At 31.8% G+C, this 72,089-nt stretch overlaps 4 protein-coding genes across 12 annotated transcripts in view; 2 read left to right on the top strand and 2 right to left on the bottom strand.

The window, feature by feature from the left end:
* The window catches only part of LOC115705235 (uncharacterized), a 9,886-nt gene extending 1,853 nt beyond the window's left edge, over window positions 1–8,033 (top strand). For 3 of the 7 annotated variants that reach the window (XM_030632508.2, XM_030632510.2, XM_061103934.1), the window contains exons 2-10: window positions 1,232–1,505; window positions 2,673–2,849; window positions 4,945–5,037; window positions 5,435–5,617; window positions 5,705–5,807; window positions 5,887–6,072; window positions 6,591–7,084; window positions 7,175–7,599; window positions 7,701–8,033. In XM_030632508.2, coding sequence (XP_030488368.2) covers window positions 1,281–1,505; window positions 2,673–2,849; window positions 4,945–5,037; window positions 5,435–5,617; window positions 5,705–5,807; window positions 5,887–6,072; window positions 6,591–7,084; window positions 7,175–7,599; window positions 7,701–7,836 — 2,022 coding nt within the window. In that variant the 5' untranslated portion in view covers window positions 1,232–1,280 and the 3' untranslated portion in view covers window positions 7,837–8,033. Of the gene's footprint in view, window positions 1–735; window positions 1,506–2,672; window positions 2,850–4,944; window positions 5,038–5,434; window positions 5,618–5,704; window positions 5,808–5,886; window positions 6,073–6,590; window positions 7,085–7,174; window positions 7,600–7,700 lie in introns of those variants that run through there. The other 4 variants (XM_030632513.2, XM_030632514.2, XM_030632511.2 and 1 more) reach the window with 3 other exon arrangements.
* An 8,062-nt stretch (window positions 8,034–16,095) lies between these two features.
* On the bottom strand, window positions 16,096–20,336 carry LOC115706200 (alpha-galactosidase 3). 2 transcript variants are annotated; one of them, XM_030633769.2, is made up of 15 exons: window positions 19,913–20,336; window positions 19,670–19,728; window positions 19,366–19,422; window positions 19,235–19,269; window positions 18,847–18,950; window positions 18,614–18,686; window positions 18,189–18,247; window positions 18,033–18,098; window positions 17,862–17,945; window positions 17,661–17,725; window positions 17,485–17,567; window positions 17,135–17,225; window positions 16,974–17,032; window positions 16,571–16,711; window positions 16,096–16,469 (listed from the first exon to the last, which is right to left on the bottom strand). In XM_030633769.2, exons 1-15 carry the CDS (start codon window positions 20,230–20,232, stop codon window positions 16,359–16,361), a joined length of 1,407 nt encoding a protein of 468 aa, XP_030489629.2. In that variant the 5' UTR covers window positions 20,233–20,336; the 3' UTR covers window positions 16,096–16,358. The 2 variants fall into 2 exon arrangements, with proteins under 2 accessions (XP_030489629.2, XP_060959907.1); XM_061103924.1 differs by lacking the exon at window positions 19,670–19,728 and having other exon boundaries at window positions 19,913–20,186.
* A 22,185-nt stretch (window positions 20,337–42,521) lies between these two features.
* LOC133036974 (uncharacterized) lies at window positions 42,522–44,135 on the top strand. Its single transcript, XM_061113777.1, has one exon. The coding sequence runs from the start codon at window positions 42,522–42,524 to the stop codon at window positions 44,133–44,135; it is 1,614 nt and encodes a 537-aa protein (XP_060969760.1).
* A 22,638-nt stretch (window positions 44,136–66,773) lies between these two features.
* On the bottom strand, window positions 66,774–69,266 carry LOC133030904 (mitochondrial import inner membrane translocase subunit TIM22-1-like). Of its 2 annotated transcripts, XR_009684436.1 has the most exons (5): window positions 68,905–69,266; window positions 68,238–68,428; window positions 68,072–68,144; window positions 67,540–67,606; window positions 66,774–66,973 (listed from the first exon to the last, which is right to left on the bottom strand). XR_009684436.1 is itself a non-coding variant. In XM_061103919.1 (4 exons), the coding sequence occupies exons 1-4, from the start codon at window positions 69,068–69,070 to the stop codon at window positions 67,602–67,604; spliced, it is 435 nt and encodes a 144-aa protein (XP_060959902.1). In that variant the 5' UTR covers window positions 69,071–69,266; the 3' UTR covers window positions 67,336–67,601. The 2 variants fall into 2 exon arrangements, 1 of the variants encoding a protein (XP_060959902.1); XM_061103919.1 differs by lacking the exon at window positions 66,774–66,973 and having other exon boundaries at window positions 67,336–67,606.
* Window positions 69,267–72,089: the final 2,823 nt, after the last annotated feature.

Raw genomic sequence — 72,089 nt, 5'->3', positions numbered from 1 at the left:
TAGCCACCTTGGTTTGGTCAATGTTCTGTGGTAAATTTTGGCAGGGCATGAGAACTTCCTAAATATCATTTATTGAGTCTCTTTGTATTTGTCTTTGTCATAGCTATATAGAAGACCAGTCATTTGAGAAATTTGCAAACACATCCAAGCATTAAATGCAATAAATTAAATTTCGTATGGAAAGGCAATGTGAGATATGAAATTAAATAGGGTAATTAATTTGTAATCTGAACACAATAAGAGTAATTTAGGATAAGAATCAAGAGGGGAAACTGAGATGGCTGAGGATGATTTGGTTGGTAGTATCTTCACCACCCCACTGCAACTGTTCTTCTAGTTTAGCTCATTAGTCAAGAACAATCCACATTGTGCAGAACCTGCACAAATTGAGAGTGTGTGTTCATCTCTGAATTAGAGGTGGGTTTTGAATAACATTAGAGAGCTTAGAAAGTATGACTTCACTGAATGGAGGAGTGCTTTATCATTTTTTATTCTAGTTTTCTCATTTCTACATCACTTATCACCCACTCTCTTCTTCTAGATGTCTCTTCAATGCAACTCTTAACAAAGGGGATAAGAACAACGTTATTGTTCTTTCCATTTTTTTTTTAATTTTATCAACTTTGTCCTTTTCTTTTCTTCTCAAAATAAAAAAAACAAAAAGGAAAAAGGAAAAAAATAACTGTCATTTTCTTTAACTATTTTTCCTTTTCTGCTAAGCTCTGCAAACACTCTTTTTTTTTTCAGGACCTTATGTTTTTTAATTTTTAAATATGCTCTCACTATTTTAACCCTTCCCTTCGTACCCTAATGTCAAATATCCCCAAATCTCTTCTTTAGTTTGTTTCATTGTTTTTCATTTTTCCTCTTCAGAGGGACAGTTGTTTCTATCATCATATCAGAAGCTTATGAAATCTTTCTCTTACAGACTGCAAATTGTGGAAGTACTTGGACTACCTGAAATATCCAAGTAGCTTAATTACTTCTCAGTTTGCTCAAAAAATACATCATAGATTAAGTTCCTTTTGATTTGTTAGCATTTTTCTATTCTTTTTGCCAGTTTGCTAGCTTTTCTAGTGCTACTCATCTGTTTGAAACACTTCACTTTCACGGAGTTCTCAGGCCTCTAAGTTTTTTGTCAATTCATCTAATCTATTTTCTATACCTTTTATCTTCTACTAGGTTTAGAATGCCTTTTAAATTAGTCAGTTGCTGAAATCTTTATTTGCAGTTGTCTGTGAGGATACCCTTTTTTCAAAAGCTAAAGAGTTCAGTTACTTATGGAAGATTTTCAAGAAAATTTGTCTCCTTCCTCCTTGTTATCCTCTTCTTTCTCTCCACCCACCCCACACCCATTGTCAATTGATTCTGAGCTCTGGCAGATGGGGGAGGAAAGAGCCCAAGAGATATTATGTGTCATTCAACCAAACATAGTTTCTGATAAGAAGAGAAAGGAGGTCATTAATTACGTGAGGAGGCTAATTAATGGATATTTTGGAACAGAGGTGAGAAGTTTTCTGCTCCTCTCTCTTTTGATTCTTCTTGATATGTATGAATTACTATGTTTTGTTTTGTTTCTTGTTCTTTCTGTTGATTTTTGGGGCTGGTTAAGCTCACTAATATTGTCAACTCCTCATCAATGATTGTTTGTGGGGAACCCATTATTTTAAATGTGTACTGTATGCTTAATAGTATATGTGTAAGATTGTTTAATTTCTTTGGAAAAATGTCTTTCAAAATTTGTTAATGGTTGTGTAATCTCCACACAGCAGTGGGGAGCTTGCTATGGTAATTGGTAAATAACTCTTGATTTTTCTTTTGATGGCATAAGATATTTCCTTCTCAAATCTTTGGATCTGTTGTTAATTTGGATGAGGTGTAGCTACATGTTCTGCCCCGGTACTTCGGACTATCATTAAATTGATCGAATATTCCTTTATTTCTACGTACATTTATGTTTCACTTTGTCGTTTATTATGCCTTATCCGTTAAATCGTATTTTTTTAACTGTGAAACAAAGCCAAGTGTTTTCAAAGCTTTGATTGGAAATCCTATATTCTAGCTGATGACGCATTGTGTGAATAGAAAAACTGAAATCTAAATTTGTGATCTGATGAAGCTGTTTTCGAGATGGTAACATTTTCGCTTTAAAAGTTGACCTTAATTTATTTATTTGCTGTGATAACATTTAATTATGTTTATTTGTTTTTTTTTTGGTAAATTTTGTTCACTTGTGTTAAGCTTGTAAGAGCGTTATGTTTTATCTTCTGAAACTAGGCTCTCCGCTGAACCCTACAATATATGGGGACAGGAAACTATAGTGTTGTATCTAAGAGACTTATATGCTAGCTGTTCTTTCTTCTCGTTTTTTCCATGGATGCTAATGCCACTTAATTAGCACTGCCCTCATGTTTTTTTCCCTTTTAATATGAAGAAGAGTTCTTATTAACTATAGATGAAACACGCGTTTTTACATGGACAATTAGTTCACCGCAAAATCAGATTTTTACAAAACAAGAAGATCAGAACACTAAACACCCTTGGAATCCTATCGATCAATAGTCAAAGAGGAAATCAATGTTTTTGTTATGTGGCTTATCTCTTATACAATCCACTTGTAGTATCTCATGAGGAAATCTTAGGACTTGCTAATATTTCTCATATTCTTGCAGGTTTTATCATTCGGGTCAGTCCCTCTGAAAACCTATCTTCCTGATGGGGATATTGATTTGACTACTTTCAGCTATCAAAGTTTGGTAGAGGATTTAGCAAATGAAGTGTGCAATATACTCAAACGCGAAGAAGACTCAGTGTTCCAAGTTAAAGATGTTCAATACATAAATGCACAGGTTTGCCTTTCTTAATTTTGATCTTTTTTTTTAAAAAAAAACAAGGACACTAATTAATTCTCATTTCCAGTGACATTTTTATTTATTTATAGACGATTTTGAGTTAGAGCTTCATGGACAAACCTTACATACTGATATGCCAGCTGACACACTCTGCCACGTACATCATAGTACATAAACCTTACATACTTGGTTGTATGTAACGTGCTTGTGATGGTTAAAGATTTTCTTTTTTATATACTCCAGTATCAAACTTTTTTCCTCTTCTTGCTCGTAGTTGTTCATTCATTTTGCTTGTTTCATTCTTAGTGTTATATATTCTCTGTAAAATTCTTACATGAAATTAAAATTTTGAAAGATCAGAAGACCTTGAATTTTACCATTTTCTCACTTTTACAGTGCCAAAATAGCTGCAAATCTGCTGCTAGGTGCATGCTGATGTAGATTTCTAACTTGTGCTTGATTTCCCATTTGGACTGCTAGTACTATGAACTAATAATCCATACATGTCAAATGGCAATCAGGCATGGACAAGTGGATACTGTTGAACCTTCGGTTATAAAACGTTTTTTGTATTTAAAAAGTAAGCGTTAAGAGCGATCCATGCCTTTAATTAGTTCCCCCATAAGTTAATACCTGTTTAGGTATTACAGTTACAATACATTGGGAGATAGACATAAGACCATAACGAGAACTGATGACATCAACTAAAGGATAATAAGACATGAAGCATTTATTCGCCAATCTTAAGCTTCACGTGGCATTCAGTTGGTTTTTTTCCCCTATATTGACCTCACTCTTTTCTTCTACCATTTCAACTAAATAATTTCATGGAGTAACTTGACAGTATTCTACATGTTAGTATGAAATAATATACGCTTGGTTAAATTGTTGGAGGTTCAAATATCTTTCGCTTGTAGCCTAACCTTGATAGACGAAACTTTCAATTTTTGCAAAACACATGCATCTAAATTAAACCACAAATCTTACCCAAGATAGGTAGCTCAAATGGTTAGACATGTGGTTTGCTCCTGTAAGATCTAAGGTTCAAGTTCCTCTTGGGCGCCTATATAGCTATTGATATAGGATCTAGATTTTCATATATTCCAGGGTTAAGCGGGGAGTCTAGTTTCAAAAAAATTAAACAAATCCTTAGTGAAAAAACCTCTATACCGAAATATACGAATATGATTTGACTTCCCTTTGTTATCTCTTAATGGATAACTAAGTACATATGGAGGCTTACTACATGTTGTGGATGGGACAATTTAAATTGGAAATTTATGTTCAGACAGCTAGTGACAATGGATCCAGTAGTATTCTTTTGGCAGAGAGCCAATAGGTAATAATAGTTATGTTTAATAAATGCAAAAAAAAAAAAAAACAGAAAACCATTATTTAACGATCTTATAGCATAAAATTCTCACTTCTTTATGTGAAATCCTTTATGTATGCAATATGCTGAAGGGGGAAAACAATAAAACAAAATTTGACATGTTTGGGAAAGGGTTGTTTTGGAAGGATTATAAAGAGTAATGATATTTGCACCACATACCTTGTGGCAAGCATTTTTAATCTAGTTATCTGAAATAGACGTGATTGATTGAAAAGAGGTAAGTGTGTAATGTTTCGTGCCAATTTTGTGTGCTCATATTATTACTCAATTTAAAATGCAAAAATCTTAGTTAGGAAAACTTTTGTTTTTGAAGTTTTCAGCAATATGTGTTGATATTCTACCAACTAAAGTTTGATTTTATGTTGGAAATAATTCAGCTGAAACTAGAGATTATGGCTTTGCTTGTTGCAGGGAATTTATTTGCTTACTAAAGCCTTGAACATAAGGCATTTCTTCTTTCTTTGTAAATCTCTTGCTTAACTACCAATGTCAAGTATCTGTGTTTTAGCTTCTCATATACCATGCAGAAGCATATCTTCTCTGTTTTTGATCCTCGTTTGACATCCAAGCCTATTTTCTCTCATTTTTTATAGATTTATTTTCTAATCTATTTCTCCTGTTATAAGTTTGAAGAGAAAAATAGTTGGGAGTCCAATTTCATCTCTTATTTTCTTATGATGTTGAGATTTTGAAGAGCAGGTTAAGGTTGTGAAGTGCACTGTCAAAAGTATAGCAGTGGATATCTCTTTCAATCAAGTAGCTGGCCTCTGCACTCTCTGCTTCATGGAGCAGGTCTGGAATCCTAAAATATAGAAGCTTTGTCTTTTGTTTTCTTTGTTACGTACGGTCACTATGTAGCTCTGAATATTGGTGGGTGGTATAAGAATTCTTATAAGCAATATATGATCGGTCATTGTTTAGATTATTTGCAATTATTTACTCTTTGATATTGCTACTTTTTATTCTTAAAAGATTTCCTGCTTCACTTGAGTTAATTCTGTAAATTATTTAATTCTCTTATTGTATTTGTGAGCATTGCTCCAGCTTACTTCAAGTTTTCTTGTTCTTAAGCTTAGCATGATTCATCAGAATTTATTTGCTTGGCCCCTCATCATTTTCTCATTTTATCACATTTGTTCTTTCTTCTTTTCTATGTAAATATCTGACTTTCTGGAGCTTCCATTCTCAGGTTGATCAACTTATGGGGAAGGACCATCTATTTAAACGCAGTATAATCTTGGCCAAAGCATGGCTCTATTACGAGAGCCGAATCCTCGGTGCACATCATGGTTTGATTTCAACCTATGCACTGGAAACGATGGTCCTGTATATTATCAATCTCTTTCATGCATCACTACGTGGTCCTTTAGAGGTATTGACTTTTGTGCTTATCTTTGCGTCTTTGTTATTCGGAGGTGCAAGTATATAAAACACTACACTAAGATATTTGTGTAACCAGGTACTATATAGATTTTTGGAGTACTATAGCACATTTGATTGGGATAATTTCTGTGTCACAATAAACGGGCCTATTGCATTGTCTTCCCTTGCTGAAATTGCGAGTAAGTTATATAACTTCATTTAGATGCTATTTAATCCGTCCATTGTTTATAATGGATGATTTAATTGCACCTGTTGCAGCTGAGAGAACAGAAGGCGGCGATGATAAATTACTTCTTGGTAAGGAGTTTCTGAGGAATTGCAGGGATATGTTCTCAATTCCAATGAGGGCAAGTGAAGCTGAAGTGAATGAATTCCCAATTAAGCATCTCAACATTTTAGATCCTCTAAATGACAACAACAATCTAGGTCGTAGTGTTAGTAAAGGTATCTGATTAGTAGTTTTACTTGATGAAAGTTTCTCTTTATGTTTAATACTATTTAATGGCTTGTGCATGGAACTAGTAATTTTTAGCTATTGTTAGAACAAGAGAAGTGACCATGCTGGCTTCCTAATTTCTATGAACCAATGCTGATATCTAAAACGGTTGAAATGAAAATAGCCCCACTTACTAGCAAACCATATTTGATTATTTTGGATCCAAAATGGCATCTTTTAGCATGTTTCTATGAAGTGACCTCTCAAAAACTGTAACACATTCATTCTTTTGTTGTCTGATTCTAGACGTTTCTGCCAGTTTACAAAATTTGGGCTCTTATGCTAATGCTACAAGTCTGTAGGTCATTAAAAGAGGTAAAAAGAACAGGACATTGCAATTTCTAAACGACAGGAAAAGCTACAAAATATTGTTTTCTTCTAGAAGCCTGTGTTTTTTAGACATTATTTGTGTTGTTTTACTAATTAATTTGATAATGATGAGCTACCAGTCTAAAATTTCATGTAGGCAATTTCCATCGAATTATATGTGCGCTTTCACATGGAACTCGAAAGCTTGGAGAGATACTCATGCTACCAGGAGTAGGCCTGGGTGTAGGACTTGAAGAGTTCTTTACGAACACTTTGGACAGAAATGGAAGGGGAGAAAGGCCAGATATCCAAGCTCCAGTTCCTGCATTCGGTACTGGAAGATGTGAACTTTATGAACTCAGTGGAGACTATGAGAGTTACTATGGTGGTCTACAGTATACACAGTGGTACCATGATTATTTCATAACTATTTCTATGCAGTCAAATCAAACCCTTTCTTATGTGTGGGATGAGAGCACCCTGTCCTGGACAGTGCAGCCGAACCAGAATGGATTTCAAAGACTGGGTACGGAATTATATGTCCCAAGCATGCCGCTTTATCATCCTAATTTGTCACTACTACCTGCTGCAACTTTTCATCCTTCTATAATGGGGAAATCAAGAGGAACAGGAACATACATTCCTGACATGGTAAATTTTTCATAGTTTGTATTCGAGCCCTTCTATTCTAGCATGAAATGTCTGAATAAGCAACTTACCATTATTGTTTGGATATTGCAGACTCATCAACTTTACAAAGATATTTATAAGAAAGAGTGGAAAAGGACTACAGAACCTACAAAACATAGTCTTCCTCTGAAATCAGCCCAAAAGACTAATGAGGACAACAAGCCCTCCAAAAAGGATAAGGGTAAAAGTAGCAGCCCACTTGATCTCTCGCTTGATGAATTCCCATTCCTTTCTGGCACCTCGAACACCACACAATCAGAAACCCCTCAGCCTGTTGAGCTCGCCGTGAATTCTTCTCCAACATTTAGAAACGTCGAGTTTGGGTCTTCAATGCACTCACCGTCACCATCAGAAATGCATTCCCAATTAGCATGCAAACAGACAGATTCAGTTATTTCGTGCTCATTCAACTCTACACCAAATGCTCCTGTCCTGGAAGTTGAGAAGCAACAAGAGTTGCAGAGTGATGAAGTGGCGTAAGTTGTTTGGATGCCATGAAACTGTAGATTGTGTTGGTTATTCAACTCACCCATTTGATTTGTTCTCTTATTGTGTGTTTGTCTGGTTTCCATGGCAGGAATCCTGTACAACCTTACGAGCTGGAAGCTGAAAAAGATTTCCCGCCTCTGACATGTTGTAGTATCACCTCAAAGAAGGGAAATGCAAATAGAACAGAAGTTGCAGGGCATGGAAAAGATAATTGGCTCGACTGAAGCTAATAGTCCAGCCAAAAATTGAGGCTAACATGAGAAGAGAACAATTTATTGTTAATTTATCTTTGTTTGGTTCTTTCTTTTCTTCTCGCTAAACCATTAATTAGCTCTTTTCAAAAGACAAAAATTACATTATGAGAGCCTGGGTGGGACGATTAACTCTTCTTTGATATGATAGGTTCAATTTTACCTTTAAATCCATTGATAGTTTAATGGGTTCATTGATAGTTAAATGAAATTTAAAGATGACATAACATAAAATAAAAATTATATGGGGATTAGTCTAAAAGTAGTCTAACTAACTATAGAGTGAAGGAGTTCTCTAGGAGCTTTTCTTCATAGGAAGATTATCGAAGTATACTGCTAGTAACTTTGGACACAAACAACTGTTTTCTACAACTTCTTCATCTTACATTGCCTCCTTCAAAATGGCAGACAAACTCATGCGGATTGCCCTGGATGATCTATGCCTAAGTCACCTGTTTATAGGCTGGATCCAGGAGAAATAGATACCCAGGAACCAGTGGGGAAAGTTCTGTTGGGTGAACTTATATGTAAAGGCAAACTTAGTAGAACAGTTCTGTTGGGTGAACTTATATGTAAAGGCAAACTTAGTAGAACAGCCATCGCAGGTACGTTAAAGAAAGCTTGGTCCTCTTTTAAGGGGTAGAGTTGGAAGGAAGATGATGATGGTATTCTGCATTTTCACATTTGCAATGAAAGAGGACGCCTGGAATGTCCTCCATCGACATCCGTGAATTGTTTGCGGGGCTCTACTGGTGATCATGCCTTGGCCGTCTTGGCTTACGCCTACTGAAGTGAAGTTCGACAGATCACCATTTTGGGTTAGGCTCAGTGGTATACCCCCTTTTTACTGGAACAAAACAAATTTGGAAGAGCTTGCAGCAAGGTTTCTCCAAATTACAAGCTACCGAGATACATTGATTTTGAGCGTGGTTCTTTTGGCATGGGAACAGTCTTGTTTCGAGCCACCATCGATATTGACAAGGCCCTGTTCTCAGGTTTCTTTATGAAGAGAGAGGCTATCAAGGATCTTTGGATACAATACAAATATGAAAAGCTCCCAAAATTATGCCTAAAATGTGGTATCATCTCACATGATCAAAAGTTCTGTTTTAAACCACCTACGGTCATTAAAGATCAAACTGGAGCTTTCTTTCCCATGTTTGGCCCTTGGATGAAGCATGAGGAGACTGCCAAATGACCTTTTTCCCTTGATCTTCCTAAATGGTTTCAGGCTTGGATCATCCAAAAGAGGCTTACTGTGGATCACACCTTTAAACAACAATGGAAAATTCGTAATTCCATTAAGGTGGCTGACGATTGGGAAGCCAGGGAATCTCGGAGACAACTGCCAGGGAAGAGGTGAATGGTTGAATAGGTGGTGGAAGATTTGCCGGCCACAAAAGAGGAGAAAGTGTGTCGTTTTCCGATGGTGACCTTGACCTTACCAGGCGTGGAGGACATTTGCCCGTTTGAGGATACTGCTACTCTGGTAATTCGAAAGGCCCCTGCGTGCAATCTACTTATGGAACCAAAGTTTGATCAACAAGAGAGAGACGCGGACCTTAGCATGCAGCAGACTCAAGGCAAAGAAGTAGAGGTTGGGTCTAGTTCCTAGACTGATACAAGTTCATCTGATCGCCATCAGGACCATGTGCAGATGCCGCAGACCACCATGAGGAAGAACAATCATATTGTTGCCTCTTTCGTGTCAAGCTCCTCTTACCATGGTTGAGAGGGGTATGAGAGAGTCCTCCCCTAAAACTTATCAGAGAGGTCCCTACTAAACCCGTCATTTAGATGAAAAAATGCCATAAACCTTTGCTCCAAAATAATCAAATCGGGAACAAGAGAATAAACTGAAGGTTCCTAAACATGTCATCCAAGACCATAAGAGCTTGTTTAGTACACATGACTGTATTGAATTGGACTGGACTGGACAAAATTAGATTATGCTGAAAGTAATCTTGTGTTTAGTTTAAGAATAGACTGGACTATTTTATTTATTTCCTTTTAAAAAAATTTAAATTAAAATTAAAATATATAATAAGAAAAAAATAAAAATGAATAATTCGCAGTTAAAAAATAAAAATAAAAATAAATAATAAAAATTATTAAATTATAAAATAAAATAATATATCATATATAATCAAATATATATCATAAATATATAATAAAATGGTTTATCATATTTTTATTTAATAAATAATTAAAATAATAAAATAAAAATACTTGAATAATATAATATTATTTATGATAAATACTAATTTAACACAAATTTTAAAATTTTAAAATATTAATATAAATTTTCTAGTAATTTAAAAATAATATATAATTTTAGTGTCATATTATTTCTCTTATAATCAATTTAAGTAACTATTGTTCAATTAATATTATTTTAAAATTTGAAAGCTTATGTATGATGATTCAAAATTATACATTTTCACTAATTTTAATAAGTTTTTGATAAAAAAAAAATTATAAATAAATGGTAATAATTCTTTTATTAAAATTCTTATTAAATTTAAAATATATTAACAAAATCAAAATTAAAAAAACGATGAAAAAAATCTCACATGTATGAGATTATTTATCCCACCCTGCTGGATGGGATAAATAATCCCAGACAAATGAGATTAGCTGGATAAGTTATCCAAATTTCCAACATGCCCAAACACTGAATTGGATAAATTAGCCTGTCTAATCGAATCCAGTCCTGCGTACCAAATGGGCCATAGGGGTTTCAGACATAGGAGCTTAAGTTTTGAATACGCTCAACGACGCTCTAAGCTCAACTAACACTGAATATAAATGACAAGCAGAGTTTAGAGATCCTAACTTTCATTACAGACAACATGCATGGAAAAATAATGGCACAGTTTCAAAATAGCCCCGAGAAGCCTAAGTTGTACCCACTATCTCCTATAGCCCACATGCAAACCATCACCTAAATCATCAACGAAGAAGGCTTCTATCCTACCTAGAATTTGGACAAGCATTTTAACCATAGAAGAAGTCATAAGTTCAAAAAGGGCAAGAGTACTTATTTGAGAAAGGTGAAAACTGTGGGGGTGGCGAGATTTATAGTGGCGAAACCGTAACAGAGTCCTCGTCGAGATGGCAATGTCTAACCTGAAGTTTGCAAGCACAGGCGGTTAATTTGTTGATCTCTACTTGGAGATTCAGTGGCGAGAGTACTTATTTGAGAAAGGTGAAAACTGTGGGGGTGGTGAGATTCGCGGTGGCAAACTGTAACAGAGTCCTCGTCGAGACGACGACGTCTAACTTGAAGATTGCGAGCCCATGCGATTAATTTTTGATCTCTTTTTGGAGATTCACTATCCTCGACAGATTTAGAAGAGGAATCTTCAAGTTTGGTGGTAGTTATCCTAGGTTTTCTCTTGCACGAATACGAAGAAGAAGGTTGAGGCAATCGTCGTACAGATTGGACATTCACCAGAAGCAATTTTTGATTTTTTCTCTCTTAGAAAATTTAAACTCAAAATATAAAATGGGCAAAAATAATGAATTGTATTTGCTCACTCTATTTATAAGGAAATAGTGACGATCTGTGTGCTTCTTTGATTAAAGACCCATATTGCATTATAGAAAATACAAAGTTAATGTCAGAATTTAATACATGATATTGGAATTGAGGTGTTTGCAAATCATAACATTCACCTCAGCACAAGTGATGACATGAATCAACTGTCAACGCTACCCTAAGCGTCATTCAATTTCCCAATGCACGTGAGGTTCACAGACCAAGGAGTCAAAGCCACATGTAATCCACTAGTTGAAACCCAAAAGTTCTAGTTGTCTGCGACCAAATAATACAAAAGTAACAAAGGTCACTCCTTTTTCGAATTCTCCATGTGCCCATGACAATTTAGAGAGAAGACTGCAAGCCTCCATGACTCTCAAGTCTCAAAAGCTTAGGGTAAATGTTATCCTTGTTTCTGGAAGGGGGACATGCTGCATTCCTAATTCAAAATTAATCATCTAAGGCATAGTCAAAAGCTCTAACAAGATAGCAGGCTCAATTTATACTGAAGGATGGGCCTTGCACCCATCCAAGGTCCATGATGTTTATGTCCAAGACTAGATCTCTCTGGATCTAGAAGGGCATCCCGCCCGAAAAAGATGAAGCAGCTAAGACCCTCCGAATAAGCATATGGGATACATCTAGATGGACATTCTAAGAGGCACCTTGGAGACCTAGCCTGGGATGATGTGGCAGCCCTCTGACACCAAATCCCACCGAATTAAGGGATTGTCCCCTGTGTTAGAGCCTAAGGATGTGCGTACCACCAAATGGGAATTACCAGTCTGACGGCCACTACTTTGACACTACAGTGCACAAGAGCGGTGCACGAAAGCCATCTGTCAATATTGCATGGTCCCAAGCATACAGATTGCCTCTGCCCCCTCAGTTGAGCCTTGGTCCGTTGGCCCAAAGTCAACGTATTTTATGTATTCACCCTATTAGTGGATCATGTTTACATGCAAACTCTAGCGGGTCACAGATATACCCGAACTCGGATCCTAACCTATAAATACTACATTATACCCTCATGCAAAGGGTTAAAAATTCATTGTGTAAACACCATTGCAAGAAGCTAGGGTTCTTAAGCTTCTAAAGAACTCCATTGTAATACATCAAGACTATTTAGCCAAATATGACTAACTTGTGGACTAGGCTCATTAACACCCAAACCACGTAAAAATTTCCATCTCTACTTTCTATTAAATTTTTTAAGGGCTATTTTCAATAATATGGAAAAAATTATTAAGGTTATGGTAAATATGGCATAAAAAGTAAATGCCACTAAATATAGCATAATCTAACCAATCAAACTAAAAATATAGTTTTTTGTTTTAAAAAAAAAATTATAAAACATTAAAAAGAGAATCTGAATTTAAGATTCATAAAAATAAAAACTTAATATATATGAGATTGAATAACCATAAAAAATATTAAAATTCTCTTCATATTTATTTTTTTAAAAAAATATAATAAATAAAACTACGGAGTTGTCACTCGTGCCGGAAGAGTCACTGGAGTTTGCTACCGGCACCGAAAAAGTCTCAGGAGTAGCTGTCAGTGCCGAAAAAGTCACCGGAGTTGCCGCTGGTGCCAAAAAAGTTGTTGGAATTAGCATTATCATCGGAAAAATCACAAGAAAAATCACCAAGAAACTGGTTTCTTGATGAAGAAGAAACCATTTTCTTGGTGATTTTTCCGGTGATTTTACCAGCGACAATGCCGATTTCGATGACTATTCCAGAGTTTGCTGTTGGTACCGAAAAAGTCACCGGAGTAACTGTTGGTGTCGGAAAAGTCACTGAAGTTGCTGGCGGCATCAAAAAAGTCGTTAAAATTAACATTGTCGCCAGGAAAATCACTGGAAAAATCACCAAGAAAGTAGTTTCTTCATCAAGAAACTGGTTTCTTCACCAAGAAAGTGGTTTTTTCATCAAGGAACTAGTTTCGTCACACAACAATAATAAAGATTATGAAAACAAAATAAAAATGATATACAATGAAAATAATTAAAACCAGTTTCATCAATTAACTAAATGGAGAAAAAAAACACAAAAAAATACTCATGAATATAAACAAAACAACACACAATGCACAACAATAATCTAAAATAAAATATAAGTGTGAAAACTAGTTTCAAACCTAGAAACAAAATAATAAAAAAAAACTTAAAATAAAAAATATACAATAACATTATAAAATACAACAACCTCATTACAGAATCCTTAAAACCTATAAAACCAGTTTCGAACTTATGAATCCTGTGAAACCAGATTCGACACTATGAAAAATCATAACGAAATATAAATGCTAAACAATAAAGTAACTGAAATAAGTAAACGAAATTGTCATAGTCACCGGAGTTGTTGTCGACACCGAGAAAGTCAGCGAAGTTGCTGCCGGCGCTGAAAAAGTCATTAGAATTGGCATTATTGCGAGAAAAAAATTCTTGGTAATTTTTCTAGTGACAATGCCAATTCCGACAAATTTCTCGGAGTTTGCTTTCGGTATCGAAAAAGTCACCGGAGTAGCTACCGATATCAGAAAAGTCGTCGGAGTTGCTACCAACGCCAGTTTAGTCGTCAGAATTAGCATTATCGTCAGAAAAATCACTGAAAAAATTATTAAGAAACTGGTTTCTTTATCAAGTAACTGGTTTCTTCATCAAGAAACCAGTTTCTTAGTAATTTTTCCAACAACTATGTGAAATCCGATGACTTTTTTGAAGTTTGCTGTCAGTGCCAGAAAAGTTACCAGAGTACCTGCCAGTGTCAGAAAAGTCGTCAGAATTGTCATTGTCACCGAAAAAATCACTAAGAAAGTGGTTTCTTCATCAAGAAATCGTTTCTTCATCAGGAAACTTGTTTTTTTGAAGAACCGGTTTCTTTCTTCTTCAAGAAACCAGTTTCTTGGTGATTTTTTCAGTTATTTTTTCGGCAAAAATACCAATTTTGACAAATTTTCCGGCGTCGACAGCAACTCCGACGGCTTTTTCGGCATCGACAGCTACTTCGGTGATTTTTCTAGCACGGACAACAAACTCCAACGACTTTTTCGGCATCAATGACAAATAAAACTACCTAAACAAATAAAAACATTAAATATGGGATTTAAAAACATAATTTACATATATATATGGCATATCAAATACCATAAAAAGACCTAAAAAAAAAGTACCATATAAATTGGTCAAACTTAAATGTGCCATATTTATCATAAAAACTTTTAAAATCCCATAATAAGTGTAATTTCCTCATTTTTTTAATTTCTTAACTCTTATTTTATTTAGTTTCTAAAAATTTTGATAAACAACTATTATTTATGAAAAATAAATAAAGTATTGATTTATTTAGTACAAGAAAATAATAAAGTATTATTTTTGAGGAAAATAGTTTATAAAATAAATTATTATTTTTAAAATAATAAATTGGGAAAATAAAATATAGTGACATTTTGTAGAAAATTAATTATTTATACAATTTATTTTTTAGAAAAATAAAATATGGTGTAAATATAAGAAGAAAATAGAAAGCATACCATAGTTCATGGACTGTAGTAGGTGGCGCCCAAGCACAGAACTGTGATTGGTGCCGAAGCCCAACCCTAAGCAAGTAAATTTCTTACTTGCTTCTTACTTAATGCTCTAGAAATAGAAAGTTATGAGGAGAGATTTAAGGAGAGCATCTTGACATCCATACTGAGATGCTGTCAAATTGACATCTCAACTCTCTCTCTCTCTCTCTCTCTCTCTCTCTCTCTCTCTCTCTCTCTCTCTCTCTCTCTCTCTCTCTCTCTCTCTCTCTCTCTCTCTCTCTTCCGCCCCTTAATGTTGAAGAACACTCATTGTGTTCTTCAATTTCACTCAAAGACTTACACTCTCATGTGTTGAGATCAAAAGTGTATATTAAGATTTTACCATTGAAAAAGGAGACAACACACCCTCTTTCATTTGTGCAAGATATAGTCTCAAAGATAAATGGTTATAGAAGCCAATCACACACAAATGAGGCTTGGTGATCTCATTCATGGCATACAAGGATTGAATATGAAGTTTTGCGCTACTAAAGGTAAATATCAATTTATTTATGATTCTGTTAGATCCGTTATCACAAGATCTTGTTCTAGTTATGGTTGCTAGAACGTAGTTGAATTCATTAAAAATATATATAAATTGTTTATATAAATTTTTTTGTGACATTCTCCCTCTCATTATGCTTTTGTTGCACTCACTTTATTTGAATAAAAAATCAACAGTTATGACAAAACTTGTTATATTTTGTGTATTAATTCGTGCTAGAAATTATTTCAAGTTGATTCTATTAAAAAAATTGTTGAAAATTAAACTCACGGTACTATTTTATATTATTTTCAAAAATACAAGACCTAATTGGTCATTTAACAAAACATAAAATTCAATCTATAACTTTTACAAAACAAATAGTTTAAAATAGTATTAACATTTCTTTTAATTATTTATAAAATCCAATCTATAACTTTGAATAGTTTTCATTTATTTATTTTTCTTTTAATTTCTTTTAATCAAAAATAATATTTTTATAAAGTGCAATATTTCTTTAATTTTTGAATTAATTTAAGCGGTTCTTATTATATTTTTCTATAATTTGAATAATTTTTATAAGTTAAATACATTTACATATAATATTTATATAAGTGTATAAAACTGAAAAATATTTGTACCGCAAATATCCCTATAAGTAATAAGTAAAGCAACCAATGATCATATGTTCAATTTGGTAGGTCCATGACAAGGCCAAGGAGACTGATGTTTCAGCATCATAATAGCCAAGACAGTCCTCACAGTGTGGCACTCAGTAGGACAACTTTGAGTCTCATTTTGGCAGACAATGTACAAATCATACACAACTACTGCAATGGACATAACATAATCAAAGGTCCTAGCTCCTTTGAAGCCCGCTAAATGCAGCAGCCTGCTCTAGATTTTCGACAGAGCTTCCGTTCGGGGACTAAATATGTACAGATTACAGTCATGGCTATCAACTCGAGCTCCAAAGGATGACACTGCATCTTCAGCTACATCTTTGTGCTGCAACCAGTAGGAGTAACCATTATCAAAATGCAAGGAAAAAGGTTTGAGGCCAATTCTTATAAGATGATACATGTGCCCGAAATGCTATAATTCCAAACCTGCCACAAATCTCTTATTGCTACACTAGTGCTCGATTGAAGCCCAAGTGTTTCCCAATGAGCTGTGATAGTTGATGCCTTTGCGCAGCGATTCCAAAGAGCAACAGCCAAACGGTGTCCAGATAAGGGGCCTGCCCAGATCTGAAAAAAGAAAATAGAATAACAACATATTAATAATCAAGTTGCTAGACATGTGAAAACATGTGTAACATGATTTTTTTTTAGGGGCCTGGGAAAAAAAATATCCCAGGTAAGAGGGCCTGGACTGGTGGGAGTTCTTAGTCCTCTGTTAGGCAAGAAGTTGTAAAATGCTCATTTTATCTCTAAAATTCAATTGATTTTCAAGTGCTTTAGCTGTATTGTTAGTTAATATGCTACATGAGGTTAAAGAGGGCGGTAGAACCTGACGGCAACCATCTGGTCCTGAAACTTGAATTTTTCTTCCCTGAACCCCAAGTTGATCTGCAAAAACATATTAACTCTCAGGCCTTTAGATGTTATATGTGCAACAAGTCAAGATATCAACACATATAAAGACACATGGAAAACAAAGAGTACATTTACCTTGATTGATATCAATCACCTCCTTATTACTCACAATCTCAAAAGTCTCTACAGTCATGTTTCTTATGTCACAGCCAATTAAAAGAGGGGCCTGGAAAATTTAAATGCATATTCTTCAGTATGTGACATAAACAAATCAAAATAGTTTCAGTCAAATGTCTCATTGGTCTGAAAATACAAGTACAAAACTGAGGTTTAAAGTGAGGTTCTCGTCTCTCTGCCTAATCGCATTCACAACAGAAGCAATCCTTTAAGATTTTCACCATTTATAAAAAATTTAAAAAGAAACAATTTTTGCAAATGGGATAATACAGATAAATTAAATTTTAGGATGGAAACAAAATAAAAACCTTCATTAATGCCCATATACTAAAATGAGCACGGTACTCTTGGTATGTCATACCTCCATTGCCAACCTCTAGCATATCCGGATCTGCTCAAAATTGTAGGATTAATTACAATTACCACACAAATACACATGTTTTTCCACAACATATTTATTTCACAAAAGGTTCTCATGTTTTACCATTCCATCCGCCAGGTCCTGCATATGCTGCCCACTTATCGTTCAAATCAGCAATGGTAGTCATGCTAAACAACGGGAGAAAGCAAATTCTATCAATACTATACAATACCAGTTTCATATTAAATTGAATTGAATATTTTGATATGGCATGGCACCAATCATAATCCATTCCTCTAAGATTAAAAATTGCAGAATTAGGACCTGGCCCATGAATCATTTATGTCATCTGTTGTGCGCCAGCTATTTCCTACCTTCCCAGCCCATAAAGCAGGATCATCAACCCCCCTGTGTAGCAAAAAAATTGGATACAAACCATTGTCAATGTAACAGAGATTAACTCACATACCTAAATGGATCAATGAACTAGATTACCATTCACAAAGAGAGTAGAAAATTGTACGCCCCGTGCTGTTTAACGCATCACGCATTGGAGGATATCTGAATAGCATGGAAACAAGTCAATTCACACAAAAACCAACTCAATAGTAATTATTTGAATAGATGTGTGAGACAAAGAAGAGGTTAAACCGTTTTTTCGGATCAATGCCCAGATTGAAACAGTTGTCATACTTCAAATAATCCACACCCTGATAGAATACCATAAACCAATAATCAGGTAGAACAACCCATAAACACATAGCTTAGATATCTGAAATGAGCTTGTGCATTTGAGATTGATTAAAGGCCACTTAAAAAGAATAATTACTAGAGCAATTTAGCCAACCAGCGTAGCATTTAAAATAACATAATCTGTTGATATTTAATAGAATAGATAATCCAGTTGAAGAGGAAGACATTAACTGTCAGCAACCAGTTGCTTCTATTTTATCCCAAGTCATCACCTTAGCTATTGATATTAAGAATAAATAATGCAACAAACGACAGAAGATTAATGTAGTAAATCAGTTACATATTCTTAAACCAAAACACAGCAAGTTATTGAAGAAACTAACCCATGACGCAAACAGCTTGGCATCATCATTTTCATGAAAAAGTGACCCTGGTCGAACTTGGCATGTAAAAGCCCTAGAAAATGCAGATGCATAAAATATAACAGTGAGCATGGAAGTGAAATAGGACTATAAAACAATAGATCATCACGAAACGGGAAAAACAAAAACAGATAAACACATAAACAAAAGAGACATCAAGAAATCGACAGTAATGTAATTCGATTTCATCCCACCCAGCATCAGAGTAAATTCCAAGCTGAAGGCCCTTCACATGTACATAATCAGCGAGAGCTTTGATTCCTGATGGAAATGTTTTCGGATCAGGTTCTAATTGACCCTGCATTAGCAAACCAGCAGCATTAAAAGGATTTAAAACATACATGAACTCCAAAGTTTGTACTTATGTAATGGCTATAAATCTTTTATCACTTAAACATGAAAGGTCAAATAAAAACATAATTGAGTAAGAATTAAAATGTATCCTCCACATTGAAGGAGCAAGTTCAAATATCGTTGGAAAGAGATAAACATGGTGCCTTATGAGACTACAAGATCAACCATTGGTTATACTGATTATAAATTTGTGAGATATATAGTTTGGTGATTAGTAGCAGCAGTAACCTTTAAATTTCGAGCTGGAGAAGACCAGCAATCATCTACATCCAATAGAAGAAGAAAAAAAATTAGATCCAAAAGAACATAATCTAAAGTTCACCAAATTCATATTAGGGGTCCAGAAAGAAGAACATTACCTATATTGAGATACACATATCCTAAATCAGCCAAGCCCGATAAGACAAGTGCATCAGCTGTGTCAATCACATAGAAATGTATCAGTAACTTCATACCGGGATCTCCCTTTATGTGAATCCTAATTCCACTCAACATTAATCATCATAGTTTCAAACCAGTAATCAAATAATTCCAAATTGTTCAAGATTATCTATTGTGTCAATTTCACTATCTTAAACTCACTGATGCTAAAACAATGAGCATAATTGGATGTTGGAATTAATGGTTCTGGCATAGCTACCTATGACACCAAGAAATTGTTACCTGTTTCCCTAATGACAGTTTCATTGATGTCACAGGCAAAGAAATTCCAACTATTCCATCTGCCAAAGGTAAGCAAAAGCCAATTATTATGGTCTAAACTCAAAATAAGATCACTATAATATACCATGGAGAAAAAGCAATTCTGCGGAACACCATGCATTTGCAGCATAAACGATGAGCTTATATAAAAAAAAACTCCAAATTAACAATCAAATACCTTAAAATACATTATCCCAAACTTACCCCATCTGAGGAGTTTTAGCCAAGCCATTATTGAGCTGTAAAATACCATACTTAGAAGTATCATAAATTCGATTAAAGGAGGGTCTAACGAAACTTGGTTTGTCATAACTATGCAATAAAGAGACGATTCTTCCTTCAATTTCAACGGAAGCTCCCACTAGAAATAGAAGCAGAAAATACCCAGAAAGCAAAGCCTTGATCTTTGCCATTGTAGAAGGACCTAGAGCTCGGAAGAGCAGTGCTTTTAGTTTTGGTTGTTGTGACAAGTAAGAGAGAGAGACAATGATTACTATTAAATGATTTGTGACTGGACAGATCATCACTGTCTGACATAAGATTGCCTTTAACTAAAAGAGTGGATAATTGCATAAAAATAATTAGTTATCAAATTTAATCTTTAACCAAACAAAACATTATCTGTTTATTTATTATTTTATTATTTTATATGTCAACCTAATTTGCAATATATTTTATTTTATATTAAGTGTGTATTTAACGGATTATTAGTTTAATAATTTTTATTTATTTTTTTAAAAAAATTTATATTATTTAACAGAATTTATTAGTTCAATTTTAAATAAATAAACAAGATTCTAGTATTTTACTCTAATGAATGAGGAGTAATAAAGAGAAGGAATGAAAATTAGGGTTATTCTTTTTGTTTATTTTTATTTAATAAATGGAAAATTCTATGAGTAATTCGTAGGGGTGCACAAAATATGGGGCAAACTATTCAACCCGATCAATCCAACCCATTTTTTGTAGTAAAGAGTTATGTTAAGAGTAGGTCATGGCTTATTAGACTGAAAAGTGATAGGCCATATAATTATGGGTTGGTTATGGGTTGGACACATTTTAACTCTATATAACCTAAACTAACTCATTTCTTGAAAGATGTTCCAAATTTGAGACAATTTTCATATATAAAATGTATTTTACATTCACAAAATAAATACAGATGTGTATTTTACCTTTTCATACATAAATAAATTATATTGCGATCACCTTAGAAAGTAAATTAACCAAAACACATTACTAACACGTAGTCTATAGTTACCCTTCTACTTCTACCAACAAGCAGAATGTGAGAATCAATCACTATTTTTAACTTTGCTACTCACACAATGATACCACTACCACTTTAATTATTTTTAAACCACTATATTACACACACACATATGTATCATTTTTTTGTGTATGCACTAGGTTAAATAATTTTATCCTGTTTGTAACATAAATATTAAAGTTTAAAATATTGTACTAAGTAGGGTTGGGTTGTACAATAAAAAAATTGAATGGTTTATAGCTTATCTAAACCGCAATAATTGGATTAGTCTATTAAAACACCTCTAACCCAGCCAATCCAGCTCATGTGCACCCCTAATTCGTACATTTCTTTATAATTAAGAAAGAGTGATTTGCTTGGTTGTAACTTTTATTGTGTCTTTATTAAATATTAATAATAGTAAGAATATATTAAAATAGTATAAAAATTCTGAAAAAATCTCTAAACAAATGTTAGTTTATTATTTTAATAGGCTACTGTTAACTCTAAAAATTAGCAAGATAAACTTTCAAATTAGTCAGCAACTAATCAAGAGGATAGTGGAGATACACTGAAGGAGTTACTACGAATGCAAGACCATGTTTGCACCTCAGCAAACAACTGAAGAAGTAACTCGGGATGATCACTCGACATGCATGAAGGGTCACTCGACCAAGATAAGCATGCAAGTCACTCGACCAATACTTGCATGCATGTCACTCGACCACCATGATGGGCATGTCACTCGACATGCATGAAGGAAGGGTCACTCGACCAAGACAAGCATGCAAGTCACTCGACCAAGACTTGCATGCATGTTACTCGGCCAAGACTTGCATGCGTGTCACTCGACTAAGGTAGCATGTAAGTCACTCGGTTATTCACTTTATTTGTAATGAGTACAGAAGGATGACCAAGGCATGTGTGCCAAAGATTTTGAATTTGTACATTACAAGAGTATGTGGTACTGTACTGTTGACAGTTGGCAGTGAAAGATCTTACTAAACGTACTAGAGTTATCCATGCTTCTTAGCTATCTCAATCTTCGATGTCTATGAAGGGCCCTGTATATAACAAATATGAGAAGTAAAAGAGATAGCAGTGAATGTATTATATAGCAAGGTATTGACGGAGAGGAGATTGGACTTAAATGTAGGTACATATAAGTGTTGGGTTTTATGCCCTAAATAAAACTCCATTTCAATATAATCTATTTTATTCAACATCAATAAAGAAACAGAAGTATTTTTCATTCATTTGTGTATGTTTTGGTTCACTTTATCAATTGCTTGTCTATTTGATTATAAATTCATCTTAAACCCTTTTCACACACTTGATCCTGTTTATTGTGTTGTCATCACATTGGAAAGTAAACATGACTATGTGAATAAAGTTTCCTAGATTTATCAGACACACGGTTTTACTGATATGATAATCTACAACAAGAGTTTACTTGCATTTGGAGAAATGTTATGTTCTTTCCAGAACATTGGTTAAAGTAAAGCTCAGGTTGGATGCATGGAGTATGCATCGGAAGGGACCGATATTGAACTTTGATTTAGATTTAATTAAACTTACCGTAAAATCTATTCAAGTCAATATCGCCAAGTTGATCCTAGATCAAATGTTCTTAATCCTGTTATGATTAGGCTCAATCTTGAAAGGCTATTCGTGTTCTTTGATTTGTTAGTTAAGCCTACTTTTAGGTCACGGTGATACGTATATTTTGGGAACATGGTAGTGCAATTGAGTGGGAGCGCTAACATAAACATGGAATCTATAGCTTCTATCTGGCGAATAGTAAGCAAAGGATGATCTCCTTCGAGCTTGACCAAACGAACATAAATGGTGGAGTGCTCATTTCACATAAGCTGAAATATCATCAAGTGTTTTAAGGATAAAATACATAGTAGGGTGTTACGGTAATCTAATCCCTTTATAGTGTAGATCATTCATATAGAGGATCATTGATCACATTAAGATTGTAACAATGGATAACTAATGATGCGTCTATATGGTGGAACATATAGAGCATTCTATATACTGAGAGTGCAATTCTAAGTTCTATGCGTGGATTCAACGAAGAATTAATAAGTTAGTGAATTTTAGTGCTAAATTCTTGATCTACTTATTGGAAGCTCGGTTATATAGACCCATGGTCCCCGCACTAGTTGAGATAATATTGTTTGTAAGACTCATGTAATTGGTTTTGATTAATCAATTATAATTCTCAAATTAGACTGTGTCTATTTGTGAAATTTTCACTAAGTAAGGGCGAAATTGTAAAAAAAGAGTTGTTAGGGGCATATTTGTTAATTTTGATACTTTGTATGGTTCAATTAATAAATATGATAAATGACAATATTATTTAATAATTATTTATAGTTATCAAATAGTTAGAATTGGCATTTAAATGGTTGAATTAGAAAATTGGCGTTTTTGAAAAAATCAGATACAAAAGTGTTAAAACTGCAAAATTGCAAAAAGCAAGGCCCAAACCCAATAAGCCATGGCCGGCCACTTTTGTAGGTAATTTAAACTGATATTTTCATTATTTTAATGTCAAATAATTCAAGCCTAATTCTAGTGGAATGCTATAAATAGGTAGTGAAGGCTTCAGGAAAATTACACTTCTGATTCAGAAAACATGAGCCTTTCTCTCTCTACCTTGGCCGCCACCCTCTCTCTCTCTTCTTCCTTGATAATTTCGAAACCCCTTAGTGATTAGAGTAGTGCCCACACACAGCAAGCAATACCTCAATCATAGTGAGGAAGATCGTGAAGAAAGATCATCAGCAAAAGGAGTTTCATCATCAAAGATTCAGAGAAAGAGATCCAGGTTCAGATCTTGATAATACTCTGCTACAGAAAGGATACAAGGGTTAGAGATCTGAACGGAAGGAGTCATTTAATTCCACTGCACCCAATGTAAGGTTTCCTAAACTTTATATGTGTTTATTTTATCGTTTTAGAAAGTTTATATTTAGGGTGTTAATCAACATACTTGTGAGTAGATCTAAGATCCTGGTAAAATAATTTCCAACAATAAGACATTGTGTAGTTTGATATTATGATTTATGATTATGGTTCTGAATTTTTCTATTTTAACAGATGTGTCACTAGGTAATGTGACATGTATGTTGTTGATTAGTTTAGTGAAGGAAGAGAAACATTGAATGTGACAACAAATATGGTGAGTGGCACCTCTGTCTAAAATCCAAGAAGTAGGAGAAAGGGGTCGATATTACCCGTAAGGTTGTTTATTGCAGGAGTGTCTAATGTAGATGCATCAGTTGAAAGATGCAATTGTCGACTCAGCATAGAAATTAATTATTGACATGGAGCTAGTGTCAATTGAGAATCAATTGTGGGGAGTGAGACTTGAAGAGTCTGTGGTAGAGATGTAGAGCCAGAATCTAGTTTTCTATTTTGTTGGGTTGTTGTATCACTTGACCTTGTTTTACCATAACCAGGTAGGAAACCATGGAGAAAGTAGCATTTGTCCTTATAGTGCCCCGGTTTTTGGCATTGTGCGCAATGAGGACGAGGTCTTTTACTTTTTGAAGTTTGGTTGGCTGCTGGATCCGTATTAGCAACAGGTGTTGTGGCTGCAGTAGCAACTATGGGTGGAGCATTGCGATTCCCCAATGTTCTTTGTCTTTCTTGATGGATCACCATGGAAAAGACTTTGTTCAGAGATGGACAGGGATCAAGGAGTAAGATTTGATGTCGAATGGCATGATAAGACTCATTGAGACCTTTGAGAAACAGCAAGACTTGATCATGGTTAAGGTGATCTTGATTTTGTGCAACAGCATCACAAGTGTAGGGTATTCTTGGCCTAAGTTGATTGATCTTATCCGACATGGCTATGAGTTTAGTGAAATAGGCACTAACAAATTCATCTCCTTGGTGAAGATAAATGAGGGATTCATAAAGCTCAAAGATTCGTGGTCCATTACCTTGGTTGAAGTGATTATTGAGGACAAACCACATTTCTACAACAATGTCCGAATTCATGATACTACTCTTGATTTCTGGCAAAATAGAGTGTAATATCCACGACATCACCATCTAATTGCGTGAAATCCAAGAGTTGTGAAGAGAATTGTTTGGAGGAGGTTGAGGTAAGGTGCCATCAAGGAAGGTAGTCTTGTTTTAGGCGCCAATGGGAAGCTTGAAATCACATTTCTATGGCTAAAAATTACAATCTGTTAGCACATGAGAGGCCGAGATGAGTCTAGGGTGATCAACATTGTTGAGATAGTATGGTGATCGCACATCTTCGTAAGTAGGGCGATCAATGAGAGTAGATCGAGAAATTGGAACTGGGACATCAATTTGATTTTGAGGTTCAGCAGAAGTTTGGTGTGGTGGTGGAGCTAAATTGGCATCGACCACTGGAGGAGAAGGAAGATCAGTGGTAGTAGCAGAGGTAGTAGTCCGAGTTTGCGCCATTGATGAGTTCTTGAAGGTGGAAGATGAAGTATCTTGAAGCTTCAATAATTTACATCTGATACCATATTAGTTCTTTAGAGAATAAAGTAAAATTGATTTTATTGATATTGAATTATGAGTCAATCGATTACAATGGCAGCACTAGCATTATATATAGGCAGTGTAGAGCTGGTTAGGACAACTAACCAACTAACTAACAAACGACCTAACTAACTACCTATAACTAACATAACTAACTTATCCACTTAAGTCTAATAATGCATTAAATTTTTAAATTATTATTTTCTTTACATTGAAATGTTAATTGTGTATATAACTTTTTGAACAATTTTATAAATATGTGTGAATTGGATTGGATCGGTTACTTTTACATGTCAATCAACATCCAATCTGCACAAGTGCGAATTTTGAATTTTCCAATCTAATTCAATCCGCTCAAGTGCAGATATTCGCACAATATGGATTGGATTGGAACAGCTATTTTATAAACACTCCTAGTTTATCTAATGAAAGTTACATTTGTAAAAAAAAAAAGATAATTACATAAGGCACTATTTTTTGTAAAAAAATTATACTTTTACATTTAAAGATTTTTTTTTTTACATTTTTACGGTTTTTTCCAAAACAACGAGAAAACTATATAAAAGTAATTAGAAAATAATATCCAAATAACATCAAAACAATAACAAAAAAATAACATACAAATAACAAAAATCAACAACAAATTAGTAAGAGTACAACATAAAAAGACTTTATTTTTTGTAAATAAAATCATAAAAATAGTAAAAATATTTAAAATTTCGTACAACTGTATTTTGTATTTTTTTTTATTGTTTTTATGTATTTTTGAAATAATACTAAAAAAAAATTATTACATAGAAAATATAAATTGACATTTTATTTACAAAAATACTTCCATAATGTAAAGTCAACATTTATACCTTTTATGTAATTTTAATTACCAAAATATCACTTACACTATCATCACTTACACAATCAGACGATGGTTGCAGAGTGGTTGCTGTGCAATGGTTGCATCAGATGAAAGTTCCAATCAAACGATGGTTGCAGGGTTGTTGCTAGGTGGTTGGCCGAAGGTTGCATCAGACGAAAGTTTCTGAGTGGTTGGCCGAATGTTGCATCAGACGAAATAACTGTTAGCAAAATGTTTATACAACTGTAATGCAACTGTTGTGAAACATTAAAAATCATAATAGTGTTTCCACGCATGTAACTCTATCTACATGTCTCTTTATGATTTAATATGAACAAATTCACCATTAGAAATTTGGAAAACAACAAAAATACACCAAGATAAACATTTTACTATAGTATTGATGTATTTTTTTTGGAGTATACTTGAGTTTGTTTGGGAACTCCAATTCAACTTTTTGAGATCTGTCTTTCATGGATCTAAAAATTGAAGTCAGGACATTAGTCTTATGCAAATTAAACTAGATTTCCAGTTGAATTTTAGTTTCGCAGTAGTTTTTCTATACTTTTTTTTTATGAATTCGAAATAACCCCTCTTTTGATTGATTCTGGTCATCTTCTCAGGTGAAGTCGCCATAATTAATGGTGGTTCTCTTTCTGGTTGAATTTTCGTTTCAATTGCGTTGGGTTGCTGCGTAGTTGCATGATAGTTGCGCGATAGTTGCGTGATATAGTTGCCCAAGAAGCATGAATTATGGGTTAAAGGTGTGTGTAAGTGGTATTTGTATAATTTTTTTTTTTATTTGGACTGCATATTTGTTTATTTGGCCAGCTAGAAATATTTTTGTAGGGATACGATTTTGTCCCGTGATGTACTTTCACGGAATGTATTCTGTGATGTGCGCCAGCCGTTAGGTGGGAGAGTTATTTGATCTGAGGGCTGGGGTTGATCTAGGGGTAATTAGGGTTAAAAAATAGTAACATACCTTGAGACTCATCTAATGTACCACAGAATACATTTTGTGAATGTACATCACGCGTCAAAATCGTATTCCTATTTTTGTAATATTTTTTAGGGAAATTTATACAAAATAACAAATTTCATTTATTTTTTACATTTTTACTGTCATATAGCAGTTTTTTCTTTTATACTTTTTCCTTTTTTCAATTATACATTTTATAAGTTATGAAATTACATTTATACGGTTTGCACATAATTTTCTAGCTCTCTTTCTCTCTTCTCCTCCTCATGCTCACGAGCCTATCTCCAAACTTTTATTCTTCAATCGCAATACTGCGCCTCAAGCAAAACTCATCTATGCCCTCCACTGTTGCTCAAGGCCCATCTCCAACCACTCACTCTCCATCTCCATGTAACTTACTATTCATTTTCTTTCTTTTATTTGTTTGAATTTTGGAAATAGATGCTTAGATTTAGATGTTATTGTTATTTGTTTTGTGTAAATTAGTGAATCGTTTCAAATTCTATATTGTATGCATATATATATATATATATTGTGGGAGTTTATATTTTTTTGGTACATGTATATATATAACAAATTTATACATCTACCATCTATTTGATAAAATATCTAAGAAAGTTAAACTTTTATTATATAAATTAATGAATGGTTGTAAGTTCTCTTCTATACATATAAAATATTGGGAGTTTGAATCTTTTGTGTGTGTACATGTATATAAATAAAGATATTATATATGTATATAAGACACACATACTATATATTTGTTGAAATACCCAAAAGAGTTGGGTTTTCATTAGTCTAATGAAAGAGGACATCTATAATAGTATTTTTTTCTTGTTGAGTTGAGCTTTTAGTATTGTTGTTATGGTGTTATTTTTGTTGCTCTAAGTCCATAATTATTAGTGAGTTTAATGTACATATTTTTAATCATTATGTTGATATATCGTTGTTTATTAGTTGTTTAAAAATGCTATCATTTTTTTGTGGTGTTGTGTTTGCTGCAGCTGAATATAAAAAATTGATTCCTATTGCTGATGAACTTTAAAGCTCATTGGAATGCTTTTTGGTCATTTCTATTCTTTCGGTAGAATGAAGCAAGTCAAGTACATTAAAAGTGTATAAGAAAATGTCTCAAGTTTCTAAAGAATGGTGAAGCTAATGTACAATGATTAATGATTAAATAGTCAGTTTGGTTTTGATTTTATAGGCTGAAGAGCAACAATTGAAAAACGTTACTTTTATATTTTGTTAAACTTTTATTTAGTTAACAACACATAAATCTTGTATAAGATATTGAACATTATATATAATTTGTTTATATTTTAGTCGATTGAGCAGCAATTTTATTATGTTTTAATTTTTGCATCAAGTATTGATAAAAATTAAGAAACTTTTAAATTTCAAAAACTAAAATTCAACGTAAGAACAACATAAATACAACATGTTTTAAAAGTAAAGGAAACAAACAACGTCTTTGCAACTTTACAACAACAGCAAAACAACACAAAATGTTAATATTAAATATTTATTTGTATTCAAAACATGAAACATTAGTGTCATCATCGATATTCAGTAGCGAGTAGCATTTTCTTACTTAATAGTGTGGTTGTATGTATATTGATGCATGATTATAATTTAGTGGTTGTATCAATATAGATAAATTTTCTTTATATTTACAAAGTTTTTCCTATCAATGCCCTCTTGATTCAAAATCAATATAATGTTTGTAATCATATTATTTCTCCTGTCTCTATACCAATTTTAAATGTAAAAGATGAGATGAGATTTTATTTTAAGATGTAAAATTCTAAAATTTTTATATGTTGAACATATATGTTGAACATATAGTGTAGTATATAAAAAACTCATAACAAACTTTACAATAACATGAAAATATTTTATTTTTATATAATATTTTTAAGTTGACCTTAAAATATTGCAAAAACAACTGAAAAAGAAGCTTCATAACAACATAAAAACAACTTATTTATTCTTTTTAAACATTTAATAGATTTTATTTTTATTGGTTTTTCAACTTTTTCAGTTTTTTGTTTCCCTTTTTAACGTTAAAAATTATGAAAATATTGATCATACTGCTTAAAAACAACTTATTCTCTTTAAATTTAGATGGGATGAGTCAAGATATTGTTGGCGACACAATGTTCTTTCTCTCTCTTTATTATTCTCTTGGCCAACACACTTATGAAAATATGTAGAGAACTGTCTCTTTAAACTATTTTTTATTACTCTTATGAAAATATGACATTCCTTGATTTTGTGTTGTTATTTGGTTGCCTGAGCATCTTTTTATTTCAGAAATGTAGAGAACAACGTAAACGAAACATGATAACAACGTGAAAACAACATAGTAATATATTAAAATTTTATCACACTCATTATTCTCATTATACTACTCTAAAATTCAATTTAATGGTTTTCTTTCAAGATTTTTCATAAAATTATTAAAAAAAAAAAACACTAAAAATATATGTGAATCAACAAAACAACAACAATTGATGAATAAAATAATTAAAGCAAAGGAAAGATCAAATTTGTTCCCAAATTGTTTGGGCAGCAAGTCAGTGTTCATGGAAATCTCCCATTTGCTCATCTTCTCTTGGCGGTGTTCATGGAGGCCCTCCATTAGATTTTACATGTTGAAATGATAGTGTGATGTAAATAACTCATAATGAACTTTACAACAACATAAAAATAACTTAGTTTAACATAGTATTTTCAAGTTGAGCATGAAATGTTGCAAAAACAACGCAAACAAAGCTTCACAACAATATGAAAATAACTTATTAACTCCTTTAAAATATTTTGTAATTTTTATTTATTTTTTTTTTCAACTTTTTAGTTTTTGATTTTCTTTTTCAATGTTGAATTGTGGAAAGATGGATCCTACTAGTGAATGAACAATTTTATCATTTTTTAGATGAGATGAGTCAAGATGTTGTTGATGATACAAATATTCTTTTTTTTCTCATGGTCAACACATTTATCTCTTTATTTCATTTTTCATTATTCTAAATGAAAAAGTCACACTCCTCATTGAATTTGTCTTTGTTATTGTGTACCTTGTATAATTTTTATTCTGCGATTAAGGACAATAACCAAAAGCAAACATGACAGCAACGTTAAAACAACATAATTTATGTTGAAATTTTAACACGCATTTACTGTTCTGGTTATACTACCCAGAAAATTTAATTTACTGGTTTTCATTTGAGATTTTCCAAATACTAAAAAATACTGAAAATACATGAACAAACACAAGTATATGTGAAGCAACTAAATAACAACAACTCAGTAAGAAAATAACTAAATCAAACACACTAAACAACATTAGATTTGTTTTTTTATTTAAAAAAAAACAGCTTTTTGGGGCAAGTAAGCATTGAAGGAGATCTCTCCTTAATAGTTGATCTTTTCTCTCTTCAGCTTTTATGGAGATCTCTCATTGTTGGTAGCTCTTACCATGGCTGAATATTGAAGCAAAGCTTCTCACTGACATCCATGGAGATTCAAAAAAGCTTCTCATCAGCGTTCATGGTGATCGACAAAGCTTCTACATCGTTGGTGGTGGTGTTGATTTCAGATCTAGGATTGTTTGGAGAATGAAGCTTCACCGATTATGGAGGAGCTGACTTATTTTGGAGGAGAAGAAATCATTTTGGGAAAGTTTGTAGATACCGTATTTTTGAAAAAGAAAGTTTTTGTTTTCTAATTTTGTTTATTTTTCTAAATAGCAATGAAAAAGGGGGTAAGTTGAAAAATACTACTTTTATTAATCAATTAATTAAATTTACCTCTATTTTTATATTTAGTTGAAACATACCTCTTTTTATATGTATTGTACCCAAAATACCCTGACATAAGAGAGTCACATGGAGAGTATCTTGAAGTGACAGGGACAAAATTGGTACAATATTTAAAAAAAGAAGTAAAAATGATGGACTTTAAAAAAGAGGGTAAAAATAAAAGAGAACAATATAAAAAGGGTATAGAGTATAATTTCCTCATAAAAAAGTATAATAGAAAAAATCCCTATTTTTTACTTGTTTTTTTGATTAAAAGTGAAAAAAGCTTAAAAAAAAAAAAAACCCAAATGTCTACTTTTTGTCTCTCTCTTAACACATTTGTCAACGTCCATATATTTGACCCACTATTCATTAAACCAGCAAAAATAATAATAAAAATTCAGATTTGATTTGATTGATCAACAGGCATAATAAATTGAAATCTGAAAACAATACCAATAACGAAGAAATAAAATTATAAATGAATTAGATCCGATCAAATAATAAATCACGAATATATCGTTTGGATTTGAAAATTTTAATAAATCCAAAAAAAAAAACATACAACAACTTATTGTACATTTTGATTTCTCATCAAGTAATAAACCCGTGTAATGAAGGAGTATTTACACACATAAAAATCATAAAAACAAAATAAATAAATAATAAATAAAAGAATATATAGAGAGCTCATAAAACTGTAAATCGAATCGATCGATGGAGCTAGTTGTTGACGTCATTGGTTCGACGGCTGGGTCCGGAGGGCGGAACTACTACACCTTTGGGTAGCATACTCAGAACAACCTCGCTACGTTTCCCGCACAATCTCAGCGCTTCAAATCCCATTACTCCAACCTTTCTATTCCCCGAATCACACGGAAGGTAGCGTCCTCCGCCGCCCTGAGAGCCTTCCTCCGCCGCTATAATTCCCGGAAGAATCAGATTCCCAGCCGGTTCAGCGGCAACATTTTTGATGATGAGAAGCCTGGCGGCGACTACGACGGAGAAGGAGGAAGAAGAAGCTAGAAGAAGGAAAGCAAAGATGATGAGAGGTATGGTACTGGCGGAGTTCGATTGCGATTTCGCCATTGTTGAAGAAAAGTTCACTAGATTTGGGGGGTTTTGAATTGAGGAAAATTAATTGGGCCTTTTTTATTTTTGTGTTATGAATTGTGAAGAGTGAAGATGAAGAAATGTTTAAGAATTGTTTTGAATATATATAGGGGAAAATTTGAAAGCTTGGAGAGCAGGAAAGGAGTGTGATGAAGGGAGTTGACAAAGTCGTAAGGCGGCAAAGTCGTATTGAGATACACGATTAAGCCGTGGACTTACGCGCTGCTCATACGCGATGTCAATATTATAGACAGTTTTTTAATAAAATTTACACGAGTCTTTGCTTGGAAGCTGGTCCTTAATTTTTGTTTTAACTTAAACAATGTTTTGTCTTGATTCGATTCAAGGAATAATACCAAAAACTTTCTACATATATAGATTAGATTGTTTACATACGTACGTACCATTAGTTATTATTTCTTTTTAAATTACGATGTAATCTTTCCACTAGATATACTTCTAAGCTACAAAATAGAGTGAAAAAGAGGTTATTGATCTATAAATAATTCTAAAGTACAAAAAATTATGAACTTAGTAACATTATTAAATATAAATATATTATAATAACAAAATTTATTAAATTAATTTATGTATATTATGTTATTTATTTTTTTGATAAATATATTTAAACTAATTAAGAGAGATTTTGAACATATAGCTTAAATTCTTAGCCGGATTTTTATGCTCTTTTAGGAATTAATAAGATAATTTGTATAATTTTTAATGTTACGTATATCACAAATAATGTAAAATCCAATTTTAGCTGAAATACGTACACATTAATTTGCATTTCTTACAATTATATATATGTCTTTGAATTCTAAATTTGGAAATGTATCATAGGGAAAAGAGTTCATATGGAATCATGAAAATGAAATAATTTGTATTCTATATATCATTCTAATAGAATAGTTTTTTTTACTATTTTGGTGGAATAAGTATTTTATTTTGAAATAAAAGTTAACCAAAGGCCACTAGATTATTTAGTGTCATGGGTCTAAGTAGGTCTCATAATAAAAACATTTATATTTAAAATAACTCTTAACTCTTGTCTATTCTTCCAATATAAGATTTGGATTGATACTCAACAAATTTTAATTCTAGCTAAAATTAATACACATTTATTATACAAATTAAATCTGGCCTATTGGGATTTGGGAAGGGATAAATTGTTGGTCTAAAAATGAACATTAGAAATCCACGAAGAAATAAAAAGAAAATGAGAATGGAAGATTAAATAACAGATATATATCCCCCTATAACGCAATTATATTATTAGATTATTATATCTGTACGGGTCAGAATTATACTATGAACAATGTTTTTTGTAACTTAATTAATAAGCACATTAAATAACAATTAAAACAACAATAATAAATACTAACCAACATATGTATTGTTGCTGTAGACGTTTAAAGATTCTATTAATAATGATGATATAATATATAAATATTTTATATATACATGTGTGTACGCAATACGCATAGTTTGAATGTCGACGTTTCTTTCAACAACGACGTTGTTATTAAAATATTCTTAATATTAGTTTAACTTTTTATTTAGAAAATAAAAAGCTGCAAAAAAAATTATAAAGAGAGGGATGAGTATTTCTTCAACCACTTTGAAAGATAATACACTAATAATGATGGTATAATTAATTGGCCAAATCTGACTCTCGTTGTGCATATGATAAATAAATAAACACTTCTTCTCAATTTTATATTAAATTATCATCAAGGAGAGTAGGAAAAATATATTATTATTCCCTCCAATACTCCAATCAATTCTAATTTATAAGCTAAAAATTTCAAAAGCTAATTACTTACGATATATTACATATATTTAATTGACTTTATTTAATTAATAATTAATTTATCTTTTCAAATATACAAATGAAGTTTTCTTACCAGGCCCGTGAATCTCGTTAATCGTTATAAACACGGCGGTGTACTTCGTTTAATTATTTTATTTATACAAAATTAAGCGTTGTCAAAAAATTAAACTTGTCCTTATATATATAATAAAATGACGTAATTGGTCATTGAACCCATTTGGTCACGCGTTTTATCGTGAAAGTAGCGAGTGGTGAAAACGTTGAACGCTGAGAATGGGAGTGTCCCCGTCATTAAATCCACGTCGGATGACAAGTGGCGCCACGTTATCGTCCATGAGTTTGACTTTTCTTTCGCATTACCACTAACGTCTTCCCCAAGTTTACTACTTGACTTAATTTAACATGGTCTTGCTCTTGCTTAAAAAAAATAAAGTTTCTTGAAAAATAATAATAGTGTTTAGGTTGATTAATACAGTTATGCTAAGAGAGTAAATATACATAGGTATAATTTTATGAGAAATATATATATGGGTGTGTTTAGTCTTCAAATAAATGACATAGGCTATGCATGAAGAATATTAAAAATAACCGTTTTTTTTTTGACAATGTCATCCGATATCGTCCATCAGTTTACCTTAGTAAAAAATGAGCATTCGAACTGATTAAAGCTAAGATTGCCCATTACTAAAGCTAAGCGATATATATTTAGGAAATAGTAGTGTTAGAGAAAAATAACATTATTTACTATATCTGTGAGTTTATCCCTCATAATTTGTTTATTTATTCAATTAGTTAATTAATTTGGTTTCATAAGTCGATTTAAAAGTAGATCCAAACCAAACGTATATAAACAAATAAAATTGTTAGAGTTACGATTAATTAAGAAAGGATATATGGAGAACGCCATTAGATTCAATCCGATCGATGAGAATATATAGCACGAAATGGTGACTCATTGAATTTCACAGCATTACATAATTAAATATTGAAAATTATTAGTCCTAGAGTTTACTTTGTGAAACATAGTTGAATATTTGTCACGCATTCGACCATATATATACGATACGATATAATATGACACCAGAAGTAAACATTTTGTGATATATATTTGGTTAGAAAAACAATATATCTATAATATCTATATGTAGTTTATTAGATATGTCATATAATACTACATAATAAAAATTAACTCACCTACCCAATTAAATATTAGTACTGCATCGAAACACCGCCACCCTAGTTGTACCGCGTTGATGTCATAACCAAAAACCGAGTATATATTTACGTAAAAGAAAAAAATGTGTTTAGTTTTATTTTTAATGGAAATATCTAGGAAAAATATTTGGTGGGCTATGCTTTCTCCATAGGACTCTCTATTTTTCGGTATATAGGGACACTAGAAAATATAACTGCATTTTTCATAAACTTTTCAATAATTAAACTATTTTTTAAAAAAATAATAGCAATATTGTCTATTGTATTTGAAGTTATAATATTAGTAGTAGGTATATAGATTTTACCAATTTTTAGAAAATGAATAATAATAATGAATCATCCCAAAAATAAATTTCAAAACAATTTGTTTCACGTTCATATACAAAATATATTTCAAAATAATTATTTAATATTTCTCTCCAAACTTTGGTAATATTTTGAATAAGTTACCTAGTAAAACACAAAATCATTGTGAGCTTGTTTTCTCATTTATGAAATGAATTATTTTAAATATTTATTTGTGACATGATAAATTATTTAAAAAATTTAAAAAATAGTACATAATATTAAATAATTAATTAAAATATACACAAATTCATTATATCATATTTCTCCACATACGGTAATGCAGAGTTTTCCAATATTTATAATAGTTATTATTATCATATATCATGCATGGTTGAGTTGAGTTATATATAAATGTGTAAACTTGTCGGTGAAGAAACTCACAAATAGTTTCCTATTGTAGAAGATCATTTGACATTTGACGCGTTGTTGAGCCTTTGGGATTAAATTCTTTTAGGATGTACATTGCAATATTTTTCAGAAATGTCTGACAATTAATAAGTGGGATATTTCTATTTTTTCAAACTCACAACAACGATGTCAAATGTATGTTTTTGACTTCAGAGTTATAGTGGTAACAAAAAGCTTTAAATAATTTGAGTTTGTGCCAGCTTATATATAGCCACACCTTCATTAATTGTCTCTAGCTTTTCACTTTCACCGACTAATATAATTAAACACACTTATTTATTCATATCATGTATATCATATCAATTATCCCATTCGATCTTCTGATACATATATGTCAAAGATTTTATAGTATATATTGGTTTAATGTCCACTAATCTAAAGTTAATTACTAAATATATATGAATTGATGTATCTCCAATCATGATCAGTAACAGCATTTAGTTTTGACGTACACTCAAACACTGTGATTTATTTCACAATAATTTAATGAAGTAATCCAAATATATAATTGGATTAGGTAAGTACAGAGACTATATATATATGTAAGTATTAAATCAATCGCTTTAATTAGCTTTTTAACGTTGAAATAAAGGCTATTTAAATCTTTCCATTCGATTTTGGCAGATGACAAAACTCGTAAAAATAACCGTGTAGCACATTATAATAATATTACAATTTAATATATTAAGCAAGAAAACAAGTTAATTAATTAAGAAGATTTTGTGCATGAAAGTCTTATAATTTTTATATATAGCTTTTTATTATGTGAGCCGTGAGCGTGGAAATAAATAAAGTATAATATCTTCCTTTTTTGTGGTGGTGGTAGTCAATATTGCACTCATCACCTAAAAGTCGTGAACATTAAAAGGCCAAAAGTCCATTTTCACAGGTGAAGAAAAACAGTAAGTAATGGTTCATATTGAATTTTGAAATCTCAAACGAATATGGTTAGGGTCATCCCACTTTAACTTCTTTTCTAATTGACTCAATTTCTAATGTAGAAAATATTACACCATTTTATACTCTTATATCTAAAGTGAAAGGAAAAGTGTATTACATATTAAATGTAGTATAGTATAGTATAGTATAGTAGTATGGAAGAGATATTTGAAAGAGAAAATATTCTTTTTTCTTGTTATAACATACTTTTTTTTTTGTTAAAGGTTAGTCACAACAAAAAAAGTTATATTAAAAATAAAATATTGGATATAATTTTGTCGCTAATTCAATTTTAGTTATAACTAATTTTTTGATTAAAAATACGTTTAGTATAATTTATAATTTCTATAATTAAAATTTTTAATCACACTTTTTAATGTATATAAATTTAAGGGTATTTAATAATATATTTTATTCACTAATTTTTCTTCGTTTTAAAATTTATTCTGACTAAATAATTTTTTTTAGTGATTAGATGACGATGAGCTTTAGATCTTAAAGAAAGAGAATGTCACCGTATACGTAGTGACCAACTTGATCTTCTTGTAGAGTGATTGAATACACAAGTTTCTTTATAGCAACAGGTTCCTTGACAAAATAAATATAAATTTGGACATCTTTAACTTCAAAAATATTTATATGATGTTTTGTATGAAATATATATATGTACATATATATATATATTTATTTATATATATATAAATGTCATTTTTCTAAAGTTTGGGCTCTTGGGCTCGTCTCGATCAAAAGAATTAATTTCAAAAACTTATATATTTCGTCCCTGATCAATAAAAATAAACGCAATCAGCATTTAACATAATGGTAGTAACGTAAATTGATCGAAACGAACATGTGGTATTTAATTCGTAAAAAAACAGATACGATATTTAAGTGTATAAAATTAAAAACATAAATTATTTATGCCGCAAATTTTTCAAAAAGTTATTCTTAACAATGGCCTCAGCTGTGTATAAATAGGTATTTTAGTGAATAGAAGCGATATCAACGCAGACTATTCAGAGAAATAAGATGAAGAAGAAAGGAAAAGAAAAGGTAGACAAAGAGCGTGCATATAAACACGCTTGTTTGAAGTTTATCTTTTGTGAAAGATTTTGAGGTGAAAGATTCAAGGAAGTTTGTATACAAGCATGTTGTTATGCTTCGACGCTTACAAGCAGCCTGTGTAGAGGAAGAGAAAGAAAGGATAATTTCTTTCATAATTGATAAGATAAGCTTGATGGGACTAGACGCCTTCTTTTCCTCTTTCCTTCTCTTTATCCGTCCCTAGCTAATAGCTTGGGTGAATGTATTTATAGAGGTAGCTTATTGTGCCTCTTCGAGGTGAACTGTATCTTCGTAAAAAAAATCAAGTGGCAGATGCTTTTATCTTTATGCACTCACACCTAAACTCAAGTATACATTCATCTCACGTTTTGTCATTACAACAATTTATACTTTTAGCGGCGGACATATTAGCGGCGGACCACCTCCGACGCTAATAACAGGGGTATTAGCGGCGGAAAGTGGGGTCCGCCGCTATTGATGGCTGAATTTTTTTTTTTTTAAAACTTATTAGCGGCGGGCAGTCCGCCGCAATTGCTCCGCCGCTAATACTAGTAGCGGCGGACCCGCCGCAATTGCTCCGCCGCTATTAGTATTAGCGGCGGGGTCCGCCGCTAATAGTCCACTGCTAATAAATGGGCGGGATAATTCCCGCTTGTACGATTCAAAATATTAGCGGCGGACTATTAGCGGCGGGGGTCCGCCGCTAATAGTATTTATTATTTTTTTAAAAAAATTATTTTATTACTATTAGCGGCGGACCCCCGCCGCTAATAGTCCGCCGCTAAACCCTTTATAAATACCCCCATCAGCCCCATTTCCCCACTTTCCTTTCTCTTTTCAAAATTCAAAAACCTTTTTCCCCCTTCTCAGCCCGACCCCCCTTTCTCCCCTTCAGCCCGACCACCCCCTTGGCTGCCCCGACGCACCACCGCCCCGACGGCATTGCCGCACCACCACCACAGTCGGAGTAGTCGACAATCAACCACCGACCACCACCATCGGCGATTTTTGGTAATTATTGTTTTTTTATTTTAGATTTGTTATTATATAGTTTTATAGGTTTTAGATTTGTATATATAATGTGTATTTAAATTTCGAATGTTATATATTTTAAGTTTTAAATAATTTTTGAGTTTATAAATGTGGGTATTTATATATAAAAGTCTGTGTATATATATATATTTTTGTATATAAAAATAGGTATATTTATATATAAAAATCTGTATATATTTGTGTATATACAATATTTGAGTATATGAGTTTTGATTTTTTTAATTTTCTTATCTGTGTATATATTTCATAATCTTTGTATATATATATATATAAATTTTTGTATATAAAAATAGGTATATTTATATATAGAAATCTGTTTATATATATATTTGTGTATATATAATTGGGTATATGAGTTTTGATTTTTTTAATTTTTTTATCTGTATATATATATCATAATCTGTGTATATAATTATTATATATATATTGTATTGTATTATTTTATGAAATATAGATACTGTATATGATATATATAATGTATATAATATATTTTGTAGTATATATATTGTATATATTAATTTGTACATATACATGTTTTATTTATATACTAGTTTGAAGTTACGTGCAATATGCATATATATTTAGTTATATATTAGTTAGATGCTTTTGTTTAATGTTAGAGAAGGAGGCGAAGACGACAATTTTTTCAATATGCAGTAATTTTGTAAAAAAAAATTAACAAAAACAAAGAAAAAAATTATTATCGAAATTCAAATAATGGACAATTCAATAAAATTTAAAATAAAAAATAGTGAAACTAACTATTTTTATATCACTGGTTCAAGATAGTTACATGAATTTTTAAAATAAAATTATTAAGATAAATGATAATTAAGTGGTTTGGGAATATTCATTCTTTAATTCATTGAAAGAAAAGAATATTGAAAATTGTCACTTAACCATTTAGAGAGTCTCATATTATTAATCGGTTTTGAAAGCCGAAAAAAAATTATAACAATACTATGGCACAATAAAGAAATTACTAATCTCATAAATAAAAAAAATGCATTTCAACTTATTTAATAACTATCAGCTTATATATGTCATAATTTATTATAAACATAACAATTAATATACTGCTACTATCTATCAAATAAGACAAACCTGGTACATAATGTTTCTTTGATTAAAACTCCATCAATCGCAAAGTTTGGCAAAGACTAATTAATCTTTCTCAAAATTGTTGCGAAGGAGAAGCTTTGGAATATTTGACTAATTAAACTCTAATTTTCCACATGATCCCATAGTTTTAGTAAATCAGTTAGGGTTAAGGAAATCAGTTTTGTTCTTTTTTTAAGTTAACGGATAATATATAACAACTATGAATATATAAAGATTTTTCTTTTTTAAAAAATAAATAAAAAAAATTATTAATATTTTTTTTAAGGATAGAACCTTTTAAGTAAGAGGAAACATCTACGTTTGTGATATTCTCTAAGATAAGTTTGTTAGAGAGATATGTGCCTAAGATAATTTTTTTAATTTAAAAAGAAATTATTAATATTTAAAAGATTGTTTAATTTTTTGGGTTTAATTATTGGGTTTATTTGTTAACGGGAGATGAAACCTATTAACATCGTTAAATTTAACAGAATATTCTTTTATTTTTAAGTATATTTTGTTAAACCAAAAAATGTCGTTAGATAGACACTTTTAATATATAAAGATATATGTCTATTATTAATGTGTAGAAGTTCTAAATATATATATATAAGATTGATATTTTTTTATTTATATATATGTGTATATAAAATATATAGTATATATTAATGTGTATATAATTTATATATATTGTAACAGTGATATATATATATATTGTATACTATTTGTTTTCAGATTAAGAAAAATGTATGTTTTTAATAATGTGTATTTGTTTATTTTATATTAGATTTTATTTAAATTAAAAAGTTTGTTGGTAAGTTAAGTAAAAATTTGAAAACTAAGTTTAGTACATTTAGAATTATGAAAAAATTTAAAAAATTAGAAAAAGACATATATTAGAATAATTGATTTATTTTTTTAATTTAAATAAAAATTTAAATTAATTGAATAAAACTTTTATTTAAATTTTTAAAAAATAATTGTTATTGCATTTTTGAGGTGGTATAAAAAATTAAAAATTATGAATAAATAAGAAAATGGTAACTTTTAATGAATTTGTTTTATAAAGAAACATTTATAAATTTAGGAATTAAGCATATAACTAGTATAAATTTGAATAACTAATATGAAGTTTTTAAATAATAATAATTAATTTGAAAAATTAATTATTTTATATTTATTTAAATTTAAAAAATAAATGTTTTTATATAAATAATAAATAACTCAAAAATTAAAAAATTAGTAATTTAATGAATAAATTTTTTATTTAAATATATTTTAATTCATAAAATATTCATAAAATTTTATATTTTATATTTATTTAAATTTAAAAAAAATAAATTTGTTTTTATATAAATAATAAATAACTCAAAAATTAAAAAATTAAAAATTAAAAAAATTAGTAATTTAATGAATAAATTTTTTATTTAAATATATTTTAATTCATAAAATATTCATAAATTTTTAATTTTATATTTATTTAAATTTAAAAAATAAATTTGTTTTTATATAAATACTAAATAACTCAAAAATTAAAAAATTAAAAATTAAAAAAGTAGTAATTTAATGAATAAAATTTTTACTTAAATATATTTTAATTCATAAAATATTCATAAAATTTTATATTTTATATTTATTTAAATTTAAAAAATAAATTTGTTTTTATATAAATAATAAATAACTCAAAAATTAAAAAATTAAAAATTAAAAAAATTAGTAATTTAATGAATAAATTTGTTTTTATATAAATAATAAATAACTCAAAAATTAAAAAATTAAAAATTAAAAAAGTAGTAATTTAATGAATAAAATTTTTATTTAAATATATTTTAATTCATAAAATATTCATAAAATTTTATATTTTATATTTATTTAAATTTAAAAAATAAATTTGTTTTTATATAAATAATAAATAACTCAAAAATTAAAAAATTAAAAAATTAAAAAAAATTAGTAATTTAATGAATAAATTTTTTATTTAAATATATTTTAATTCATAAAATTTTATATTTTATATTTATTTAAATTTAAAAAATAAATTTGTTTTTATATAAATAATAAATAACTCAAAAATTAAAAAGTTAAAAACTAAAAAAATAGTAATTTAATGAATAAATTTTTTATTTAAATATATTTTAATTCATAAAATATTCATAAAATTTTATAATTATAATTAATAATAAGTAGTTGAAAAGAGCGATGGATATACAAGAGCGATGGATATACATGGCATAATTTTTATTCATAAAATTTCATAACACTTAACAAATCATTCAAATTTGTAATAATTTATTTGTCGCCTAAATTGTAGATGGCGACAATCGATAAGTCTTGGACCAAAATAAGAAATCATGGTTGCCATGAATTTTGGAATGGTCTACAAGCCTTTTTAGCAATGGCATCAGAACATAAGGATTGTGATGGAAGAATTCGATGTCCTTGTGTGAGATGTATAAATAGTAGGTTTGAAAAAATAGATAGGGTTAGAGCACACGTATTTGATCGAGGTTTCATGCAAGGATATGAGAAGTGGATTTATCAAGGCGAGCCTGAGGATGTTGTCGATGATGTAGCAGTTGCCGATGTTGAATCAGAGGATGAAATGATTCCTATTCTAGAAGACTTCTTTCCCCCAACAACAGAGGATGTAGAAGAAGAAGATGAACAACCAACCACAAACCCTCATTTTGATGACTTATTTGAGGAAATTGAAGCTGAATTGTATCCCGGTTGTGATTGGATTTCGTCTCTCAACTTTTTAGCAAAGCTATTGCATCTAAAAGTTAGAGGAAAAATTCCTAATAACATCTTTGAAGAATTGTTGAAGCTTTTAAAGTTTGCATTTCCGAAGGAAAATAATATTCCAGCAACTTACTACGAGGCAAAAAAGAGATTGAAGAAATTAGGCTTGGGTTATGACTCTATCCATGTCTGTTTGTATAATTGTTGCCTATTTTATAAGGAGAATGCATCCAAGGAGGCTTGTCCAGTTTGCGGAACTAGTCGTTGGGTTACTTCCGAGAACGGCAAAGCAAAAAAAGTTCCTTGCAAAGTCATGCGATACTTTCCGTTGACACCTCGACTTAAAAGATTATATAGTTCGAGGATTACAGCGAAGAGCATGATATGGCATCATACTGGAAAATCAAAAGATGATGGGGTGTTGCGACACCCGGTTGATGGTTTAGCTTGGAAAGACTTTGATGCGAAACATCCCGAGTTTGCAAGGGACCAAAGAAATGTTCGACTTGGGTTAGCTGCTGATGGGTTTAATCCATTTGGCAACATGAGTCTTGCATACAGCATGTGGCCAGTGGTGTTGGCTAACTATAATCTACCACCTTGGTTATGTATGAAAGATAATTATTTTTTGCTATCTACCCTAATTCTTGGTGCAAAATCTCCTAGCAAAGACATGGATATATTTTTAAGACCTTTGGTGGATGAATTAAAGGAGTTGTGGAATAATGGGGTACCAACGAGAGATAGTTCGACCAACTCGATGTTCACCATGCGTGCTGCGCTTTTGTGGACAGTGAATGATTTTCCTGCTCGTAGTAGCTTGTCTGGGTGGAGTGGTCAAGGTTATAAAGCTTGCCCTACTTGTAATGAAGACACAACGTCCATTCGAGTGATCGGGAAGACATCATATGTTGGTCATAGAAGGTTCTTGCCAAGTAACCATGCAATGAGAAGGGATACTCGATTTGATGGTAAAGTTGAAAGAAGACCTCTTCCAAGACGATTTACTTGTGAAGAGATATTATCACAAGTTAATAATCTCGAACCCCAAATTCCTGGACATCATGAAAATTTTGGGGGCGTGAAACGTAGAAGAGTTGCAGAAACTTGTAATTGGAGGAAAAAAAAGTATTTTCTACGAGTTGGAGTATTGGAGCACGAATATTTTAAAACACAACATTGATGTCATGCATGTTGAGAAGAATGTGTGTGATAGTCTCCTAGGAACCATCTTGGATAATGATAAATCAAAGGACACAACCAATGCGCGACATGATTTAAAGAAGATGGGTATTAGGGAATCGTTGTGGATTTATGATGATGGGAATGGCAGGCTAATGAAACCGCATGCTCCTTATGTTTTGACTAATGAGAAAAGACAACTTTTTTGTCAGTTTGTTAAAGGAATCAAGTTTCCCGATGGCTTCTGTTTAAATTTAAAGAGCAAAGTTTCTCCAGATGAGTCTAACATTATTGGGTTAAAATCCCACGATTGTCATGTCATTATGCAGCGAGTACTAGCGGTTGGTGTCCGTAAATTTCTACCTCGTGACACTGCAACAACTATTACTCAGCTGTGTAATTTTTTTCGACAGTTATGCTCTAGAACTCTAAATGTAAAAGATATGGAGGATGCTCAAAATAATTTAATTCTGTTATTATGCAAGATGGAATTGATTTTTCCTCCAGGTTTTTTTTTACATAATGATACATTTGGTATTGCATTTGCCTGAAGAAGCGATATTGGGTGGCCCGGTCTTTATGAGATGGATGTACCCTTTTGAAAGGTACATGAAAAAATTGAAGAATTATGTGGGAAACAAGGCACGTCCTGAAGGGTCAATTGCAGAAGGTTATGTTGCTGATGAGGCAGTAACCTTTTGTTCAATGTACTTTAGAGGGTGTGAAACTGTTGGAAGTTATTTTACCAGGATCTAGATTTACTAACAAGTATGTTGGATTAACAACCTAATATGAATTCTAAAACAATGAAAATAAACACATATAAAGTTAGAAAACTTTACAGTGGGTGCAGCGGAATAATATGACTCCTTCCGTTCAGATCTCTAGCCCTTGATTCCTTTCTGTAGCAGAGCATCACCAAGATCTGAACCTGGATCTTCTTTTCTCCTTCTTCGATGCAGAATTTCCATAGTCTTCCATACTATGATTGAGATACCACTTGATGTGTGTGGGCACTACTCATTCACTCAAGGGAATTCGAAAAACAGAGAAGAAAGAGAGAGAGAGAGTGGCGGTTTCATAGTGTTTGAGAGAATAAACTGTAAAGTGTGTCTCAAACCTGAAGCCTTTACCTTCTATTTATAGAATACCACATAGGGTTAAAGTTGAATTATTTGGCATTTAAAAAATGAAAAATAAAATGAGAAATAGGGGTAAAGGTGGCCGGCCATGTGTTGAGGAAACACAAATCCTTCCACTTTTCCAACTTTCCTATTTCATCATTTCTAGTTTCCCATTTTCTCAAAATTGCCAATTCTCTCTTTCAACTTCATAAATGTCAAATCTAATTATTTAATAACTATAATTAATTATTAAATAATATATTGTCATTTATTTTATTTATTAATAAAAACTAATCAAAGTTTCCCAATTAATAAATATACCCTTTAAACTCTCTATTTACTGTTTTACCCTTTCTTAGTGAAAATTCATAAAGTAGACATAGTCTAACTTTTAGAATTATAATTGATTAATTAAAATCAATTAACTGAGTCTTACAAGCAGTATGGTCTCAACTAGTATGGGGACCATGGGTCTATATAACCGAGCTTCCAATAAGTCGAACCGAATTTAGCAAGTAAATTCCCTAACTTATTAATTCCTCATTGAATCCACACTTAAAACTTGGAATTACACTCTCAGTCATATAGAAACGCTCTATATGTTCCACGATATAGACACGTCATTAGTTATCCATTGTTATAACCCTAATGTGATCAATGATCCTCTATATAGATGATTTACACTGTAAAGGGATTAAATTACCGTAACACCCTACAATGTATTTTATCCTTAAAACACTTAACCCTGTATAAATGATATTTCACCTAAGTGAAATGAGATCTCCACCATTTATCTTCGTTTGGTTAAGCTCGAAGGAAATCATCCTTTACTTCTATTTGCCAGATAGAAGCTATAGATTCCATATTTATGTTAGCGCTCCCACTCAATTGCATTACCGTGTTCCCAAAATGTACGTATCACCCTGATACAAAACTAGGCTTAACTAACAAATCAAAGAACACGAATAACACTCTTGAGATTGAGCCTAACCATATCAGGATTTCGATCATGTGATCTAGGATCAACAGGTGATATTGAATTGAATAGATATTACGGTAAATTTCAACATATCTAATCAAAGTTCAATATCGGTCCCTTCCGATGTATACTCCATACATCCGATACTGGTAAACTTTGCCAATGCCCTGGAAAGGACATAACACTTTTCCAAGGTGTAAGAATACCTATCGCTGATTATACCATGTCAGTCTAAATCCAGTGTTCTGACAAATCAGGGAATAAACTTTTGAACATATAATAAAGATTATATTCCACTGTGCTGACAACACTATAATCTTTAACAAACTCATATGTTCTGGACTTAAAAAGAATTCATACATTATATACATATAATCATGAAATAAATCATGTGAACCATGCAACATAAAATGTTATTTCTGATCTTTATTAATAAGTAAATCTGATTATATGAAATGAGTTTTATTTAGGGCATAAAACCCAACAAACTCCCACTTGCACTAATATAAAACAAAAAGTGCATTTCAAATAATCATTAACACCTTGATATACCAATCAAGTGTAATAGTAGTATACTCCTCGTAATAGGATCTGACAGGTTGAATTAAACACAACCTCTTCTCCACCATTACTCTTCCTTAATCACACTTATATTTTATTTTAGATTATTGTTGTGCATTGTGTGTTGTTTTGTTTATATTCATGAGTATTTTTTTGTGTTTTTTTCTCCATTTAGTTGATTGATGAAACTGGTTTCAATTATTTTCATTGTATATCATTTTTATTTTGTTTTCATAATCTTTATTATTGTTGTGTGACGAAACTAGTTCCTTGATGAAAATACCACTTTCTTGGTGAAGAAACCAGTTTCTTGATGAAGAAACTACTTTCTTGGTGATTTTTCCAGTGATTTTCCTGGCGACAATATTAATTTTGACGACTTTTTTGATGCCGACAGCAACTTCAGTGACTTTTCCGACACCGGCAGTTACTCCGGTGACTTTTTCGATACCGACAGCAAACTCTGGAATAATCATCGAAATCGGTATTGTCGATGGTAAAATCATCAAGAAACTGGTTTCTTCTGTTGGAAATTATTTTACCAGGATCTAGATTTACTAACAAGTATGTTGGATTAACAACCTAATATGAATTCTAAAACAATGAAAATAAACACATATAAAGTTAGAAAACCTTACAGTGGGTGCAGCGGAATAATATGACTCCTTCCGTTCAGATCTCTAGCCCTTGATTCCTTTCTGTAGCAGAGCATCACCAAGATCTGAACCTGGATCTTCTTTTCTCCTTCTTTGATGCAGAAATTCCATAGTCTTCCATACTATGATTGAGATACCACTTGATGTGTGTGGGCACTACTCATCTCACAAGGATTTCGAAAATTTCTCTCTTAATTTCGTGGCTTTTCATATGCAAGAGAAGAGACACAAAGGTTGCTTTATATAGGGAGAAGGGAGAGCACAACTTTCCAAATAAACAGTTTCCTCTTTTACTGTGTAATTGATTAACTGCCTTATTTAGTGTGATACACCACTTTCCTATTATAGCTAGGCTTTGATTAGCAATTACATGACAATTAAAAAATAAAAATAATAATTGGGAAACACAAAGGGAGTGCTCGGCCCATAGAGGGAAATGGGCCTCACTTGGATTTTGCAGTTTCCTCAATTTTATTTCTATTTCTCCAACAATGCCACTTTTCCAATTCTAATCATTTAAATGCCAAAACTAATTATTTAATAACTAAAATAGATTATTAAATAATATTGTCATTTAAAATAATTATTAATTAGACATACAAAGTCTCTTAATTAATAATTAAACCTAGAAACCCTTTTCTTTACGATTTCATCCTTAAACTGTGAGAATTCATAAAGTAGACATAGTCTAACTTTTAGAATTATAATTGATTAATTAAAATCAATTAACTGAGTCTTACAAGCAGTATGGCCTCAACTAGTATGGGGACCATGGGTCTATATAACCGAGCTTCCAATAAGTCGAACCGAATTCACTTGGTAAATTCCCTAACTTATTAATTCCTCATTGAATCCACACTTAGAACTTGGAATTGCACTCTCAGTCATATAGAAACGCTCTATATGTTCCACGATATAGACACGTCATTAGTTATCCATTGTTATAACCCTAATGTGATCAATGATCCTCTATATAGATGATTTACACTGTACAGGGATTAAATTACCGTAACACCCTACAATGTATTTTATCCTTAAAACACTTAACCCTGTATAAATGATATTTCACCTAAGTGAAATGAGATCTCCACCATTTATCTTCGTTTGGTTAAGCTCGAAGGAAATCATCCTTTACTTCTATTTGCCAAATAGAAGCTATAGATTCCATATTTATGTTAGCGCTCCCCCACTCAATTGCATTACCGTGTTCCCAAAATGTACGTATCACCCTGATACAAAACTAGGCTTAACTAACAAATCAAAGAACACGAGTAACACTCTTGAAATTGAGCCTAACCATATCAGGATTTCGATCATGTGATCTAGGATCAACAGTTGATATTGAATTGAATAGATATTTACGGTAAGTTTCAAAATCTAATTCAAAGTTCAATATCGGTCCATTCCAATGCATACTCCATGCATCCGATACTGGTAAACTTTGCCAATGTCCTGGAAAGGACATAACACTTTTCCAAGGTGTAAGAATACCTATCGCTGATTATACCATGTCAGTCTAAATCCAGTGTTCTGACAAATCAGGGAATCTACTTTTGAACATATAATAAAGATTATATTCCACTGTGCTGACAACACTATAATCTTTAACCAACTCATATGTTCTGGACTTAAAAAGAATTCATACATTATATACATATAATCATGAAATAAATCATGTGAACCATGCAACATAAAATGTTATTTCTGATCTTTATTAATAAGTAAATCTGATTATATGAAATGAGTTTTATTTAGGGCATAAAACCCAACAAACTCCCACTTGCACTAATATAAAACAAAAAGTGCATTTCAAATAATCATTAACACCTTGATATACCAATCAAGTGTAATAGTAGTAAACTCCTCGTAATGGGATCTGACAGGTTGAATTAAACACAACCTCTTCTCCACCATTACTCTTCCTTAATCACAAAATCCTTGATAATGTGAAATTACTTGATTGTCTTCCAATGTTCCTCTCATGGATTAATCTGATACCTACTCATTACTCCCACTCAACAGCAGGTGTCTGGTCTAAGGCATACTAAAGCATATCTGAGACCTCTCACTGTTGATTTAAGAAATTCTTTCATGGCTTTATCTTCTCTGGAATAGTTGAGACTTTTCCTTAGATAAATAAAATCTATGTCTAAGAAGTTGTGAAGCTTCTATAGATTTCCATTGGAAAGAAAATGCTCCAGCATCTTACTAAAGTAAGTTGCTTGCATTAGAGTAAGTAATTTCCAGGTATACCACAAGCCATAGGTTTAGATAAACTCAAACCTACAATACTAGGAACAGGAAGTTTTGTTAAGTCCATTGAATAGACTTATGAACGAAAATTTCCTTTCATGTCCTTGTAACATAAAACTTTAGGTTACTCCATGTGAATGGATCAAACTATAGTTCTATTGGCTTTCTTCTTAGTTTCTTATCTTGACAATCCATTACTTGTTTAAACTCACAATGGATTTTAATCACTAGTGTCTTCCAAGTCATAAGAAGAGTGAGTTCCTAGAAACTCTCCCACTACGACAAGGTACCGTGAACTATGTCAAAGAAAACTAAATGGTATAGACCTCTTCAGTTGTGTTAAGACAACAGAGGCAGTGGGATCATCATATGTAAAATAAGATGATAGAACACTTTTGGAATCAAGAAAAAATATCTCCTTTATTTGCTACTTTACTTTCAGACTTAGTCATTTTCTTAGAAAAGTAGTATTTGTTTAAACAAACACTTTCTTATCTAATGACTATGGGATGCTCCACCCCTAATCACTTAGAATAGCTAACAAACATGCAAACCAAGGTTAGCAATTCTAGCTTTTCTTAAGATTTCGATTAGGTCATCCATGAATCTAGTAATGATTTACATTAAGGATACAACCATTGCATCATTCTGAAATTTTATTTCCATAAAAGGATTTAGGCAACGACTAGTAACTAATCATCAATATGCAACTCGAATTTTCTGGGGAGGTAAGTTTGGATATAATTCAAAAGTCAAATTAATGATCTTTGAACTGCATATCTACTACCTTTTTCTCCACCCCTATCAGTTCGCAAGATCTTTAACCACTTACCTTCACCATTGCTAGAAATTCATGAAATTTTTCAAACATTTCAAATTTCTTTTGCATAAGGTAAAATCTAGAGTGATCGTTTTAAGAATACAACGAAAACTCATATCCACCCCTGAATGTACATCCATCTGCGAATGAGATGAAATTACTTTCAGTGGATATAGGCATATTAACTCTTTGCAGAGAATGATCTTGTCAAAACCACTATGAACAAGATACAAATGCCTTAGATTTATAAAATATGTGGTTGTATCTTTTGATGACTTAAGTTTAGTTACATCAAAGAGTTCTTAGAATAGTGGAAGTGGATTCTGGTCACAGAATACTAAACTCATACAGTTTGAATCCATTGAAAGAAAATGGTTATGAAACACTTGTGAAAGTGTAACTGTATAATTAGTAACTCTTTCTTGGACCACCACTACTAATCTAACTCTATGATTTGCCTATACAAGTAGGAGATATCTAAGATTGAGGATTTATATCATTTTTGGATAGAATTTCGGGAATATAATCATATGCGTCATCCAATGATTTATAGAAAATAATTTAGAGAAAATAAGACTTTATATGATTTATAGACCATTCATCCAATGATATGTCATTAAGCTAATTCGAAATGAATAAGCTAAGAGGAATTAGGATAATTTCGTTTTAAATAAGAATCCAACGATGCTCCGATTAGCGAGAGTCAAAGTAATCTTATTTATACAATCTTCTTGTTTCATATTGTAAAACACTAGTCTAAGGTGTCATCAATTGATGAATAGCTAGATGTTGCATATACAATATTTATCTTTCGAGATCTAACACTATTATGTTAGTCTAATGGTGAAAATCCATTAGGGATTTATCTCATTAGAAAAACAAATCAAGTTAGACCAACAATGAAGATTCGAAATTAAACTACAATTTAATAACAGAAAATAACATGGTTCAATACAAATTCATACACAATTCAGAAATTATGAAGCACATAGCAAGTAGGAATGACAAGTAAAAATACTAAAACATACAATCCTAAATAATTTCCAAGGTTTTCAACAAACTGATATCAGTGTCCCGTTTAGGCGAGAGTCAAAGCTATCATCCATTGAATAGAGTTGTCAACTCATCTAAAATGTCAAATATTCTAGCAACCTTTTATTCGATCAAGATTTGAATCCGCGTTGTCCCGTTTAGGCGAGAGTCAAGGCTATTCTATCTTATGAGCTTCCACCATTGTTTCATATTCTTGCAAGTCTTATACAGTCGCCACCATTAGGGTGGGCATAAACTATATAAAAAACTTACAAGATTACTTATCTTTCGAGATTAAACGGTGCTAACTTGCTAATGAACGTTCCTCCATTAGGGAGGATTACTCACTAAAACAATAGCTATGTAAAACCAACAATGGAGATCGAATATCCTTATAATAAAGCTCATTATTTAATGAAGGGTTGTATTTTCTTCTAATATTTATTTTAATCAATTTATTTTAAATATATATATTTATTTAATTAAAATTTCCAATTTAGAATGAAAAATTCTAAATGTAAATTTTAATGTAATATTTATAAATTATACTTAGATGGATATGAAAATAACGTGAATTATTTCCATCTTAGTAATAATTTCCATAAATATTTAGAAAATTATTCAATTTAAGTTGTTTCAAAATTAATTTAAATTAATTTACAACTCAAATTTAATTTTCTATAAATATATATTGCATTTCGAAAATGCTGTAAAATAAAATAAAATAAATCCTGGAAAATTACTCTAATTTTATGTTGGCCCAAAATTAATAAAATTAATTTTCAACAAAAAATATAATTTCCTTATTTAATTAAATATCTAAGAAAAATTTCAAATATTTAAGTATCATGATTAAAAATCAACTTAAATATTAATTTTCTATTTAATTAAATACACTAGAAAAATACTTCAAGCAAAACAGATAATATCTATCTAGACTTTCTTGGACTAATTAATCTAATTTCTAATTATAATATATTTTAGTTCATTTATTTTAATTAACCATCAAATGAAAAAGTCACTGATTTAAGTTGGTCCAAAATTAAATAAATAATTTTCAAATTTAATCTATTTTTTCAAATAAAATTCGAAATTTCTACATTAAAGAAATGTAATTTCGAAATTTTTGGAAATGATTAATAAAATAAAATAAAATATATTCTGAAAATTATTCAAACTTTAAGTTATTCTGAAATAAGATTCCAAACTTAAAATAATTTTCAACTTTAATTAAATAACATGAAATTAACAACATTTAAGTATCATGATTAAAATCAACTTAGATATTGAAAATTTCAATTTAATTAAATGTATTAAATTCAAGAAATAAATAATTAAGTAAATAGGAAACTTAATTATCAATTCTAGTTTAATACTAGGAAAATATACTAAACTTAGATTGTACCAAAATTAATTAGGAAACAATTAATTTCACAATCTATGATATTTTCCTATTTAATATTAGAAATAATAATTAGTACTAGAAATAACTATCTAGAATATATCATTGACTAAGTGTTTTTCTAAAATTAACTTTAAAATATTACATGAAAAATAAATTTCATATATTTTAAAAGTTAATTATGTTGCTAATTCAATTTTAATTAGGTTAGACTAATATAATTAACCTAATACAATTATTTAAATAAGACAAATGGGCCTTCACAATTGGGGTAGTTCATGTGAGGGGGAGCTGGGTTCAGTATGTCGTACCCACTTCTATGGCCCCCAACTCTCACACAAGGGCCAAAAGAGAGGAATTTAACCTTAAAATAAACAATTGTTATTCATTGAATAAGCCCAAATCTAATTGGGCCTAAATAAATTTCCTTATGTCAAAATTTATTTTAGCAACCTAGTCCATTTACTTAGTAAAAACTTAAATGGGCTTCCTATATGCATCTAAGCCCAAAAGCAAACATATAGGCTCACACAGGTCAAATGATTTGGATGGGCCCTATCATGTTACTAGGTTTACACAGATGAAAGAAGTACAAAATTTACCTGTTACAAATTATTTATAAGATCTATCGTCAATTGGACTATGATTAAAATCAGATCATTGGATCATGATCTGTCAACAAGTTAATCGTAGCAATTTAGATCAGATAAATAATAGGTTAGTTAAAAAATTTTGAATAAACAATATTAAATAAACAAATATTGTCCATGTAACAGATGTGAATCAAGATATTAATATAATTAAATTATTATTCTTAAACTAACCAAATAAAGGAAACTAATTTTAAAATATCTAGGTTTATTTGAATCAAAATTAAGTTAAATATCTAATAAGATCAATGATTTGAAAGGAAAGAATCTTCAATATCACTTTCAGATCTTATAATTTAATAAAATTGAAGTAATAAAATAAACCAATTTTAAAATAGATTTGGTTAGATAATTATTATTTTAGGTATAAAATAATAAATGAATAATAATTACCATAATTATATGTCAAAATATCTCAAATTAAGCAATATTCAAATCTCTACAAAAATATCTATGTTATTTAAATATTTAAGATATGATTTATAAATTTATAATAAGGAAAAAATGATATATGTAGAAAAAATATCATTTTTAAACTTATAATTTATAAATAATTAAATATTTAACAAAATAACAAATTTTTGAATTTGAAAAACATTATGGTAAGTATATCTATAAAAATATCTATGTTAATTTCAAATTTATTAATTATTTAATTTGCCATATAAGATAATTTTAATATAATATTTTAAATAAAAAGACACAGTTATCTTTTAATTTAAAATATCTTAAATATCAAAATATCTAATCTTATAATTAAATAATAAATAAATATTAAAGAAGTTAACAAATTTTTAAATCTCACCATAATAGGAAATATTTAAAAATTGGAAACAATCCAAAATAGAAATATTTAAAATTGGAAACATTTCAATTTAGAAATATTTAAAAAATAGAAAAATGAATTTTGGGAAACAATCCCATGAAAAAATTGGATTTTTGGGGAAAAACCCCAAAAATCGCAATTCTTGGGAAACTGCCCAGGAATGGGCGTGCAACAGACTGCACGCAGCCTTCATGCGCGCGCGGATCGAAGGGATGCAGCCCCATCTGCCGAGAAACCTCGGCGGGCTGCAGGGTTCCATGGGCGAGACTCCTGGGCGCTGGCAGGGTGCACACGGGCGTGTCACGCACGCGCGATTGAGCACCATGCATACCCGAAATCTCGATTTCCAAAATTCATAACTTTCTCAATTTTTATCGGAATCGAGTTCCGTAAAAAACAAAATTGCTTAATTTTTCACAAGGAATCCAAATAAAATATTTTCAAAAATTGAAAAAATATTTTTCATGGAAAACGAAACTGTACAACATCAACATTCATCAAGCAACACATAAACCAACATGAAACCATCCAAATCAACACAGAAACATGCAATCATCGTTTTAATTCATATTACATGAAAGTAAATCATTACCATGGCTCTGGTGCCAGTTGTTGGAAGTTATTTTACCAGGATCTAGATTTACTAACAAGTATGTTGGATTAACAACCTAATATGAATTCTAAAACAATGAAAATAAACACATATAAAGTTAGAAAACTTTACAGTGGGTGCAGCGGAATAATATGACTCCTTCCGTTCAGATCTCTAGCCCTTGATTCCTTTCTGTAGCAGAGCATCACCAAGATCTGAACCTGGATCTTCTTTTCTCCTTCTTTGATGCAGAATTTCCATAGTCTTCCATACTATGATTGAGATACCACTTGATGTGTGTGGGCACTACTCATTCACTCAAGGGAATTCGAAAAACAGAGAAGAAAGAAAGAGAGAGAGAGTGGCGGTTTCATAGTGTTTGAGAGAATAAACTGTAAAGTGTGTCTCAAACCTGAAGCCTTTACCTTCTATTTATAGAATACCACATAGGGTTAAAGTTGAATTATTTGGCATTTAAAAAATGAAAAATAAAATGAGAAATAGGGGTAAAGGTGGCCGGCCATGTGTTGAGGAAACACAAATCCTTCCACTTTTCCAACTTTCCTATTTCATCATTTCTAGTTTCCCATTTTCTCAAAATTGCCAATTCTCTCTTTCAACTTCATAAATGTCAAATCTAATTATTTAATAACTATAATTAATTATTAAATAATATATTGTCATTTATTTTATTTATTAATAAAAACTAATCAAAGTTTCCCAATTAATAAATATACCCTTTAAACTCTCTATTCTTGTTTTACCCTTGCTTAGTGAAAATTCATAAAGTAGACATAGTCTAACTTTTAGAATTATAATTGATTAATTAAAATCAATTAACTGAGTCTTACAAGCAGTATGGTCTCAACTAGTATGGGGACCATGGGTCTATATAACCGAGCTTCCAATAAGTCGAACCGAATTTAGCAAGTAAATTCCCTAACTTATTAATTCCACATTGAATCCACACTTAAAACTTGGAATTGCACTCTCAGTCATATAGAAACGCTCTATATGTTCCACGATATAGACACGTCATTAGTTATCCATTGTTATAACCCTAATGTGATCAATGATCCTCTATATAAATGATTTACACTGTAAAGGGATTAAATTACCGTAACACCCTACAATGTATTTTATCCTTAAAACACTTAACCCTGTATAAATGATATTTCACCTAAGTGAAATGAGATCTCCACCATTTATCTTCGTTTGGTTAAGCTCGAAGGAAATCATCCTTTACTTCTATTTGCCAGATAGAAGCTATAGATTCCATATTTATGTTAGCGCTCCCACTCAATTGCATTACCGTGTTCCCAAAATGTACGTATCACCCTGATACAAAACTAGGCTTAACTAACAAATCAAAGAACACGAATAACACTCTTGAGATTGAGCCTAACCATATCAGGATTTCGATCATGTGATCTAGGATCAACAGGTGATATTGAATTGAATAGATATTACGGTAAATTTCAACATATCTAATCAAAGTTCAATATCGGTCCCTTCCGATGTATATTCCATACATCCGATACTGGTAAACTTTGCCAATGCCCTGGAAAGGACATAACACTTTTCCAAGGTGTAAGAATACCTATCGCTGATTATACCATGTCAGTCTAAATTCAGTGTTCTGAAAAATCAGGGAATAAACTTTTGAACATATAATAAAGATTATATTCCACTGTGCTGACAACAGTATAATCTTTAACAAACTCATATGTTCTGGACTTAAAAAGAATTCATACATTATATACATATAATCATGAAATAAATCATGTGAACCATGCAACATAAAATGTTATTTCTGATCTTTATTAATAAGTAAATCTGATTATATGAAATGAGTTTTATTTAGGGCATAAAACCCAACAGAAACAAGATTTAATCGGCTTGATCGAAATGAAGATGCGCCTTCTGTGTGTCGCTATCTCTCAGTTTTTAATTCTCAATCTCGTCCTTTAACTAGCGGAATTATCAAGCCTCTTGATGATATCGGTCGTGAAAAAGCTGAGTGGTACATTCTTCAAAATTCTCTTGAAATCCAAGCTTACTTAGAGTAAGTTTGTTACATTTTTATAAATTATTTTATTAAATTTTTAGTTTTTATTCTCTATTTTCCCCTATCGTACCTTAACATTATCATACTTCACAGTGAACATTTGGACAAGATCAGGCATGAATATCCTAATGGTAATCACGATGTCTTGCATAGGCAAACTTTCCGTCCGTGGTTTCATAAGAAGGTATAATGACAAAATTGTAAAGTTTTAATTCAACCATTTATATTCCTCTCTCTCATATTAATACATTTTATGTATTTAGATATATGAGTTGCAGAAGCTTGGAACTTTACAAAATGGTGATGAGTTACTCGCTCTAGCTTCAGGGTCCGATTACTTAGCAACATTTTATGAAGGTTGTGTAGTAAATGGTGTTCGGTTTATTGCGTTGAAGCGAGACCAAAAGCGGAAGACACAAAATAGTGGTGTTACTGTTGCTGGAACTGAAGGGTTTAATTACTACGGCACACTTGAAGATGTAATCACTATATCTTATACTGGTGCATATACAGTCACATTGTTTGAATGTAAATGGTATAACACTAATCCATTAAGAAAGAAAACAATCACTGAAAATAATATAACCAGTATAAATACTCGTGGATATTGGTATCAAGATGAACCGTACATCCTTGCTAACCAGGCGAAGCAAGTTTTCTATCTTGAAGATCCACTCAGAGGTCGCGATTGGAAGGTTGTTGAAGATATTAGCCATCGACAAATTTGGGACATTAATGACAATGAAGATGAGACTGATGTTGATGTTGTTAGTGATTCTAACTCTTCCAATTTGGTGTTGACAGTTGATCTTGGAGAGTTGATTATGCAATCGAATGAACCTCCAGTAATTGTTGAATCGTCCGATCAGTTAGTGGATTCTGAGATAGAGAATAATGAACTTGATGAAAATTATGTTGCTGAAGAAGTAGATGATTTACTAGTTGAACATGTGGAAGATGAAAATGTAAACTTGGTGAATGATGGAAATGATAGTGATTCGTCAGTGTAACTTTTATTTTGTAAACATTTGTTACTAAAACTTTTTACAATTAAATGAATTTTTAATTTCTTTCGCATTAATATTTCTGTGAACTTTCAATTATGTGTTTCACATTTTGTGAATTCTTACATTTTTTTCCATCTTCAAAGTAAAGTACAATGTCAGCTACGTTAGCGACATACCATGGTGGAGATGGTGATGGTAGGGATCCCCCTGATCCTTCTAGGGTACCGTCGTCCTGCGAATCAGGTTTTGATATTTTTTCAGATCTAACATTGTTCTGAATATAAATAGTGAATTTATGATTTACTAATAATAATAATTTTCTCTCGAATAAATATAGTTCCACCTCCGGTCAGAAAGGGTCGTGGGGTTGCAGCAAACGCTAACCTCAAAAAAAAAGGAGAGAAGCTGGTAAGCCCTTACCGGTGGAGGTAGATCTTGAAACTGGCAAAGTTGTTGGCACTGAAGCAAGCAATTATGTTCGATTTATTGGCCAACAAGTAAGCATGTTGTGCCCGGGTGGTCATCTAAATTTTTCCGATGTACCCCAACAATATAAGGATCAAGTGCTCAATCGAATAAGAGTGAGTGATTTTTAATTATTAATGGTTGTAATAATTTTATGTCCTCATTTGTAAATTAATATAATTTTAAATTATTTTATTACACAGTACTATTTTGATATCGATGGGAATCCCCACCGAGACCTACTTATGGGGACTTTATATTCGGTGATGGCGGAGCGGTATAGTGAGCGAAAGACACTCAGACACAAGCATTTTAAACAACATTACAAAAAACAGAAGATTGGGAGACAGTTCTCAAATTCCCCCCTGACTACTTGAATACCGAGACTTGGAAACCGGTTTGCGAATTGTTCGTTAGCGAGGCATTTTTGAATCGTTCAACTAAAAATAAATCGAATTGGCAACTAATGAAATATCCAACAACGCAAGGCACAAAATCGTTGGCTTCCATACGCCACGGAATGGTATGTATTAATTCTTTAATTGTTAATAATTTTTTTCTCTTATAATAAACTAATTTAATTGTTTATGTTCGTATAGGGGGGTCCTCCTGGAGAGCATGTAGTTGAAGCATGGAAGGAGATCCATGTGAAAAAGCCGTCTGACACTTTCGTTAATGAATTAGCTGCAAAAGATTATGTAAGTGAATAAAATGATTTATTATTAAAATTTATATTTTATATTAATTATATATTCTAATAATTTTGATTTAAATAGGAGGAACTGATCAAGGAGCTTGATAGGAAAAGACTTGAACGGCAATCCCAGAGCGATACTGGTACTGAATCTGAATCTGATACTGGTTATCAGTTTGACGTTTTGGAAACAGTTCTAGGCCAAAGATCTGACTATCAAAGAGGCGTGGGTAAAAGGCTCAAGGGCAAAGGAAAGAAACCAATCCCTCAAACTCAATCGACGGTGCCTCCCGCACCAACTACTGAAATGATGAGCACTGTGGCAGAAATATTCTCAGTTATGCGTGCCACTTGGGGGGGTAATTTGACGCCTGAACAACGTGCTCATATATTTAACCCACGCTTTGACAATTTCATTCAAACGTATAGTCAGTCGTAGTCGCCTGGTGGTTCGTCTTCTTAGAGTTATGCCGCTCCTCCGGAACAGCAACAACAACCTCCTCAACCACAACAGCCGTCTTCGCAACAATAATTCCAAAGTTTGTCACAGCAGCAATTTGAAAATTTTTTGCAGCAGCAACCCCAATCTTTTCCTCAGCAGTTTCCTCAGCAGCAACAACAGTCTGCTCCGCCATTGGGAAATCAGTTCTTATACCAAACACCATCAGAGTCTCCTCCGCTCGGCTCAAACTTTGCTGATTTTGGATTATTTGGAAGTTCATCGCAGGAGAACCAATTTTATTCAACTCTCATTTTCAACCAAGCTGAGCTCGGTAATTTAACGCTGGATTTATCATCAGACCAAGCATATGTGCCTTCTTCGCCACGGGCTTCGGGGACTCGTAACGAAAACAATCCGGATCAAGACTTTATAATTAGAGACCTGAATGAAGATGTTAATGAATAATTTATTTATGTTTTGTAATAATTTAGTTTAATTTTGAGATAATATTTTATTAGGATTAATATGTTAAAGTTAATTACCTTGGAGACAATTTTAAATTATCAATAAATTTTATTAAATTGTTATAATTATATTAATTAGATTTTATTTATTAAATATTTATATAAATAATTAATTATTTATTTATATATAGGATTAATATATAAATAAATTTTTATAAATAAATATTAATTTTTTTTTTATTCTGACGGGTATTAGCGGCGGAGCAATAGTGGCGGGACCCTGCCGCTAATGCCCTTTGTCAGTCTCGAAACACGAAACTGACAAAGGGCATTAGCGGCGGGGTCCCGCCGCTATTGCTCGGCCGCTATTAATAGTATTAGCGGCTGGCCGCTAATACTATTAATAGCGGCCAAGCAATAGCAGCGGATCAATAGCGGCCGAGGTCCGCCGCTAATGCCCTTTAGCGGCCAGAAAGGACACCAATAGCGGCGGAGGGGTCCGCCGCTAATAGTGATTCATATATTTTTTTTTCATTTTATACACAACTATTTACTATTTTGCTTCTTTTACTGTTATTATTTTATTTTATTGCACAATCTTTTCTTTCTTTCTTTTTTTTTTTACTCATCAACATTAGCCCCTTGTCTGTGTTTAAGAAAAAAAACACTCAATATTTTTTCTTCACACAGACAATTTTTTTTTTACTTTTCAAAGTTGATTACTCACCTCTCTATTTTTTTTACTAGGTGTGGAGGGTTGGTGTTCCTCCTGTCCATGGATCATCATGCTCTTCTTTCACTTTTATGCATCACACCAATATTATATGGCTCAAAGATGATTACTCATCAATCTTTTTACTCACATGCATCATACTCATTTTTTAGTGTTCATTGTGATTACTCATGTCTTCAATTTTTAATTACTACGTGTAGGCATGGGAACGAAGCTCTTATGCTTATAAATTACCACATTTTTCTTTCATTTCCATGCATTTCCTTCATTCTTCCCATGCAACTTCTCTTTTGCGGCCTCTTTTTTTTTTTTTTTTTTTTTTTTTTTTATCCTGAGGTATGTCTCTTGGACGCCACAGTTCACCTCCTTACTTTGCACACAACATGAATCCTATTACTGAACTAAAAGAACTCACTCATGCTCTTTCGCACCTTAACGATTTTTAAAATAAAGTATATTATTTAGAGCACTCCCTCTCTAATTCAGAGGATGTTATTTCAAAGAACGAATTATGGAGTGTCATGATTATATACGTCACTTGAATTCAGAACTCATATATAATATATAGGTAGTGAGTTAAATTAATTCTCATTTTTCTTTCCTCTTCTTTTCTTAACTGAGCCTATATTTTTAGCTGATCAGTCCAATCATTAATTCTATTATAAATTAACACTTCCTCATCTGAAGCTTAATTTCTTTCAATTATTAGGAGTTACCACTCAACTCAGATCGGTAACACTTTTTATATATATAACTGAAACTGAAAACGAATAAAAAACCAAAAACAAAAAGCAATAAATTAAGGAAAAAGTTGGGGAACAATTAGTAGAAACACTTTCCATACCCAAATCATATATATGTGAATTTTTATTTGTACACAAAAGAATAACAATACTTATCATAGTAACCAATGATCTCATATGATATGAAGCTCGAAAGAAACCAGCAAAAGCAAATTGCTATAAATATATATATATATCCACAATTCCACATATATACTTATAACGAAATCCAATAATTATTAGAAAATAATAAAAATGCTGAAGAGACGAGAATCAAATTATCACAATCTGAACATTTATTTATGAAAGAAAAAAAAACATGATTAAGTCATATAATAAGTAACTGTGTAGGACATGAGGAAATAAGGAGGTAAGCAAAGTCGTCATTATTAAATTTGTAGAGATATATTTTTGTAATGTAAAAGAAATATTATATTTTTTCTTTGGTGTGGTGTGGGTGTGGTTGTGGTGAAGACTGAATCCCATATGGTTTATTGGTTTGTCATGTGTAGTGACCGAAAGTCATCGAGATGGGGTCATAATAATCCCATTGGAGGGGAACAAAAGAAGATCAGTAATAAGAGTAGGAACAAAATTTGACATTTTTAAAGTAGTGCCAAAACAACATATGCCTTAGCTACCCTACCCTACCCTACCCTACCCCACTCATGTATATATAGATTATAGAGAGAGAGAGTCATAGGCCTTTTTCATGTTGCCTTCTTTAATCTTATCCATTAAAGGCCAATTTCAAAACCAACTTTTTCATTCCTAATTAAACTACAATTCATCAATAAAATAAATATTAAATAATAACCTTTTCAACCATTTATATATACAAATTTCCATGTATTTTTCTGAATTTAGTATATACTATTATGCATATTGAACCATGTAAATAATTATACATTTTAATTGGCAATAATACATTTCGTTTACTTTTGTTACAATATTGGATATATTTACAATTAATTTTTATTATTAAATGCTAATATATATAACAATATTATGTAAATTTATTATCCATTAAAGTATAACAAATTAAAATATTTTCCCCTAAGACGAGGTTTTTCGCTGCTAATATATGTGTACGCAGGTTGATCAGTGAAAGTTGTTAACATTAACTAACACAACTCACTTGATATTTGGTGCCAGCTAGCTCTAGGCAAATAATGATTGATATAATTTAATTAAGATCGGAAACAATTATATATAAAATTATTTTTAAATTTTCAAAAATAGATAAGAGTATTTATTATAGGGAAATTTGATAAAATATACTTAAAAATTTAAATTATTTTTTTCAATATACCACATTTAAATAAATACTCTAAATATTCTTCAAACATCCTAAAACTCAAAATTACTCTTACAATTCAAAAACTCTCTTCTCCTACTCTCTCTGTCTAACTTCCCCCCTCTCTCTCTATTATTCCCAGCCCCAAACCTTTCAAGCCCCGACTCACGAGCTCCGACCGACAAGACAACCCACGACCGAGAAGACCCATGACGACTCGCGACGACCCATGACAACCCATGAGAAGCACCCAAGACAAACCACAAACACCGCACTACTTCCGGCGAAACCCACTCGCTTGTTTTCTGTATTTTTTTTTTCTGGTTTTTGACGATGTCGCGAAATATCACTAAATGTCGCGAAACATTGCGAAATCATGAAACATCTCTAAATGTCTCCAATCCACAACAGTGCTTGTTTTCTGCATTTTTTTTTCTGGTTTTTGACAATGTCGCGAAATATCGCTAAATGTCGCGAAATATCGCAAAATCGTGAAAATATCTCTAAATGTCTCGATTTACAACATCGCGAATATCATCGCGAAACATCGCTAAATATCGCCAAATATCGCAAATCATAACTAAACTTCATCCCTGACCTCAGATTTGTTCTATTATTACAAATACATCGCTAAATATTGTAAATTATCACAAAAAACTGGTAAACCAGAAGAAAAAAAATGAAAAAACCGAGAGAGGCCGTGAGAGAAGATGATGTCGAGGCCTTGCGACCGAGAAACTGGGTCTGTGTGTTCGACAGTAGGGGTTCTAGGTCGGGGTTAACGCCAGAGTGAGAGAGAGAGAGAGAGAGAGAGAGAGAGAGAGAGAGAGAGAGAGAGAGAGAGAGAGAGAGAGAGAGAGAGAGAGAGAGAGAGAGAGAGAGAGAGAGAGAGAGAGAGAGAGAGAGAGAGAGAGAGAGAGAGAGATGGATGTTTGGTTTTTATTTGTTTAAGGGTAACAAAATATGCAAAATATGCTAACATATTTTTAATAGATAAATTAATTTTAAGCATATAATATCAAATTTCTCTTATTATATCCTCATACATAATTATATATATGTAAAAGAAATTAGTTATAATTGTCAAAACCGTTTATTTTTGCAGTAGAATTTTCATATATATGTTAAAAATAATATGTGAGTCCTAATCAATATCATGTTGTGCTTTTGGGATTTTATCAATATTCATTACTACACATGTTGAAAGTTTTCATTATAATAATGACTAGGTAACAAGGTAACAAAAGGGCCTTTCACATGGTTATTATATTAATTGAAAGAAAAAATTTATTTATAATTATTTTAATTTTTAAAATATTTTTAAAGTGAGAATTTCATATCTATATGTAGTTATTAATATTTTTAATTAGTAACATATAAATTAGGATCTCATTTATAATTTCAAAATTATTTTTAATAATAATTGAATAATCTTTTATTTCTATTTCATTATTTTAATTTTTTTTTAATTATTATTAAATATTATCATCAATTTATATAAAACTTGACTACCTATTCTATAATTTAACTACATTTACATTATGAATATATTCTATATTTATTTATATTTTATTGTTGTACATAATATATTTCTGTAAGTAAATCTAAGTTCACTTAAAGAGAATGAAGACGAGGTCTTCCTTTATGCGTCTCGACATGATTTGGAGGGTGCGGAATGACAAGGTTCATAAAATAGAATAGATAAAGTGAACCAGTGTATTAACTATGTTTCTCACTCTTATGCAGATTATAAAGATTCCCTTATCCCCTCCCCATCCCCGATCCCCTACCCCGCTATTTGGTGTCCTCCCTCTCAAGACTGGATCAAGTTAAATTGTGATGTTAGAGTTGGTGGGGAGCACATGTGCATTGCAGTTGTTGGTAGAGACCCCTGGAGCAAGGTGATTTGGGTTCATTCGGTGAAACTGGACTTTTCTGATGCTCTTCATGGTGAAGCTGTCGCTGTTTGTTTGGCTCTTGAAGCGGCGAAGGACTACGACCACAAGTTTATCTTGGTTGAAAGGAATTCTAAAGTAGAACTATTCCTTATTTTGTAAAAGAGTCGTCTCTTCCTTTATTGGTTGTTTATTTTGTATTACTGTTAGAAATTATAACTTTATGACTCATAATGTGGTCGATTGGGCGTTTGCCTATAACCAATTTTGGCGACTTGCTCTCACGTCTATTCCTATGAACCTCTTTTATAATGACCGCGAAATCTAAGTTTTATTCTAATTAAATGTCCATTTTTTTTTTTTTTTATAGAATCCTAAAATAAATATAAGATGTTAATTATTTCATATTTTTTTAAAAAATAAAATTGTAAAAAATGCATTGAAAAAATGTGAGATATCACCTCATTATTCTTAAACTTTTTTATATATATATACCCAGAAGATTACAAATGTATTTCAAAGTAAAATAAAAAAAAAATATTTAAAGATTTTGTAACACCTTAAGTATTTTTAAATCATTCGAGATTTTTTACTAAATTAGTAAAAAATAATATAACCCCTTTTATTTAGTGAAAACTTAAAGCATCCTAAAAATTGTAAAAAAATATATTAAAAAATATGTAAAATATCACTTTATCACTACTTATATTTAATATAAGAAAATCTAACTTCACTTCACATGCATATATATATACTAGGTAGGAGTTACGTGCCGAGGCACGTAAAGATTAGTTTTAGGTAAAGTTTAGTTATTTTTTTTTATTTCTTTTTATTTAGATTGTATGTAAAGGTATGATCATACGAATAATTTGTTTTATCAAATTAATATTTGTGCTATTATAATTGGTTGGTAAAATATAATTAGGTATATATAAATCATAATAAAATAATACTTATTATTTACTTTTAGAAAATTGGGTATATGAAATACTTGCATACACTACTCCATGTAAATCCATAAATAACAAGTCAAGAGAAAGAAAAACAAGCTCAGCAGCAAGAAAAGTCTCAACACTAAATAAAATAAAATTACTGTAAAAAAAAAAAAGGTAACTTCTTCCTAATCTTCCATTGGTTCAACTGCTTGAATGGTGAACTGATTGTACTTTGAAGTCATTGTTCGATTTGCATCTAAGTTTTTTGGACAAACAACTTATGTTCGGTTTGCATCTACGTACAACTGAATTCTCCATTCTAAAAATATATACTTGTCGAGTATAATATTATTAAGTTATTGTTTAGACACACAAGGATATATATAGTTAATGGCCTAATTAATTAAGAGATTAATTATTAGATATATGTGAATATGAAATAAGAATGCGTAATGACCTTTCTTGAGAAAATTATTAAAAAGAAGATTAATTCAAGATTACGTATGATATGTATAGTTAATGGCTTAATTAATTAAGAGATTAATTATTAGATATATGTGAATATGAATGAGTTAATTAATAGAAGATCTGTGGAAAATTGAAAAACTAAAAATTAAGAGATGGGAAGAGAAGAAAGGGTACCTATGCAGTAAGAACAGCCTTTTGCTCAAAATCTTTAAGTTGGAAGAGACACTATAGTCGATGACTTACTAAGCTATATATATAGTAGACATACATATATGCTAGAGTATAGGATTAAACCATAGAGTATAATTGGGTAGACATACATATATGCTCGGCACGTAACCATAGAGTATAGTTTACTGAGCTATATATATTACTAACAGGAGTAGAAATAAATATCAGGTGATATTATATTAAAATATCACCTGATATTTCATCTAAATAATATAATTTGTTTTATTTTAAACAAATTTATATTTATTTAATACAAAAAATATATATTTAATTCAAATTCATATTTAAACAAAAACAGAAAAACAGAAAAATCTATATCTTGTTACATAACGTTGTTTCCTGAAAAATCTATATCTACTATCAAACCACGTATATTATAATTGGACAATGACAATTTAAAACCCAGCAAATCCCTTTACAAAATTCTGGGTAAGAAGTGCCAATGACTTTTCCCTTCTATTTTCTGCCAAGAACAAAAACTGTACTTAGTATAAGGCAAAAAATTACAAGTAAAACCCAAACTAAATGCAGTAATTGGCAATATCTATCAATCTTTGATTCAACTCATATGAATCTACGGGTGAAATATATTAATTAATCCTTTAGACATGACTAATAGTACATAGCCAATTTCCAACCAGCTTATTCAAAAGTGTAAAATATTGTGTAGTAATATACAAAATATAGCTTCATCAATAAAAATGAAAAGCATATGTATGTATAAAATTAAAATTACGGAATTACCAACTATTGTTAATGTCTTGTTAGTTAAAACATAATTAGTGTACTTAATCAAATATCTACATTAACATTTCAAGGAAAATATTGAGAAAAACAAGAAACAATTCATCATCAAACTGTTTTCAGAGCATGAACGCATTATAAAGCCCTAATCATAGTCCATTACAGCTATATTAACTCTGTTTGGTTGCTAAGAAAATACATATTTTCCTGGAAAACCAAAGACAGCCTTGAACTCAAAAATATATTTATACAAAAACATATATGTATGTGTGTTGGAGCTCTTACACTTCCAAAACGGGCCATAACTCGATGAAGAAGAGGTGGAGCCTCCTAAACTTCAATAAACCTCAATCTGAACAGAGTAACCAATAATAAAAACATGATAAGGATCAATAGGGCAACAATACTACAAGAAATTCAACAAAATAACAAAATCACAACACAGAACTCTACAAAAACAAATATACTGGTCTAGGATCGATAGCAATTTTCCAAAGCTCCTCTAAAGTTCTAAACAGCTCACTTCACCACATTGTTGATTTGCAAATAAAAAAAATTCCACATCTCTTTTACCAAGCTCCTCTATCGAAAGCTCGGCACCAATTTTCTCCCAAAATAAGATAAGGAACAATGCCAAAGAACTTCAAAGTACACAACTCCTAATTACTTGCTACTGTAAATAGTATCAGTAAAGCATATCAAGCAATTACTAACTCTGGCAGATGAAAACCAAAGTATTGAAGGAAAAAAAAATACACAATGTGTAAGTTTTTACTGTAAATTGCTATAACCTCATCAGAAAAGAGAAACATGTTACCTTTTGCCGATATTGTACCCCCAGTAACACAGCCAGCAACAACTGTATTTGTTGTGTCATGCTTTGCTCGCGCCTAGATACAAATAAACAAAGTCAGCCACCATAACAAAGATATCGAACCTCTTATATCACCCATGAGAGTTCAAGATTTCCATAACCAAGATACCTTTTCAATAACGCACTCGGCCGCAGAGAAAACAAATCCCATAACAGCAAATGCCTTTGCAGAACTCCAGCTCCTGCGCCCCATCTGCTTTGCCTGATAAACAAATTGCTGCTTACCACTCATCTCATCTCGAGTTATAGGATTATCTAGAGAACCTATAAACAAACCCATGGCCAACCCAAGAGCGCCACCTACAAAATTTACACCATCCAACATAATTAAGTAAATCTAACTTACTGAGTACAATGTTCTTCAATTAACAGAATCAAATAATACACAAAAATTGACATGTTAGCAGAAAAAAATAAACAAATTGAGGTTCCAACATGAATCAAATTCTTGATTGTCACGAGTTTGTAAAAGCTAAAGTTACAAAACAAGGTTTTGCAAGCATTGTTGATAAATCTAATTCCACAAACCATAACAAAACTTGAAAAGGGAACATACTCCTGGTGTTTAACAATGGTATTAATTTTTTTACATCTTTTAATAATTGTACATAGTTTAAGACACCAATATAACACCGAATACAGATTCGGCTACAGTGAGATCAAACAAGCCAAACTTTTCCAGGTAATGAAAGCATAAAGAAGTATAAAACTGAAACAAATGAGCAAATAAACAAAAACAGATTAGAAGAAGAAAAAGGGTTTATTTTGGGGCATACCCATGACTCCACTAAAGACACTACGAACAGCACAGTTGTTCCAAATGTCTTGGCCGCGAATTTCCTCAACAGTGGGCAACCTTATGGGCTCAATCGGAGGCTTCTCTACTTCTTTGGGGATGGGAGAAGCATTGGGAACTTCATTATCGGGAGTAGAAGTAGCCATTAGAATACGAAGGAGTCAAATATGGCATCAAAGGAAAACCCAGGTCAAGAATAATATCAGAATTCAAAAGAAAAGGAGGGTTTTGGAGTTGGCCGCCAGTGAAAGTGAATGGTAATAATGAGTACTGTGTGTGTGTGGATCTCTAATCTCTTCTCTTTATAAGAAAAGATCAGACCTTTCCTCAACAAAGAAGAAGAGTTTACCCATAACCACCAAACAACTTCAAAGAAGCTCATTTTCCCCACACTATTTGTGAACACAACTGTAACACCCTAACTAGCATAGGCGTATTACGTGATTTTTAAACATACTGTGCAGCTCGTTGCTAATCAACGAGGTTTATGGAAAAACGTGATTAATTAAAATTTTGCTTTTTTGATTAAACTTGTAAAATAATATTACAAAAGACTCGGGATCCCGATTTATAAAATCATTTATAAAAAGATTTAACTGAATAACTGATACATAAAATAAAGGTCGTCTAACGACCAGTTACAAAAATCAGCCTCGCTGTCCCGATGATCGTACGCTCCAGGCCTAACCGCCCCGACATGTACAATCTTCTCAAGCTCGCTCACGGTCCATCAGCTTTAGCCTTGCCTTTACCTACACATAAACGTAGATCTGTGAGTCGACAGACTCAGTAAGAAAAGCATAATAATACTCATACATAATTCTAACTGCCGTGTCCAACACGATACTGAGTCCCGCTACTGCCATGTCCAACATGGTACTGAGCCACTACTGCCATGTCCAACATGGTACTGAGTTCTGAACGTTCATAGGGACGGTACTATTGACACGTAACAACCCGATCGGTCGAACCGGTCATACTCCGTGCCGGTCATACTCCACTGTACCGACGTGTTACTATATCCTCCCGATCGGTCGAACCGGTCATACTCCGCCGCCGGTCATACTCCACTGTACCGACGGGATACGTCAATAGTACGGAACCACCAACCAAGTGTCGACTGATCGGTCAAACCGGTCATACTCCGCCGTCGGTCATACTCCACTCGTACCGACGTGACAGGGTTGGATGGTTCGAAGCCAACATACATATCTAATGTAATCTAACTGTGCTTCCTACATGCACGCTAAACATGTAATCTACATATGCATATCGTTATACTAATCTTACCGGATTCCGAATTCGGGTGTGCGGTCAACCCGAGTGGAACTTAGCCGAGCGGCGGACATGTGCTCCTAAACCGTAAAAATCACAACACCGATAAGTGACACGCTAAATCACAACGGGGACAAAGGTTTTAAAACCAAACTTAACCTACTGTAACTTAATACTAAAATACCCCCAAACTAGCAGAGAACAAACTGTCTGAAAACCCGAAACTAGCACAAAACGGAAAGCTGAGAAAAACCGGTTTCTCACCCTGCTGCAAAATCCGGGTAACCGGTTTTACATGCAAAGTGTAAACCGATTAGCCGGTTTACCCGTAAAAACCCCAAAAAACATTTCACCAACCAAAACGTTTCCAAACTCAACCAAACTTTCCAGACCTGCTAATTAGACCCTAATAAACATTTTCCAAGTGATAAAACAAAGCTTCATGCATAAAATCAAAATCCACCATTAAAGCTCCAAGCTTTGAGTTCAAAACTCAAACTTGGTTAAACATCACTAACTTGCATTCAAATCAATCCCAACCTACTTAAACATGCATAAAATCACCTCTGAAAACTACAGCAAACATCACAAAACAAAGAAGAATGATTTCAACAATTTTCTTTGAAAACCATAGTTTTTAGCCAAAATTCCATACTTGCTTAAAATCAATTAATCATGCTTTAAAAACCTATTCTATTTCACTCATTCAAACATGATTAAACTTCTGAAAACCACACATAAATCCAGCAGCAACAAGAACCAAAAACAAAGCATGCAATCTATCATTTTCTTCCAAAAATTGCAAGAGACTAAAAGAGAGTTGCTAGAGCCTTACCTTGAGTTAAAACCACAAAGAATTGCTTGAAAAATCCCTAGATGAAGTTGCAAAATCCACAACCCTAGCTGGGTTCTAAGGGAAAAACGAGAGAGAGAGTGTTTGAAGAGAGAGAGAGAGGTTTTCTTTTTTCAAATTTTTTTCTATTTTCTTACTAAGTGTTGAAAAGGAAAGTAAAAAGAATTAAAAGCCAATTATACCATTTTACTTCAGCCAATAATTAAACAAATAAACCTTTATTTTCAAATAAACAAATCACTAAAAGACAAAACACTAATGGGGCAAAAAGACCATTTTGCCCCTCCACCATAAAACCACATAAATCATACTAAAGGGGTATTTTTGGGAAATTCTAAATTCCCGGCCATTCCCGACATTCCCAATGTCTAATAAACTGTCCCAAACTACTAACATACTAAGTTGTGATTTCTACTGAGCCAAACGCCGGGTTCCAAAATACCGGGCACCGGAAATGCAAAATATGAAAACTACAGAATGACATAGCCATGCATTTCTGAATTCCATAAATAACATCATAATAAATTATTTAAATAGCTATAAATAATTTTCATAATTAATCATGATTAACTGCTAATTTCCAAATTAACTAAGCGGGCTTTACAACTATTCCCCCCTTAAAAGGATTTCGTCCCCGAAATCTAACCTGAATAACTCTGGATATTGAGCTCTTATATCTGACTCTAGCTCCCAGGTGGCTTCTTCCACCTTACTGTTTCTCCAGAGAACCTTGACCAATGCTATGGTCTTATTCCGAAGGACTTTATCCTTTCTATCCAGGATCTGCACTGGCTGTTCCTCATAAGTCATGTCTGGCTGAAGCTGAAGACTCTCATAACTGAGTACATGAGAGGGGTCTGAAACGTATTTTCTCAACATCGAGACATGGAATACGTTGTGAACTGCTGATAAGGCTGGAGGCAATGCTAACCGATATGCCACTTGACCTATCTTCTCGAGAATCTCGAAAGGTCCTGTAAATCTAGGGCATAACTTGCCTCTTTTCCCGAAACGTTTAATCCCCTTCATCGGAGATA

The sequence above is a fragment of the Cannabis sativa genome, chromosome 1 (assembly GCF_029168945.1).
Source record: "Cannabis sativa cultivar Pink pepper isolate KNU-18-1 chromosome 1, ASM2916894v1, whole genome shotgun sequence".
NCBI lineage: Eukaryota > Viridiplantae > Streptophyta > Magnoliopsida > Rosales > Cannabaceae > Cannabis > Cannabis sativa.
Note: the sequence above shows the minus strand (reverse complement) of the source record. Positions and strands in the feature narration are given on the sequence as shown.

What these genes read in the sequence shown, in the direction of transcription:
- LOC133030904 (XM_061103919.1), bottom strand. Translation starts at nt 69,070, where the DNA reads ATGGCTACTTCTACTCCCGATAATGAAGTTCCCAATGCTTCTCCCATC. An exon ending in TGTCTTTAGTGGAGTCATGG is followed by an intron (nt 68,429 to 68,904) that starts GTATGCCCCAAA and finishes TAAATTTTGTAG; the next exon opens with GTGGCGCTCTTGGGTTGGCC. An exon ending in CCGAGTGCGTTATTGAAAAG is followed by an intron (nt 68,145 to 68,237) that starts GTATCTTGGTTA and finishes ATTTGTATCTAG; the next exon opens with GCGCGAGCAAAGCATGACAC.
- LOC133036974 (XM_061113777.1), top strand. Translation starts at nt 42,522, where the DNA reads ATGGCGACAATCGATAAGTCTTGGACCAAAATAAGAAATCATGGTTGC.
- LOC115706200 (XM_030633769.2), bottom strand. Translation starts at nt 20,232, where the DNA reads ATGATCTGTCCAGTCACAAATCATTTAATAGTAATCATTGTCTCTCTC. An exon ending in GCTAAAACTCCTCAGATGGG is followed by an intron (nt 19,729 to 19,912) that starts GTAAGTTTGGGA and finishes TACCTTTGGCAG; the next exon opens with ATGGAATAGTTGGAATTTCT. An exon ending in ATAAATGATTCATGGGCCAG is followed by an intron (nt 17,726 to 17,861) that starts GTCCTAATTCTG and finishes CCCGTTGTTTAG; the next exon opens with CATGACTACCATTGCTGATT.